General features: G+C 36.5%; 1 long non-coding RNA gene and 1 pseudogene across 1 annotated transcript; both read right to left on the bottom strand.

The window, feature by feature from the left end:
* Positions 1 to 23650: 23650 nt before the first annotated feature.
* Positions 23651 to 25250, bottom strand: LOC107178803 (uncharacterized). The gene is made up of 3 exons (XR_008053995.1): positions 25156 to 25250; positions 24644 to 24712; positions 23651 to 23724 (listed from the first exon to the last, which is right to left on the bottom strand). It is a non-coding gene; the product is annotated as an uncharacterized LOC107178803 (long non-coding RNA).
* A 16221-nt stretch (positions 25251 to 41471) lies between these two features.
* Positions 41472 to 43394, bottom strand: LOC112495876 (uncharacterized; annotated as a pseudogene).
* Positions 43395 to 72089: the final 28695 nt, after the last annotated feature.

The raw sequence follows: 72089 nt of genomic DNA, 5'->3' as shown, positions 1-72089 counted from the left end.
AAAATTTCTAATTTTGTAAATTTACCACTAGTATACATAGCTATTTCTTCTTTATCCTTAGGGCTATCTTTACTGGGTTTTTGAATTAATATACATGCCCATCCTAAACTACTGACATCTGTTTGTATGTTATTATGGTAATGCTAAGGGTTTGAGATTTTTAATTATTCCTTTAAGTTTTTGAATTAATTTTATATCTTCACTATTAAAATATTTTTGTCCATTTTTACTTAATTTATTATATAAGGGTCTTATTAATGTACTAAGATTTGGTATAAATTTTCTACTATAATTTAATAATCCTAAAAATTTTTGCAATTCTTTTGTGTCTTCTATTTTATCTAGAAATTCTAATATTTTACTGACTATATGTGGTTGCAATTCTATTCTTCCTCTGTCTATTGTTAATCCTAAAAAGTCTATTTTTTCTTTTAACAATTCTATTTTCTTTTTGGAAATGACTATATTATGATTTTTAAAACAATCTAAAATTTTATGTAAATGGGTAATATGCATAAATTTATTTTGACTAAAAACTAAAATGTCATCTATATAAACTATACAAAATTTTGAATAAGGTTTTAATATTCTATCCATTCTAGCTTGAAATACTTGTGGGGTGTTTTTAAGTCCAAACAGCATAACTAACCACTCGAAATGTCCTTCTGAACAACTGAAAGTTGTCAATCAAATTTAGAAAAATATTTAGCGTTATGTATACAATTTAATAGTTCATCTTTGTTGGGTATTTTATAACTATTGTCTAAGGTATTATCATTTAATCTTTTATAGTTAATTACCATTCTACTTTTTCCTCGTTTTTGTTCACTATGGTTATTTACAATAAATGCAGGGCTTCTATGTCTGCTGGTACTATTTCTAATAACTTTTAGTTCTAATAATTCTTCTATATGCATTTTAAATTCTTTTCTATCTTCTAAACTATATGCTAAATCTTGTGTTTTTATTGTTATGTCTGGATTAATGATTTCTAATTTATATACTTCTTTATTATCTTTTCTAATTGGGTTATTTCCTATTATTTCTAACTTTTCTAATTCTTCTACCTTTTTTCTAATTTCTTCCGGCCATTTTTGACATTTTAAACATTCTACTTCTTTTTCCATATTTAGTATATCTTCTAAATAGTTGTCTATTTCTTCATCGTCTAAGGTTTCTATCTCATTATTATCTAATTTTAGTCCACTACGGCTATGTCTTTTTCTTCTTCTAACAAAGAGTCAAAAAATTCTACATCTATGTCTTTCTCTACTACTAGCGATTTCTTTTCATATGCTAAGATATGTGTTTCGTATTTTCGTTGAATAAATGTTTATTTTTTAAAGAAATTTACTCCATTTGGAGTTATTAATATACTACCATTATTTCCTAATATAAAATTTAATCCTAAAATAAATTTATATCCTACTTTTTGGTTTGAAATAAATGTTTGCGGCAAAACATGTGTTTCACCATTAATTTTTATTGGTATATTATTTACACATTCCTATTATTTCTCCATTAAATTGTCTAATATTTACGGGGTTTCTAAGTTTATTCCTATTTTCTTTGGGTACTTAAGCTATCATGTATAATACATTTATTTGCGCCTGTGTCTATCATAGATTTTGTATAAACAGTTTCTTTTTTAAATAATAATTCTACGTCTATGTTTATTAATTCGCTTCCTGCTCTATTTATTTCTATTGTTTCATCTACTATTTGTTTATCTTTACAATTATTACAAAAGAATTTTCCTGTGTTTGTCTCTATGTCCTAATTCAAATTTTTTATTACAAATTGTACAATTTTTTTCCAAAAAATGAAGTATAAGTTTCTAGAACATTTATGTCTATGTCTATATCTGATTTTAATCCTAAGCTTGAATTACTACTAGTGTCTGATTCATTATTACTGACTATACATATACTATTGCTATCGGATAATTGATCTATATTAAGGATTTCTTCTATATTATAATTGTCTAATTCTAATTGATTGACTTTTTTATTTTCTGGACAATTTGGTTTAATGTGTCCTTCCTTTCCACATCAGTAACATTTACAGGTTTTATTTCTTTTATATACACGTTTTCCTTTTTTAAATGCTTTCTTAACTTTTTGTATATTATTATTATATTTAAAGAATTTCTTTTTATAAAATTTTCTACTATTTTGTCTATAAGGTGTTTTATGTTGACTAAATCTCTTCCTATGTTTTCTATATTTCTTATGTCTAATGTAACTAGGATAATTACAACCTAACGTTGGTACTTCTGTCATATCTATACACATTTTTCTAAACTGTAATTTTATTTGATGTCTATGTTTTTCTTCCTCACAATATTCTCTAATTCTACCTCTAACGTATTCTATTACTGGTAATAATGTAGCATAATAATTAATTCCTTGGGTTCTTTTTGTCTTAAACCAATTAATTAATTCACTGTGTAATTTTTCACCTATTTTACCTGGTAATATTTATAATAATAATTAAGCATGTTCATAAAAATATCTTAAATCACAAACTTTTAATTGTTCTAAATTCTAATAGCTTTAATCTGTTTAATTACATCGTCTTTTTCGTCTACTCCTAATACTAATTTTTTCATTAAATCAATAAAACTAATTACTGTAATACTTGTATCGAAATTGTTTAATTCTTCTAATTTATTTTTCTTCATCCATTCTCTCCAGCCTAAATATATTTGTCTCTCTCTACTGCCTAAAGTACTTTCTAAATATATTAATTTATAATTTGGGTCTAATATTATTGTTAATGCTTCCATAGAGTGTCTAAGTAAATTACCTTCCCATTGATTAAATACTTGTTTCCATTGACTAGGTTTATGGTCCTCTAATTCTAGTACTAATAAATCTCTGGCTTGTGGTATAGATTTCCAATTTTCTAATTTAGTTTTAGCCTTAAATACTCTTTCGGCTTTTGTGTATTTTTCATTAGTTTATGGAATTCCTCGTTTGTCTAAGTAAGTTTCTACATTGGGTGGTTCTATTACGAGTTCTAATACTTTTGGTTCATGGCTACTTTCTCCTACTTCTAGTTTTCTGTCTTCTTCTCCTACTAATATTTCATCTACATTTTCTATGTAATAAATTTCTTCTATTTAAAATCTAAGTTTTGTATTAATTCTCTGTCTATGTCTTCATTTGTTAGTTCATCGTTGTTACATAGTTCTTCAAATAATTCTTCATCTAAATGTTTTTTAGCTCTATAATTTTATCTCTATTACTAATTAATGTTTTATGTTTATCGATGTCTAAATTATCTATTATTGCCATATTAATTTCTATTTCCTCTTCATTTACTTCTTTGTCTATTCATATAAGTATAACTAGTTTCTAGTACTTCTTACATTCTATCATTTTCTAATTTTGGTAAAATCCATTCTAAACCATTTTATTCACTACTAGTTAATTTTTTAGGTACTATCATTTCTACATATTGACTTTTAAAACAATCTAAAATGTTTTTACTTTCAAATCTAAATTTCTTATGATATTTATTATATAATTTACCTAGGAAAAATGTTTTAATTCTAAGGTTTTTATATTCTGCGTTCATTTTATATCCTTTGGTTTGTACGCTTAATTTAATATGTTTATAAAATTCATTTATGTCTATATCTATATTGGGTATGCATCCTACTGCTGCTACTTCATTTTTTAAATCTACTTCTGCACTGGCTATTTGGGATTGCTCGTGATCATAAAATCTACTACTTTTGTGTCTAGTCCTACACAGACATACACATGGGAATAATAATTATAGGCATACTTAGTCAAGCTAGAGAAGGACTAGCTTGCCTCTTTGTTAGAAGAAGAAAAAGACATAGCTAGCCGTAGTGGACTAAAATTAGATAATAATGAAATAGAAACCTTAGACGATGAAGAAATAGACAACTATTTCGAAGATATACTAAATATAGAAAAAGAAGTAGAATGTTTAGAATGTCAAAAATGGCCGGAAGAAATTAGAAAAAAGGTAGAAGAATTAGAAAAGTTAGAAATAATAGGAAATAACCCAATTAGAAAAGATAATAAAGAAGTATATAAATTAGAAATCATTAATCCAGAAACACAAGATTTAGCATATAGAATTTAAAATGCATATAGAAGAATTATTAGAACTAAAAGTTATTAGAAATAGTACCAGCAGACATAGAAGCCCTGCATTTATTGTAAATAACCATAGTGAACAAAAATGAGGAAAAAGTAGAATGGTAATTAACTATAAAAGATTAAACGATAATACTTTAGACAATAGCTATAAAATACCCAAGAAAGATGAACTAGTAAATTGTATACAAAACGCTAAATATTTTTCTAAATTTGATTGTAAAAGTGGATTTTGGCAAATAAGAGTCCACCAAGATTCTGTTCAATGGACAGCTTTCAGTTGTTCAGAAGGACATTTCGAGTGGTTAGTTATGTCGTTTGGACTTAAAAACAGCCCACAAGTATTTCAAGCCAGAATGGATAGAATATTAGAACCCTATTCAAAATTTTGTATAGTTTATATAGATGACATTTTAGTTTTTAGTCAGAATAAATTTATGCACATTACCCATTTACATAAAATTTTAGATTGTTTTAAAAATCATAATATAGTCATTTCCAAAAAGAAAATAGAATTGTTAAAATAAAAAATAGACTTTGTAGGATTAACAATAAACAGAGGTATAATAGAATTGCAACCACATATAGTTAGTAAAATATTAGAATTTCCAGATAAAATAGAAGACACAAAAGAATTGCAAAAATTTTTAGGATTATTAAATTATAGTAGAAAATTTATGCCAAATCTTAGTACATTAATAAGACCCTTACACTTCTTTAGATTAGCAAATAAATTTTCTTTTCTAAACACATCTAAAACATATTTCAAATGTACTACATGATCGTTTATGTTTTTGCTATAAATGAGGATATCATCAAAATAAACAACAACAAACTTGCCAATAAAAGCTCGTAAGACATGATTCATAAGTCTTAATATCTTATAAAAGTGCTCGGGGCATTAGTTAGACCAAAAGGCATGACTAACCATTCATACAAACCATATTTTGTTTTAAAGTCAGTTTTCCATTCATCTCCTTCTTTCATTCTAATATGATGATATCCACTTTTCAAATCAATTTTGGAAAATACACAAGACCCATGTAATTCATCAAACACATCATCTAGCCTAGGAATGGGATGTCAATATTTTACCGTTATGTTGTTAATGGCTCGACAGTCAACACACATCCTCCACGTCCCATCCTTCTTAGGAACTAATAAAATGGGAACTACACATGGACTCATGCTTTCTCTCATGTATCCTTTTTCCATCAATTCATCCAATGTAACGTGGACTCAACTTCCCGCGCTTACCAAATCGAAGTACCCATTTCCAAGGAGATATCCGTATGAAAACCTTATCACCTACTTCAAACTCAAGTTCCCGCCTACGCTTATCTGCATAGCTCTTTTGTCTGCTCTGGGCTGCCTTTAATCTTTGCCGAATAAGCTGTATCTTCTCACTAGTATTTTGAACCAATTCGGGACCAAAAAGTTTCCGCTCTCCAACCTCATCCCAACAGACGGGAGTTCTGCATTTCCTTCCATACAATGCCTCATAAGGTGCCATCTCGATGCTAGCTTGATAACTGTTATTATAAGCAAACTCCATCAAGGGTAAATAAATGTCCCAACTACTCTTAAACTCCAAAATGCAAGCTCGTAACATATCCTCCAGGGTTTGAATAGTACGCTCTGACTGACTATCAGTCTGTGGGTGAAAAGTTGTACTGAAGTTCAGCTTGGTGCCTAAAGCCTTTGGCAAGCTTGTCCAGAACTTAGAAGTAAATCGGGAATCTCTATCTGAAACAATAGACACAGGTGCTCCGTGAAGTCGAACTATCTCAGCCACAAAAATATTCCCCAACTTGTCCATCGAATAAGTGGTCTTGAATTGTAAAAAGTGAGTAGATTTGGTAAGTCGATCAACAACTACCCATACACTCTCATGACCACTCTGAGTACGTGGAAGTCCCGTTACAAAATCCATGGTGATGTGCTCCCATTTCCACTCGGGGATAGGAAGCGGCTGAGAAAACCCTGCAGGTCTCTGATGTTCAGCCTTAATCTGCTGACAAACTAAACACCGAGATACAAATTCGGCTATCTCTCTCTTCATACCTTGATAAGTGCATATTTTTCATATATTTTGCTATTAATTTCTCTATCTTTTTCTTGTTTTGGTCTTAAATATTCTAGTTATTTTAGTTAATTTTTAATTTAGTAACTTATATTTTATTGTGTTAATTTTTATCTTAGTTTTATTTATTTTGTTATTTTAGGTATATTTTGGAATTAAAGAGAAATTAAATCAGAGCATTTAAGAAGAGATCTGCTTGAAGGAATTAGAAAAGGGAAATAATTAGTGATTTTTGGAAACCAAGAAAACCGAAGCCAACAAAATTAATTCATGCATATTCAGAAGATTATGACCATCACGTGGAGATTAAAGAGGGAATTGAATTTAATTCAATTTGGCGGCTTCATTTAATTGGAATCAAGAATCTTAAAGGGTAATAACATATGCAAGCATTAAAGTGGCTTTGGCTTGCTCATTGGTTAATATGGGAAGCAAATTGAACAATGAAGAAAAAGGAAGCCAAGCCATCACTTGAAAGCAAAATTGGAAAACAAAGATTGCAAACCAAAAGTGGCCACGTGAAAGGAAAGAGAATAAAGCCTTTTGGCTTTAGGAAATCATTATTGGCTTATTAATTGAAGCATGAGGTGGCAGTTTTGAGCTTGGAATTTAATTCTCTCCAGGCAAGGATTTAAACAAAGCCACAATTGAAGCATTATAAATAGGATCAAGCGGAAGCAATAAAAAAAAATAAGAAGAATTCGGGCAGCAAGACACTTTGAGGGCAGGGCAAATCCAATTCGGCAAGAAGAAGAAAAAAAATCAGCAGCCGGAATTCAATTGAAGAAAAAGGCAGCCGCTTGAATTAATTTCCATGACTGGTTTTATCAATTTTCTTATTCCCAATTCAATTATGTTAGGCTAAATTTTTATTTGGTTGAGGGTGAATTCAAAACCCTAAGCATGCTATGCAATTAAATTTAAATTCTATCATTCAATTTATTTAATTGAGATTGTTTATGTTCTTCTATAATTAATGTTCATGGTTTATTCTTGTTTGATTTAAGTGGCCAATTAGATAGAACTTGAATAAATTTTATTGCTAGATTAAAATTCTTGATCCGTAATTGTCTTGATATTTTAATCATTAGTAGCAGGCTGGAATTAATGATTTCAATTGGAGAACATAACCTAGGTTAAATAATCCAAGCTTGTGTGTTTATTGCCTAGATCAATCTAATATCTTTCTTTGTTTAATGCTTCCATTATCTTAAATTTAAAGAGCTTATTTTAAATTATTTAATGGTTAGAGATTAGGTGAAGAGCTTATTTTACCTAACGACACACTAAGGAAAGATTGAGACTAACAGAGTTTATTGTTGTCTATGGTTGATAGTTTCAATATAAATTGATAATAGAATTGATATATTATGTGCATGTTTGGTGGTGGCGAATGATCCTTTAACCAAAGTTTTCATCATTATTATTTCTTTCTCCTTTAATTAGAGTTTTTATTAAATTCTTGTTCGTAATTTTAATTTCTCTATTTCTTACTATTTAGTTAAAAATTCATAAACCCCTCTTTTATTTTTAATTGGTATTTTCTTTAGTTAGACTAATTTATATTATTATTACTATTACTATTATTTTATTTTAAATCTTGCTTTGGAGTTAATAATAAATATAACTAGCATAGTCTCTGTGGGATCGATCCTTACTCGTTCTGTACTAATTATTTATATTAGTGGTAAGGTTTTAAATTTGGTGCACCTTAACGACACTACCATACCTTGCCACCAGTAATGATCTCTCAAGGTACGGTACATCTTCGTACTACCCGGATGCATAGCATAAGCTGAACAATGAGCTTCTTCCATGATCTCATTTTTCAACTCCTTAATGTCGGGTACGCAAAGTCGATTACCCATAACTAAAACTCCATCATCTCTCACCGCAAAATCAGTTCGTAAGCCTTTTTGCACATCCTCTTTCAACTTCAGTAATTGCAAATCCTAATCTTGCATCTGATGAACTTTGTCGATCAAAGTCGGCCTCACTCGAAAATTAGCTATTAAAGCTCTGCAATTATCAACTTCCAATTCAACTCCCAAAGATCTCAGCTCAATCAATAACGGCATATACGTCCCTCGCAAGTGAGCTATAGAGCTAGAAGACTTCCTGCTTAGCGCATCAACTACCACATTCGCTTTGCCCGGATGAAAATCAATGGTACAATCATAGTCTTTAATCAGCTCAATCCATCTCCTCTGTCTCAAATTCAACTCTTTCTGAGTAAACAAATAATTCTTGCAGTTGAATCTTAAGTTCCTTTAATTCAGCTGGAGCCATCCTATATGGTGCTATAGATATAGGAGCCGTCCCAGGGACTAAATCAATAGAGAACTCAATCTCTCTATGAGGTGGCATCCCTGGAAGTTCATCTGGAAATACATCTGAAAACTCTTGGACTACTAGAATATCCTCCAATCTCAACTCCTGAACTCCAGTGACTATTACGTATGCCAGATAAGCCGAGCAACCTTTTCTTAGTAAGCGTCTTGCATCAATGACTGATATGACACATGAGGGTAAAACTCTACGCTCACCATAAAATTTCACCTCAATTTCTCCTGGCTTGTTGAACACAACTTCTTTTTTAAAACAATCCACTGTAGCATGGTGAGACGCAAGTAAATATGGCCAATGGGCCGTGCCGGCCCACCAACTGTCGGCCCATAAGGGCTCGTGGGCCGGCACGGCACGGCCCACCAATTTGGTGGGCCGTGCCTACCTTTTTTTCAGTTGAGCCCAGCACAGCCCACGGCACGAGCCCGCTCGTGCCGTGCTCGTGCCGTGCCGTGGGCCGTGCCCAAAAAAAGCCCACCAACTTTTTTTTTTTTTAGCGTGCTTAAAAAAGCCCACGTGCCTAACGTGCTTTCTTCAAGCCCATGTGCCTAACGTGCTTTTTTAAACCCACCAACATAATAATAATAATAATAATAATAATATTCACAATCATATTAATTTTTATTAAGAGAGTAATTAACATTTTATTATTAGTTTATCACAATTTCACAACTATATATTTTATTTCACAATAATCAATCATAATTCATAACACAACAATACACAAATTTAATTTAATTTAATTCCATAGATCATAATAATAATTAATTAAAATTAAAAATACAATCCTCGAATAATCATTACAAGAAGTCATAACTACGAAATATTAATATAACAAATCATAGGTCATAACTTACAAGTTACAACTACAAAACACGAACTACGATCAATTGACGAATAACAAGCACGAAAAAAACATTTATTAATCACAATTCACAACTATGGATACGGGAAACGAGCAAGGTTAATTCTATCTCGGCTGGTGGCGAGCTAAACAATTTGACACATGCCGACGTAAACCCAAGGTGCCATGGCTGTTTGAATAAATAACTTCTCGATGACAATAGTTGCACCTCAAGATCATCCGCTTATAAGGACGATGCAAACCATTATCTATTATTTCCTCCCTTATTGTAGTAAAATTTTGAAAAAGTTCATTTAGAAAACGACCTATGGGCTGATTTAGCCTAGCGTTTTGTTGAGGTCCAACTACATCAACATCGTATTCTTGAGGGTGTTGAGGTTCTTCTGCATTCATATTATGTTGTTGCGGATTCTTAATGATTTTGGCTTTTAGAATATTGGAAAGTTTGAGGAAAAAGAAGAAGAAGAAGAATTGTGAAGCATCATAGCATAATGGCGTGTATATATAATATTAGATAGTAATAAAAAGACAAAAATTACTTTTATTTACTTTGTTGGTGGGAGTAAAAAGAGTAAGTAAAAAAATATTTAGTGAAATATAAATATAGCCGTAAGGCAAGTGCTTGCTTGGCATGTGGGAAAAAAATCTTAAATTATTTAAAAATCTGCAATCTGAACGTCTGCATGTGCACTATATGACAAGTTGACAAATGACAACTACAGTGTTAAAAATTTGAGTTGAGAATTTAAATTCAAAAAAATTAAGTACTCTACATAATGAATGCAGGCTCCTCCCGTGGACCCGTACTACTAGTTTACTATTATAATATTCTCTTATAACAATGAACCATAATTTTTTTTTAATTTAATATGTTGTTTTGAAAAAAAATTAATTACAAAAATTATTTTAAAAAATAAATAACAACGGTGCACTTAAAAAATATTTTTTTCTAATTATTAAATAATAAAAAATTGTAAATGAATTTTATTACTCACCCAACGGATAAAATTTTTTTTGAATTAATTGAATTTAAAAAAATTCTGAATTAATTAAATTACTCACCCAACGGACAAATTTTTTTTTGAATTAACAGTAAAATTGATATGACTACTCAATTTTACAGTATAAGCAGTCGGGCTCTGATTATCAATTAATGTTTTTTGATTTTTAATGACAAAAAAATTTTAAATTAATTTCATATTTTCATTACTCACCCAACGGACAAAAAAAAAACTGAATTAATTGAATTAAAAAATTCTGCATTAATTGAATTAACAATAAAGTTGATATACCTTTCCAAAAAAAAAAAAGCAATAAAGTTGATGGACTTGACTAGTCAATTTCACTTTCACAGCATGGGCATTCATGACTCAACAATTAGACTTGACTGGCTTACAGAATTTGTAAGCTACAGACTGCAACATCAGCCGTTGGATGTGGAGTGAGAAGCTAAACAATAGACAATCGAATGGTGGGAATGGGATGACAGGAGATGTTTGTTACAGTCTTGCAGAATCGGTACCATAGAGTCATACAGATCCCTCAACAATTAATTTTTAATGATAAAAAATTTTAAATTAAATCAATTACTCACTTACAATTCCAAGTTTCCAACGGACAAATGAATGATAAAATTTGTTGCAGCCTTGCAGAGTTTCAGGAAGTTTTACAGTTGTAGATTTGTAGGTTTGCAGAGTGTTTGCCCGTTTTTTACCGTTAAAATGTTTACTTTTTTATTTGCCCGTTTCTAGCCGTTAATATGTTTACTTTTTCATTCTATTTAAACGATTAAATTCTTTTCGAATTCATCTCACATTCTCACTTCTCAATTTCTAATTTTCTATCTCCTCGTTGTCTCTCTTATTTCACCAGTCATCTCATCTCTAGTCTCTGCTTGCCCAATCTTCTTTGCTACAATTCCAGCGCCTTTATTTACCAAAACACTAATTATATAAAATGTCTCACTCTCATTTCGAGTTAGATGAGAATTTTAATTTTGTTGAAGAGGGGGAGGAAGTTGCAAATGAAGAAATTGCTGCACCAGAATTTGATCCAAGTAATATATTTATTGTCCCACCTGAACGATCGCCTCCTACTTCTCAAGCAAGTCAAAGTGGTTCTACTTCTTCAACTGCTGGTCCTACTACTACCTCCAAACGACAAAGAACATCGATTGTTTGGTCATGTTTTACTTTGGAAAAACGTCAAAACAAAAAAGGTGAAATGGTGGATCAAGCAGTGTGCAAATATTGTCAATCTGCTTTAAGTGCCAAAAGCAATGGTGGAACTGGACATCTTAGACGACATATGGAAACTTGTCAGACAAAACACGCGCCACAAGACCCAACACAAACCCAACTCTCACAATATGGTTCTGGACCTTCCGGTATAACATCATTCAGATATTCACAACAGAACATGCGAGAAGGATTGGCTCGGTATATTGCTGTAGCAGAACAACCTTTAACATTTTCAGAAGATGAACGTCTAATAAATTTTTTGCAAAGGTATGTTCAACCTCAACTTAAGAAAGTGCCTAGAAATACATTAAAACGTGATTTAACTAAAATTTTTCATGACATGAAAAAACTTTTAATTAATACTTTTATCAATTTTAATGGTGTTATTTCAATTTCTTCTGATTGTTGGACTGGTATTAATATGGTTGGTTATTTTTGTGTGACTTCGCACTCTATACATGAGATTAATGGTAAATGGAGGTTGGAAAAAAAAATTGCTTGCATTTCGTGAATTAGAATATCCTCACACTGGTTCAGTAATTTATGCAGCTATAATGTCTGTTTTAAGAGAATATGAAATTACTGATAAATTGTTTAGCATATCATTTGATAATGCATCTGCCAATACAGCGGCAATTGATATGTTTTTGCGGAATATTTCTACTCTCATGCCTGCACGTGGTTCAAAATTTTTTCATGTGAGATTTGTGTGTCATATTATTAATTTAATTGTTCAAGCTGGAATGACTCATATAAATCATTATTTAGAAAAAATTAGAGCATCAATTTTATATATTAGAGCACCTTCAAGACGTCAACAATTTTTGGAGACATTGAAAATTTTTGGATTGAAAAGGAGAAAATTCAACCTTGACATGAAAGTTCGTTGGAATTCTACGTATTTAATGTTGCTTTCTTGTCAAAACTATTCTGAAGCAATTTCTAGTTTTTACAATGAGAGAATGAATGATGAAGATTATCATATCACTGATTATGATTGGAATGTTGCATTTAAATTTATGGATTTTTTAAAGGTATTTTATGATGCTACTCTTGCATGTTCTACTGTTTATGAGCCTACTTCATGTAGAGTGTTAATGCATTTGTACAATATAAGTTATACTTTTAAGACTTTTAGAGAGAATATTATGTTTAAAAATATTTGTGATACCATGGAGGAAAAATTCCAAAAATATTGGAAAGATATTCCCCACCTATTTATTTTTGCAGCAGTGTTGGATCCTACAATCAAGGAAGTTGGTGCAAAACTTTTAGTTGAGGGTATTAGTGAAAATTTACAAACCGGACTTGATACAAATTTTGATACAATTATGTCCTCTATGCATGAACTTTTTAATTTTTATCGAAATAAATTCGGATCAAGCAATACATATTCTAATGTTCAACAAGCATCGACTTCTTATAAAAATCCAGCTCACCTTTTGTTACTCAAAGGTAAGGGTGTTGCCTCTAGTATTGATACTAATCGTAATGAATTGCAAAGATATTGTTCTGCCAATCTTGAAGATTTAGCAACTCCTTCACAATTGCAAAATTTTGATATTTTAGATTTTTGGATGGGTAAGACATCTTTTTTCCCTATATTATCCATTATGGCCCGTGATCTACTAACCCCTCCAGCTTCAACTGTAGCATCAGAATCAGCTTTTAGTACAGGTGGCAGAGTTCTAGATGAACATCGGTCAAGATTGTCATCAGAGACATTAGACTCTTTGTTGTGTTTGAAAGATTGGGAAGATGCTGAACGCCGAGTGCAACAAGATTGGCAAAATGCTTTAATTAAACAAATTGAGAGTTTGAATGTTGATCAAGATGAAGTGGATCCAGATTATGCAGAGTACTGAACATTGAAGCCACTTCCAAAGACTAGAGATTTTTTTTTTCTTGTAACTTTTTGAAACAATTTTTATTAGTGAGAAGGTTGTAAATTTGCAAATGATAGATGGTTCAGTAGGTGCCAACCTAGTTGGGATGTACTGTTAACTGTAGTGTTGCAAATTACACCTAATTTTATTTGAATTACTAATATTATAATTGTACTTTAACTTCATTTAATGAAAATGTAATTTTTAATTTATCATCATTTTTCTTGTGTATAAAATGAAAAATATTTCATTCACAAATTAAACGCATCTCTATTAAATATTAACTAAGTTATGATTTAATATTAATATGAAAAATATTTTACTATTAATTTTGAAAAAAAAATTATTTTTTATTTATAATTTATAAATTTATGATATTTATAATCTTATTTATTAAAATCATTATATTTAGTTATTTACGTATTCATTTAATAAATTATAAACATAAATAAATAATTAAATAAATATCATAAATAAAATTATGATATTTATAATTTTATTTATTAAAATCATGATATTTACTTATTCATTTAATAAATTATAAACATAAAAGATTAGAATATTTATTTAAACTAAGATTTAATGATTTAAATTAATTTTTAAAAGTATATGCTAAAAAATATATTAAAACATTTAATTTCAAGATATTGTACTTTAATTTCATAACATTTTATATTTACTTTTTGTTAAAAAAATTTACTTAGATATATTTTGGCCCACGTGCTATTAATGGGTCACAGGCCGCGTGCTAGCCCACTAATGAACTGTGCTTATTACGTGCTTTTTCGCGTGCCGTGCTTTGGCCCATCTCTAATCGTGCCGTGCTTTAAGGCCCGCGTGCCTAAAATTCTAGGCCCGGCACGGCCCACGTGCGTGCCGTGCCGTGCCTCGTGCCTCACCGAAACGTGCTCGTACCGTGCCGTGCCGTACGGACACGTGCCGTGCCACGTGCTGTGCCACGTGCCGCCCGGCCCATTGGCCATCTTTAGACGCAAGCCAATCCATGCCCAAAATAGCATCGAAATCTCGAATATCTAGAATAATCAAATTCGCCTTAAATTCATGCTCGCCCAATCGAATCATGCTATCTCGATACACCTTTTCAGCAAGTAATGACCCTCCAGTAGGTGTACTAACAACTAAACCATAATCCAGCAATTCAGGCTCTCTCTCTAGATGCATACTAAATGTGCGAGAAACAAAAGAATGTGTGGATCCAGGATCAATAAGAATATGAGCATCATGGCCAAAGATAGATAATGTACCCATAATAACTTCTGGTGTAGCATGAGCCTCCTGCTGTGTCAAGGCAAAAACTCGAGCCTGAGTACGAGGTCGACCAGGTTGACCTCTCTGACTTGGAAAAGTGGCCTGACTCCTCGATGTAGAACCCCCTGTCTGCATACCCCTCTGACCCTAAATTGGTCCAACATGAGATTGATACTGTGGGGCTGCCCCTCGAGCAGAACTGTCACACTAAGATAAAGTAGGGCAGAATCTCTTAATATGTCCAGGTTGTCCACATAAATAACACACATTGTCTCCGATACGGCATTGGCCCTGATGGTTCCTACCACACGTAAGGCAAGGAGTCTGTTGTATACTCCTACGGGGTCCTCCGCTATTCCTGTCATACTGCCCCTGAGTCCTAACGTTACTCCCCACTGAAGGCTGCGCCGAACTGTAACTGGCGGATTGTCTCTGATCTCCCCTGCAACTCATACTCTGATTCCTTTGTACACCAGCAGAGTAATTTGTATACGCGCCTTTCTTCGGCGGCCTGCTGCTCGAGCCACCCTCTGTCCAACTCTGGCTACATTTCTGCTTCAGAGCCTGAACTCTAAGATCTAAAAATTTCTTCTCATACTCTTCCACTGACATAGCTCCTTGAACCAATCGAAGGAATTCACTCCGTTTAATATCCTGATACACAACCAGAAAATAATGATCGTAGAATTCCTTGCGAAAAAATAGCCCATGTAAGCGCAGCATGCCCTTGGTATCTTCGCTCTACTGTTTGCCACCAATGATAAGCCCTATCCTCGAGCAGAAAAGTGGCAAATGAAAGTCTATCCTCCTCTGAGCATCTCATCACATCAAAAATACGTTCTAACTTGATAAGCCACGACTCTGCCTCAGGTGGATCACCAGAACCATTAAAACTCTTTGCCCCTAAACTTCGAACACGCTCCACAGTGTTCACTTGACCGACATGTGGCTGAGCCTGATTCTGAACCACTGTAGTCACAATCTGACCTAATCTATCAATGGACTGCTCAATGTTCGGAGCATCTCCTGGTGCCTGTTGCACAACCTCGTGCGTCGAAGACTCAACTATTCCCTCGTCAACGGGATCATTTTCCCCCGCAGGTACATCTCCTGGAGTCAACCCAGCTACTAGTCTAGTACGGCCACGTCCGCGGCCACGTCTATTGCTATGACGAATCATGATGGTGCCTACAAAATATTAAATCCGACTTTAATAATCAAAACTTATTCTATTTACGACAGTAAAGTCTATAGAATCTAAAACCATGCTCTGATACCAACTGAAACGACCCGCCCTGCAACTCCCCAGGGCGAGTCTATCGAAACTCATAAAATCGAAACTATTCTATAAAAATTTCGGCAGAGTCTCCCTTATAAATAAAACATATCCAATCCTGCAAATTATAAAGCAACACTCCCAAAATTATTTAATATCCAACCATCCTCCATAACCAACTTCTCAAATCAACATATCCATATCATCCTAATATTAAATTACATCGATTACATAAAATAATAAAATAACACAACTCGCAAAAATCCCAAATATAATACTAATTAAAATCCACGACTCCTAGCACCATCACGTTGCCACAATATCACACTAACGTTCGCTACTGGGTTGACTGATGTACCTGTAACTCTCCTGTGGGGGGAAAAATATAAAATAATAAAAGAGGGGTGAGTATAAAACTCAGTGAGCTCAGTGAGTGGATAGTAGTTACTGACAATTTAATAAATTTATTTAAAATGATTTAATCTTTCTCAAATCAATTTCTCAAATCGTTTCTCAAATCAATTTCAATTTCTCAAAATATCATAAGAACTTGCTCAAACTCATTTAATGCAAATCAGTTCATTGAAACACTATAATACATATATTCGTATAAAATCGATGGAATCATATAATACTCATCATATCAAATACTGAAGACTAAAAACTGTCATCAAACAAGTACCCAAGGGATAATCTGATCATATCCGGACCTCGACGGACGGGCAATGACGTACTATCTGGGTAGCGTCACGCCCCGGAGCTACAACGGATAGATGGGGACGATCTCATCTCATATCTCATATATCTGTACTGTGCATGCATAAGCCCCCAAAAGGCAAAAGCGCCCGAACACACGGCCCAAAGCCTCTATGTGTGTCCCGACGGGCCCCAAAGGCCTCTATCTCATCTTATCTGTATCTCTTTTCTGTATCTCTTTTCTCATCTCATATTATCTGTTTCTCTGTATCTGGAGGGAAGGGTACTGTCTAATGATTTCAAAAATAACATATACATAAACATAGAATCTCATCCGAAATCTCATTTTCTTTCTATTCAACATATCTCAAAATCTGCTCAATTCTAATATCATGCCTTTACTAAAAAAAAACGCTAATAAAATCATTAATCAAACTCATTCTCAATAACAATAAAGACCGACACATAGATAAAAATTAATTTACCGGAAAATCATTTAATCGAAGCATTAAATACTTATCATAAAATCAGCATATACTATGAAAATAGGTTTTGTATATTCCACTCACAGTGATGATGTCTAGACTCGGTATCAACAACGTCCGCGGGTTGAATCTCGTTCGCGGATGCGGATCCTCCTAATCACAGAAACACTATAATTATTCTCCGTAAATAGAAATACAACCAATTTAATATAATAAATCTCGAATCAAATCTCTATTAACGATAAACTATTCCCGCATGAGTAAAATTACCAAAATGCCCCTACATGCCAAAATTACCAAAATACCCCCAACATCAATATTTTACCAACTTATCCTCAAACTTCATTATTTTACCAAATTATCCTCATATTCGTCAATTACCATATTGTCCTCAATTCAGATTACATAAATTAATCACATTGTCCAAAATTACGAAATTACCCTCGGGGCATAAAATTATCGAAATGTCCTTAACGTCTTAAATTACCGAATTACCCTCGAAAGCATAAATTACTTCATTGCCCTCACTCAAAATTACCAAAATGTCCACTAATTACATAAAATTATAAATTCACCCCAAAGTTTCATGAATTTACCGAATTGCCCCTGCCGGTCAACGGTGACCAGACTTCAGTCAACGATGACGGGGAGCTTAGGTCAGCTAGTTCCGACCTCGGTGAGTGCAATGGTGGTGCCCGTGAGTCGCCACGCACGCTGCCGGCGGCGGATCGAAGCTCCAAAAAAATCTGAAACTTTCCAGTAGTCGTTCGACGATTTTCCGGCGTCCCTGGTGGTCGTGGTTGGTCAGAAATTGTTGCTGGAGATGTGAGGAACCAGTTCCAAGTGGTGGCGCGTCACAAACCCGGCGGAATCAACGGCGACGGAAAAGGATCTTGGCCGCGACTTTCGAGCTCAAATCGTCGGCGTTCTGGTCGATTTTCGGCGACGAGGACCACGGGGATACGAAGGTCGGCTTCCAAGCTTCAGATCGGTACCAAGCACGACCGGTAAGGTGGCCGGAATTAGGAGATCCGTTTGGGTCAATATCGCGGGTCCGGGTCGGGTTTTCGGGTCAACGGGTCAAAATTCCTCTCTCTCTCTCTCTCTCTCTCTTTCACGGGTTCTCTCACTTTGTTTTTGAATTCAAAAACAGTTCCCCTTCACCAATTATACAATCCGACCCCTTTTTTTTTTTTAAGCTTAATACAAATTAAGCTCAATTCGGACCCGTGCTGAAAATAAAATCCGACCATCGGCGCGTGTAATCACGCTCAATTTATTTCAATAAATTAAATTGTCGTGACGAATTTAAAAATCATAAGCGAAGAGGAAAAATTAAATCGCACTCTTAATTAAGAAATCCGAAGTGCATATGTTACAATCCTCCCCCCTTATAAAAATTTCGTCCTCGAAATTTACACATCTGTTGAGAACAAGTGAGGGTATTTTGCTCGCATTAAGTCTTCACGTTCCCAAGTCGCTTCTTATCTTTTGTGATTCCTCCACAGCACTTTTATTAACAGAATGGTTCTTGACCGCAAAACTTGATGCTTCTGTTCTAGAATTTCCACGGGCACTTCTTCATAACTCAAGTCTTCTTTCAACTCAATTGGTTGTCTCGACAACACATGACTAGGATCATACACATACTTCCGAAGCATCGAAACATGAAAGACATCGTGGATTCTGGATAACTCAGGTGGTAGAGCTAATCGGTATGCCAACGGACCAATACGCTCCACAATCTCATATGGTCCAATGTAACGTGGACTCAACTTCCCGCGCTTACCAAATCGAAGTACCCATTTCCAAGGAGATATCCGTATGAAAACCTTATCACCTACTTCAAACTCAAGTTCCCGCCTACGCTTATCTGCATAGCTCTTTTGTCTGCTCTGGGCTGCCTTTAATCTTTGCCGAATAAGCTGTATCTTCTCACTAGTATTTTGAACCAATTCGGGACCAAAAAGTTTCCGCTCTCCAACCTCATCCCAACATACGGGAGTTCTGCATTTCCTTCCATACAATGCCTCATAAGGTGCCATCTCGATGCTAGCTTGATAACTGTTATTATAAGCAAACTCCATCAAGGGTAAATAAATGTCCCAACTACTCTTAAACTCCAAAATGCAAGCTCGTAACATATCCTCCAGGGTTTGAATAGTACGCTCTGACTGACCATCAGTCTGTGGGTGAAAAGCTGTACTGAAGTTCAGCTTGGTGCCTAAAGCCTTCGGCAAGCTTGTCCAGAACTTAGAAGTAAATCGGGAATCTCTATCTGAAACAATAGACACAGGTGCTCCGTGAAGTTGAACTATCTCAGCCACAAAAATATTCCCCAACTTGTCCATCGAATAAGTGGTCTTGAATGGTAAAAAGTGAGTAGATTTGGTAAGTCGATCAACAACTACCCATACACTATCATGACCACTCTGAGTACGTGGAAGTCCCGTTACAAAATCCATGGTGATGTGCTCCCATTTCCACTCGGGGATAGGAAGCGGCTGAGAAAACCCTGCAGGTCTCTGATGTTCAGCCTTAATCTGCTGACAAACTAAACACCGAGATACAAATTCGGCTATCTCTCTCTTCATACCTTGCCACCAGTAATGATCTCTCAAGGTACGGTACATCTTCGTACTACCCGGATGCATAGCATAAGCTGAACAATGAGCTTCTTCCATGATCTCCTTTTTCAACTCCTTAATGTCGGGTACGCAAAGTCGATTACCCATAACTAAAACTCCATCATCTCTCACCGCAAAATCAGTTCGTAAGCCTTTTTGCACATCCTCTTTCAACTTCAGTAATTGCAAATCCTAATCTTGCATCTGATGAACTTTGTCGATCAAAGTCGGCCTCACTCGAAAATTAGCTATTAAAGCTCTGCAAATATCAACTTCCGATTCAACTCCCAAAGATCTCAGCTCAATCAATAACGGCATATACGTCCCTCGCAAGTGAGCTATAGAGCTAGAAGACTTCCTGCTTAGTGCATCAACTACCACATTCGCTTTGCCCGGATGAAAATCAATGGTACAATCATAGTCTTTAATCAGCTCAATCCATCTCCTCTGTCTCAAATTCAACTCTTTTTGAGTAAACAAATACTTCAAGCTCTTATGATCAGTAAAAATCTAACATGTTGCTCCATACAAGTAATGCCTCCATATCTTGAGTGCAAACACCACTGCTGCTAGCTCTAAATCATGAGTTGGGTAGTTTTGTTCATGCTTCTTAAGTTGTCTAGAAGCATAAGCCACTACCTTCCCATGCTGCATTAGCACACAACCCAATCCTTGCCTGGATGCATCACTGTATACTACAAACCCTTCATTACCCGATGGAAGTGTAAGAACTGGCGCTGAAGTAAGACATGCCTTGAGTTCTTGAAAACTCTTTTCACAATCATCATTCCACTGGAACTTAGCATTCTTTCTGGTTAACCTTGTCAGAGGAATAGCAATCTTGGAGAATCCTTCCACAAATCTCCGATAATAGCCAGCTAATCCAAGGAAACTTCGAACTTCAGTCACATTTGTAGGCCGTTCCCAATTTACAACTGCTTCGATCTTTTGAGGATCAACATAAATTCCTTCAGCTGATATCACATGGCCTAGAAATACTACTTTATCCAACCAGAACTCACACTTGCTGAACTTAGCGTACAATTGCTTTTGTCTTAAAGTCTGCAAAACAGTCCGCAAGTGCTCCTCATGATCTTCCTGACTCCGAGAATACACTAAAATATCGTCAATAAACACAATCACAAATCGATCCAGATAAGGGTGGAATACCCTATTCATAAGATCCATAAAAGCTGCTGGGGCATTAGTCAACCCAAATGGCATCACCAAAAACTCATAATGTCCGTAACGAGTTCTGAATGCTGTTTTAGGAACATCAGCCTCTTTAATTCTAAGCTGATGATATCCCGAGCGCAAATCGATCTTAGAAAACACCTTTGCTCCCTGAAGTTGATCAAACAAGTCATCGATGCGCGGAAGTGGATATTTATTACGCACTGTAACTTTATTCAACTGCCTATAGTCAATGCAGAGTCTAAGAGTACCATCCTTTTTCTTAACAAACAACACCGGAGCTCCCCACGGAGATACACTAGGTCTAATAAACTCTTTATCCACCAATTCTTGCAGTTGAATCTTAAGTTCCTTTAATTCAGCTGGAGCCATCCTATATGGTGCTATAGATATAGGAGCCGTCCCAGGGACTAAATCAATAGAGAACTCAATCTCTCTATGAGGTGGCATCCCTGGAAGTTCATCTGGAAATACATCTGAAAACTCTTGGACTACTGGAATATCCTCCAATCTCAACTCCCGAACTCCAGTGACTATTACGTATGCCAGATAAGCCGAGCAACCTTTTCTTAGTAAGCGTCTTGCATCAATGACTGATATGACACATGAGGGTAAAACTCTACGCTCACCATAAAATTTCACCTCAATTTCTCCTGGCTTGTTGAACACAACTTCTTTTTTAAAACAATCCACTGTAGCATGGTGAGACGCAAGCCAATCCGTGCCCAAAATAGCATCGAAATCTCGAATATCTAGAATAATCAAATTCGCCTTAAATTCATGCTCGCCCAATCGAATCATGCTATCTCGATACACCTTTTCAGCAAGTAATGACCCTCCAGTAGGTGTACTAACAACTAAACCATAATCCAGCAATTCAGGCTCTCTCTCTAGATGCATACTAAATGTGCGAGAAACAAAAGAATGTGTGGATCCAGGATCAATAAGAATATGAGCATCATGGCCAAAGATAGATAATGTACCCATAATAACTTCTGGTGTAGCATGAGCCTCCTGCTGTGTCAAGGCAAAAACTCGAGCCTGAGTACGAGGTCGACCAGGTTGACCTCTCTGACTTGGAAAAGTGGCCTGACTCCTCGATGTAGAACCCCCTGTCTGCATACCCCTCTGACCCTGAATTGGTCCAACATGAGATTGATACTGTGGGGCTGCCCCTCGAGCAGAACTGTCACGCTGAGATAAAGTAGGGCAGAATCTCTTAATATGTCCAGGTTGTCCACATAAATAAAACACATTGTCTCCGATACGGCATTGGCCCTGATGGTTCCTACCACACGTAAGGCAAGGTGTCTGCTGTATACTCCTACAGGGTCCTCCGCTATTCCTATCATACTGCCCCTGAGTCCTAACGTTACTCCCCACTGAAGGCTGCGCCGAACTGTAACTGGCGGATTGTCTCTGATCTCCCCTGCTACTCATACTCTGATTCCTTTACACACCAGCAGAGTAATTTGTATACGCGCCTTTCTTCGGCGGCCTGCTGCTCGAGCCACCCTCTGTCCAACTCTGGCTACATTTCTGCTTCAGATCCTGAACTCCAAGATCCAAAAATTTCTTCTCATACTCTTCCACTGACATAGCTCCTTGAACCAATCGAAGGAATTCACTCCGTTTAATATCCTGATACACAGCCGGAAAATAATGATCGTAGAATTCCTTGCGAAAAAATAGCCCATGTAAGCGCAGCATGCCCTTGGTATCTTCGCTCTACTGTTTGCCACCAATGATAAGCCCTATCCTCGAGCAGAAAAGTGGCAAATGAAAGTCTATCCTCCTCTGAGCATCTCATCACATCAAAAATACGTTCTAACTTGATAAGCCACGACTCTGCCTCAGGTGGATCACCAGAACCATTAAAACTCTTTGCCCCTAAACTTCGAACACGCTCCACAGTGTTCACTTGACCGACATGCGGCTGAGCCTGATTCTGAACCACTGTAGTCACAATCTGACCTAATCTATCAATGGACTGCTCAATGTTCGGAGCATCTCCTGGTGCCTGTTGCACAACCTCGTGCGTCGAAGACTCAACTATTCCCTCGTCAACGGGATCATTTTCCCCAGCAGGTACATCTCCTGGAGTCAACCCAACTACTAGTCTAGTACGGCCACGTCCGCGGCCACGTCTACTGCTACGACGAATCATGATGGTGCCTACAAAATATTAAATCCAACTTTAATAATCAAAACTTATTCTATTTACGACAGTAAAGTCTATAGAATCTAAAACCATGCTCTGATACCAACTGAAACGACCCGCCCCGCAACTCCCCAGGGCGAGTCTATCGAAACTCATAAAATCGAAACTATTCTATAAAAATTTCGGCAGAGTCTCCCTTATAAATAAAACATATCCAATCCTGCAAATTATAAAGCAACACTCCCAAAATTATTTAATATCCAACCATCCTCCATAACCAACTTCTCAAATCAACATATCCATATCATCCTAATATTAAATTACATCGATTACATAAAATAATAAAATAACACAACTTGCAAAAATCCCAAATATAATACTAATTAAAATCCACGACTCCTAGCACCATCACGTGGCCACAATATCACACTAACGTTCGCTACTGGGTTGACTGATGTACCTGTAACTCTCCTGTGGGGGGAAAAATATAAAATAATAAAAGAGGGGTGAGTATAAAACTCAGTGAGCTCAGTGAGTGGATAGTAGTTACTGACAATTTAATAAATTTATTTAAAATGATTTAATCTTTCTCAAATCAATTTCTCAAATCGTTTCTCAAATCAATTTCAATTTCTCAAAATATCATAAGAACTTGCTCAAACTCATTTAATGCAAATCAGTTCATTGAAACACTATAATACATATATTCGCATAAAATCGATGGAATCATATAATACTCATCATATCAAATACTGAAGACTAAAAACTGTCATCAAACAAGTACCCAAGGGATAATCTGATCATATCCGGACCTCGACGGACGGGCAATGACGTACTATCTGGGTAGCGTCACGCCCCGGAGCTACAACGGATAGATGGGGACGATCTCATCTCATATCTCATATATCTGTACTGTGCATGCATAAGCCCCCAAAAGGCAAAAGCGCCCGAACACACGGCCCAAAGCCTCTATGTGTGTCCCGACGGGCCCCAAAGGCCTCTATCTCATCTTATCTGTATCTCTTTTCTGTATCTCTTTTCTGTATCTCTTTTCTCATCTCATATTATCTGTTTCTCTGTATCTGGAGGGAAGGGTACTGTCTAATGATTTCAAAAATAACATATACATAAACATAGAATCTCATCCGAAATCTCATTTTCTTTCTATTCAACATATCTCAAAATCTGCTCAATTCTAATATCATGCCTTTACTAAAAAAAAACGCTAATAAAATCATTAATCAAACTCATTCTCAATAACAATAAAGACCGACACATAGATAAAAATTAATTTACCGGAAAATCATTTAATCGAAGCATTAAATACTTATCATAAAATCAGCATATACTATGAAAATAGGTTTGTATATTCCACTCACAGTGATGATGTCTAGACTCGGTATCAACAACGTCCGCGGGTTGATTCTCGTTCGCGGATGCGGATCCTCCTAATCACGGAAACACTATAATTATTCTCCGTAAATAGAAATACAACCAATTTAATATAATAAATCTCGAATCAAATCTCTATTAACGGTAAACTATTCCCGCATGAGTAAAATTACCAAAATGCCCCTACATGCCAAAATTACCAAAATACCCCCAACATCAATATTTTACCAACTTATCCTCAAACTTCATTATTTTACCAAATTATCCTCATATTCGTCAATTACCATATTGTCCTCAATTCAGATTACATAAATTAATCACATTGTCCGAAATTACGAAATTACCCTCGGGGCATAAAATTACCGAAATGTCCTTAACGTCTTAAATTACCGAATTACCCTCGAAAGCATAAATTACTTCATTGCCTTCACTCAAAATTACCGAAATGTCCACTAATTACATAAAATTATAAATTCACCCCAAAGTTTCATGAATTTACCGAATTGCCCCTGCCGGTCAACGGTGACCGGACTTCAATCAACGATGACGGGGAGCTTTGGTCAGCTAGTTCCGACCTCGGTGAGTGCAATGGTGGTGCCCGTGAGTCGCCACGCACGCTGCCGGCGGCGGATCGAAGCTCCAAAAAAATCCGAAACTTTCCGGTAGTCGTTCGACGATTTTCCGGCGTCCCTGGTGGTCGTGGTTGGTCAGAAATTGTTGCTGGAGATGTGAGGAACCAGTTCCAAGTGGTGGCGCGTCACAAACCCGGTGGAATCAACGGCGACGGAAAAGGATCTTGGCCGCAACTTTCGAGCTCAAATCGTCAACGTTCTGGTCGGTTTTCGGCGACGAGGACCACGGGGATACGACGGTCGGCTTCCAAGCTTCAGATCGGTACCAAGCACGACCGGTAAGGTGGCCGAAATTAGGAGATCCGTTTGGGTCAATATCGCGGGTCTGGGTCGGGTTTTCGGGTCAACGGGTCAAATTCCTCTCTCTCTCTCTCTCTCTCTTTCACGGGTTCTCTCACTTTGTTTTTGAATTCAAAAACAGTTCCCCTTCACCAATTATACAATCCGACCCTTTTTTTTTTTTTAAGCTTAATACAAATTAAGCCCAATTCGGACCCGTGCTGAAAATAAAATCCGACCATCGGCGCGTGTAATCGCGATCAATTTATTTCAATAAATTAAATTGTCGTGACGAATTTAAAAATCATAAGCGAAGAGGAAAAATTAAATCGCACTCTTAATTAAGAAATCCGAAGTGCATATGTTACATCTGGGGTCCAGAGTTTAATAAAAAAGAAGTAGAGATCAGAAAGCTCAAAGCTGAATTGACAAGAATTGATGTTGAAAAGACTCGACCTTCACTTTTTACTCAAACACAAACCCCACCAGTACCTCCTCCGGTCTTTGAAACCTATGCACCTTTCTACACACCATCCAGACCTCAACAACCTGTTTACAATCAATTCTTTGGATTCTCACACCTTCAACCAACTCCTCAACCAAAGCCATCTTTACCCAAAAAATCAAAATCCAAAGTCAACATCTCAGAACCAAAGTCAAAGGCCACTTCATCTTCATCTGTTCCTCCGATACCACCAAACGATTCACTAAAAGCCACTCCTGAACCTCCCAAAAAAGACAAAGGTCCCATGGATCAGTATCATTATCATACTGTCCAAAACACATCTCTTGACTCCTCTGAACCAAAAACAATCTATGAGTCAAACTCATCAGAGTCCAACCCGTCTTCCTCTTCCTCATCCACAAATTCAGTCGGTACCTTCACTGACTCTGAATCCGAATATGCTGACATTACAAGCATATTAATGGCCACCAAAACTGAAGATCCAAGCACTTCATCTGCCACACCTATTATTGAAGACAATTCTTCTGATGTTGAAAATAAAGCATCTCCAACAGAACCAGAGCCATCAATGCCTCCACCAGTTCATGATCACTCAACAAAGCCATCTTCAGCATCTTGGTTCACATTTGATGACATTCCCCATCATAAATGCCCTGTTCGACTTCAAGAATTTACCACATGGATTGACCTCCAAGGAACCAAACCTAATGCTAAACCTCAAGCTGTTCTCCATGAATTCATGGCCCAGTCAACGGGTTCTTTACGAGACTGGTTAGAAAGCTAGGGAGAATACAGACAGCTCCAATTCATGCAACTCCAATTGGCACGGCACTCAATATCATCCATGAACAATTCATCGGTGAAAAGACAACGTCTACCGATGCAGACAGAAAAGAGTATCATCAGATGAAGTGCTGCTCGCTCAAAAGACACCTTTTGGAATCTCATTACAAAAGGATGAGTATTCTATTTTATAAGCTGAATGGTTTCAATGAGTCATCTCTCAAACATGTCTTCATAGCCTCACTTCCTTCTGAGTTACAACCTGATCTTCAAAGGAAACTCACAGCCACTAATCTCAACATAGCTGATATCTCTCTAGGAAAGATTTTCCAAATGGCAATGCTATGTCTCGACCAGATCTGTGAGCAAAAAGAACTCTTCAAAGATCTCATGGAAGACAAAAAATCTTTTTCTGAAGCCTGTAAAAAACCCTATCTTAGGATAGAGTGCAAAGATGAAAAGAAGTGTATCTGTCCGACCAGAAAGAAGAAATATTTCTAGAAACACTTCCATAGAAAATCATCCTTTAAAAAACCTCTCCGATATTTCAGAAAAAAGGATGCTTCCCAGTACAGAAAGAAAAAGCACAACCGTTGTTTCATCTGCAAGAAACACGGTCACTTTGCTCGAAACTATCCTCACAAATCTGCCAAAGCAGTTCATCTCATACAGCATCTTCAACATTCTTCACTGTTATCTAAGAATGAAGATGTCAAATTAAATTTTTTAGAACAGTTAGAACAAGATGATCAGATTGCCTTCATTATAGCAGAATCTTTTGATTCTGATGATATTTCAGTCATTTCTACAGTTCAAACTGTCAACCATGTTTCAGCCATTCCTAGACCTTCTCTAAAAATGTCAATCATTTCTTCCAAATTTCATAAACCTGTTCCTATCATCGGGTTTATTGACACTGGTGCAGATACCAATATGATTGATCCTTCTGTCCTTCCCTTTGATTGTTGGGAGAAACACTCGAAACTTTTCCGAGCAGTTAATGGAGAAACTTTTGAAACCACTTTGATTACCAAAAAACCCATTGGTATTCAATTCTTTCCGAATTGCATAATTTGGAAAAAGATTATAACATCCAAACTCCCAGATAAAAATTTACTTATAGGTTTTGACATTCTTCATTTGGTTAAAAACATATTCCTCACTAGTTCTGGAGTTCGCTACAAGCAAATGTTCTTGCCCTATACAGATACATTACATCTGCATTCACTTTCCGAAACACCATCTCCATACAGCCATGTTTCACAGAAGTTCCTAGAATTTTGTCCAAAAAACCATTCACAGTTCCACCATCCTTCACCTCTTTGGAAAAATGAACAATTCTTCATTCACCTTCCTTTCAAACTCAACGAAGACATAAATCCCACAAAAGCATCACACCCAAGTATGTCTCCTTCTGACCTCCTACTTGCTAAGCAAGAATGTTCTCAGTTGCTTCAGCAAGGTCTTATTGAACCTACTGATTCAGATTGGGCTTGTCAAGCCTTCTATGTTGAAAAAAGATCTGAATTAGTTTGTGGTAAAAAAAGGTTAGTTATTGATTACCAGCCACTTAATTCTTTCCTTAAGGATGATAAGTTCCCCCTTCCAAAAATCCAGACCCTGTTTGTCCATCTTGAAGGGGCTCGTATCTTCTCTAAGTTTGATTTAAAAGCTGGTTTTTGGCAACTTGGTATTTCACCAGTTGACCATCATAAAACTACCTTCTGCATCCCTAATGCCCATTATCAATGGACTGTTATGCCTTTTGGTCTTAAAGTTGCTCCTTCATATTGTGCAGGAACATGGAATCATGCTTTCTGAAAAGAAAAGCAGCATAGCAAAAGAATCAATTGACTTTCTTGGCATGGTGATTAAAGATGGCCATTATCAACCTGGTCCACACATTGGAACTGAATTATTAAAGTTTCGAACACACATCTCAACAAAAAGCAGATCCAACAATTCCTCGGGATTGTTAATTATGTCCGTGATTTCATCCCTAAAGTTGCAATCCACACAAGCCAGTTGTCCCTCATGCTCAGAAAACATTGCCCTCCATGGGGACCAGAACAAACAGAAGTTGTCCAACAACTAAAGGTGTTTATGAGACAATTAGGGTTTGAGGGAAAATAGACCAATTAAATCAAAGAGAATGATGTTTGGAAGTAATGTATAGACTTAATTATATCAAAGAATCACTAAAACTGGACCAAATTGAAGTTAGAAGATTTGAGAGAAAATCTAGATTTAGATTTGAGATTTTCGAATTTTGATGAGGAAAATGTGTTTGAACGATGATTTTGTGATCCAGAAGTGAAAAATAATGATTTTCTAGGCTTGATTTGTTATGGGAATTGTAGAAAATGAGAGATTTGAGTGAGAGAGAGAGTGGCGGGAATTGGAGAAAGAGAGTGGCATTTTCTAGGCTTGATTTGTTATGGGAATTGAAGAAAATAAGAGATTTGAGTGAGAGAGAGAGTGGCGGTTTCTAAAGAGAGAGAGAAAACAGTTTACTAAATGAGGAAGAAGAAAGACAGCAATGGCTTGAAATGCGAAATCAGGCTTACCGTTTAACAATAATCAGCCTGTCGATTATGTCTAGAAAGCAAAAGATACTTCAACAGCATATCGGTTTCCACAAGCGACTTACCACTTAGCTCTAGTGAGTTAGCTCTAGTGAGTAATTAAAATGAAAATAGCTTACCATTTGTCGTAAACGGTAAGCTGTTTAGGTCTAGAAAGTGAAATATAAGAAATGGCTTGTTGATTATACATAAATAGCATACCGTTTTCCTTAATAGTCTTTTTTATATCTAAATGGTAAACTGATTACCTTCGTGCTGATACAGAGACTATTCCCACAATAGTCCAAATCCCTAGACAGATCCAAAAGCAGGAGCTTCTCAAATTAATGCCAATGGAATGGCTTTCAAATTATGAGAAATTCCATCAAAATTCCCAGCCAATCCACACTTCTGAAGCTTTCTTTGAAAAAAGAGATGATGGTACAGTAAAAATGAGCTTCCAGCCACCATCCGATAGTAGATAAGCATGGCATTATGCTTTCTGCTAAGAAAAGCACCATTGGCCAGCCTCAGTTGAATTTCTCGGGATGATTCTCAAAGACGGAAACTTCCAGCCTGGACCACACATTGCCCAAGAACTCCTCTATTTTCTAGATCAAGATCTGTCTCACAAACAAATTCAACAATTCCTTGGAATTGTGAATGATCTCAGAGACTTCATTCCGCACGTTGCTAGACACACAAGCCACTTGTCAATAATGCTTAAAAAATCAGCCCCCCTTAGGGTCCCATCCAGACTAAAGCAGTCCAAGAACTCAAGCAACTCTGCCAACAACCAGTTCCATTAAAGATACCCATAGATGGCCAAAGAATTCTCCAGGCAGACACAAGTATAATTACTGGGGGAGCAATCCTTTTGGAAAGATTAGATGACAAAGAATACTATTGTGCCCATGCCAGTGGTCAGTTCAAAGAATCAGAAAAACACTACCACGTCATCTACAAAGAAGCCTTAGCCATGAAATATGGAATTCAAAAATTTAAGTTTCATTTAGTTGCCTATAACTTTTTGGTCAGATTAGATAACTCATCTTTTCCTAAAATTCTAGACTATAGGAACAAGACCCTACCAGACAAACAGTTGCTCCGTCTCAAAAATTGGTTTACCAAGTATGACCTTCTATCTAGACCTCCTCCTAAATCGACTTCTAGTTCTTCATCCATTTTAGTCACCTCTCTATCAACCATTCCTGTCATAGCAATGGCACCATCCTTACCTTTAATAGCACTTACCAGAAAATCATTTCCATTCAATATAACCTTTTCCTCACCACACCAAATTCAAGACTTCACAACCAGATTTCTTTTCCGATATTTCATGAACATCCATAAGCACAAGCCCTATAATTTCCCAAGTTTCAACCCAGACAAACTCTTCCTCACAGGCCTTACCATTGATCCATTTTTTCCTATCATAGAGGACGAACTTTGGTATCTCTGGTGTCTCACTGTGCTCTATGCCACAAAAATTGTCTTCCCAATCCAATCTATTCTTCATCATCTCCTCAACCCTTCCCAAGCCTCCTCCCTCCTTTGGACACTCTTTGAATGGTTTTCACCACTTTCTTGGTGGCGTAAACAACTTCAGTCAATCTGTGATAAAAATCATCTTAACATTTTCCCAGAATCATAAGGTGATTTGTACACCACAGTTTTCATCGTCCATCGTCCTTATTTCCAACATCCTGTGACAAAATTATTTTGGACTCAGGATCAAGCTTATCAATGGATAACTGTCCCACATCCATTTCCCCTTTCTCATGATTCACAATTGGTTAACAATCTAAGATCCTTTCTTCTTGAGCTTAACCATGTTCAACCTCCATCTCCTGAACATTCAACATACCTCTCTTGGACTAAAACATGAGATTCTCCACATACCAACCCAGGTATTCTCATCAAAGAAGAAAAGCCTGACTACACTGATGTCCTGTTTCAAGATTCCCAAGACCCTTGGGAAGATTTTACTTCTCGCCTCCAGACATTTGGTGAGTCTTCACAATCAGATCCTTCCCAAATGACACCAACTCAATCACAAGGAATAGCACCGCCTACTTCAACACCCTCCAACACTAATATTGACTATGAGAGCATGTATGCCAACCTCCATTGGTCAAAGGAGCCTTTTGCAGAAATTGATAGCGATGTTGACAATTTTTCGCCATCACACAGCTTTTGATGCAGTAGCCCGTGTGACTCCCGTGTGTCTCTTATCTTGTAAATATCAGCTTTGGATGCTTTGCTTTGTCTTATGTAAAAGTCTAAAAATGCGTGCTTTACTTTCTAAATGCGTGTGCCGTTTGTCGTTTATAATCATTCAAGGGGTCATGTCCTTGATGATTTCTATATAAGGCACCTTATGTTTCAGTTGTAAGCAGAAGAGTTTATGAAATAAAAATTTCCTTGTAAGATATTCTATCATGACCTTCTAAAGTTTTCTTCCAAGTTTTCCCTGTTAAGTTAGAAGAACTATAGACTTCCATAACCGTTCATCTCTATCTATAACAAGTATGCTCTGCACTCACCTCTCTATAGGATCGATCTTGTGCATCATAAAGTTTTCCTTTAAGCCCAGTCCCTGACAGTTTAACACAGTTCACTCTTTTCCCCAGTGCCATGGTGGCATTCATGTCTGAGTGGTAAGTGTGCGACAGTCGTCCCTACTGGTCACCTAGTCGGATTTGTTTCTAAGTATATTGGCTGGAAACCCGAGCATGCGGACTATTGGTCCAAAGGATAACTCTGTTGTCATTGCTCTGGTAGAACAACACCACATACTTAGGACTCAAACTGGTATCAATTATTTGATTACTCTATGTTTTACACACCAGTTTATTTTCTGGCTTAAAGTTGATTAATTTTAAATCATTTTGTGATTCAAAATTTTTCAAAAAGCCATTTAAAGCACGAAACACGAATGTCCATGTGATCATTTAAAGCTCAAAAATCAAGCAAATCAATCACACATTCATATAATCAAATCACATAATGGGTAGATTAATAGCTTAATATCATACAAACATATACTAATGTGAAAAATTGATCATCCCAAGTTCATGTCGGATTTTGACAAAATACTCTTCCCTAAGAGGTTTTGTAAAGATATCAGCAAGTTATTTTTTGATTGAAATAAATTTTAACTCAATGTCTCTTTCTTCTAACGTGATCTCTTAAGAAATGATCTCTTAAGCAAATCTCTATATGTTTGTACTTGGTCAAGGTTAATGCCATAGCCTCTAAGAGTTTGTTTCATCCAAAGGGCTTGTGCACAACAACTATTGGTGGCAATATATTCTACCTTAGTAATTGAAAGTTCAACCAATTTTTGCTTCTTACTAAACCGAGAGACAAGTGAGTGACCTAAAAAGTGACAAGTTCCACTAGTACTATTCCTATCAACCTTATAACCAGCAAAGTCAGCATCCGAATAACAAGTTAAGTCTATATGATGAGAACCATCAAGGAAATACCATTGAAGCTTCAAGTGATCCTTTGCACATTCATGGAGGCCCAATTACAAGAGTTAGAGCCAAAAAGATGCAAGCTGCATTAAATGGATTAATTGAGAAAATATGGATTGAAAATGCAATTCAAGATGCAAGACATCATGAATTGGGCTTGGAGAGAAGACAAGGCATTGTGGGCATTATTCAAGCTATTGGGCAACCAAATACTCAATTTGGATCAAATGCAGAAAGGGAAAATTCGGAATAAATCTGGTATTTATTGAGCTAGAATTAATGTGTAAACTATATACTGTTGGAAAGATAATTAAGTTAGCTTTCCAATGCCTTTTACAGAGCTAGATTTAGAGCTCTGTAGAAGGAGTTATGATCGATTTATTACAGCTTGTTCAGGCTTGGGAATACAAACGACTCCTTTGATTATTCAACTTCATTTATTTGTTTTGTGTCAAGTTTATCAATGTGTTAGGTAAGTCTACCATTGATGATGGTGGGCTAGCATTATGTTTGTCAATGCTAACATTAATAATGGTGGGTTGGTGAAGGCTTTTAAAGCACCCTTTGACAAACCTATACTTGGAGGGTTGTTCCAATGTTTCCATTTGTATTTTTAGGATCTTGGGATTCTTTTAGCCCATTTAAACCCAGCAACCTTGCTATGTATGACAATTAGGAGATTAATGTAATTTGAATTTGAAAGATTATTCTTTCTTTAGTTCTTTTGAGAACTAGTGAACTTATCAAGAATTTGCATTCTTGTGGCGTTCCAAATTTAGACTTATCACTCACCTTCTCATCTATTTCTTGAGTGTGGCGTCAATATCATTTTCTATACCTTTGCTTCATGCTTTTCTTAAGCATTGGGTCAAGGTTTTGTTTGTCATAAATCTGTTTAGAACTTTCTTGGAAAGTTGAAACTACAATTTAAGTGTGAGTTTCAAAGTTTCATTGTGGGATTTCATATCATTTGGTATCAGAGCTAGTTTCTAATCAGGTTTGAATGTCTTATTTATTTTGATTATCAAAAAAAAAAAGAGAAAAAAAAATGTACAAAAAAAAATATTACAAAAGGATTCAAGTATTTCTACTTTCATCAAATTGAATTTTAGTTATTTATTTTCCTTGACATTGTTTACACACAATATCAATTGTGTTGCTTCGCTTGCTTACTTTCCTTTCTTCAATTTCCTTTTCATTCTTTGTGTTCTCTTAATTTCTTTTCTTTGTTAGTGTGCTGGATTGTCATATTTGGTGTGCCACTTGGGTTTTTTTTTTTCTTGATTGTGTTTATTTAGTTCAATAAAGAACTGAAAGAGAGAATTAAGTGTGGTAAAAGACAAAAGTTTGTGAGATCGTTAGAGGGAAAAAGCCAATTTGTGTGTTAAACACGAGAGTTAAGTGACATCAAATTGAGTGAAACACGTGAGGTAGTATTGTGAGGTCTTTTTGCTAACATTCTTTTCAGATCACAAATATGTCAAAAGATCAAGAAGCTATGGACCAATTAATTATGCTCAAGGCCATGCAACAACAATTTGAGCGCATGAATCTGATGTTTGGAGAGATCCATGACAAATTGGAGAGGCAAGACACTGTCATAGCCAATCTAGGAAGGGGGCAACAACCAATAGCTCCTAATGTAAGAGGTAATCAAAGGCGTGCTGCCATGGGAGAAGAAGATAGTGATGACTTAGATAATTTTGATGACCAGGCCACTGTTGACATGCGTGGAAGAGATGATAGAAGGGCAAGACGTATAGATCATGATTTGGGGAGTATCAAACTAAAAATTTCTTCTTTTCAAGGTAAAAATGATTCAAAAGTATATTTGGAGGGGGAAAAAAGGTGGAGCTAGTATTTGATTGCCACAACTACTCTGAAGAGAAAAAGGTAAAACTAGCTGCTATTGAATTTACTGATTATGCTATTATTTGGTGGGATCAACTTGTTTTGAGTAGGAGAAGAAATCGTGAAAGGCCTACAAACACTTGGGAGGAGATGAAGGCCATCACGAGGAGGAGATTTGTTCTTAGTCATTATTATAGGGAGCTTCACCAAAGGCTTCAAAGTCTTATGCAAGGTTCCAGACGTGTGGAAGATTACCACAAGGAGATGGAAATAATCATGATTAGAGCCAACATTGAAGAAGAACGAGAGGCCACTATGGCAAGATTTTTACATGGTTTAAATCAAGATATTGCTAATGTGGTTGACTTGCAGCACTATATTGAGTTGGAAGACATGGTTCACATGGCCATGAAAGTGGAACGACAACTGAAAAAGAAAGGTTCCACTAGAACCAATTTGGGTTCATCTTCCTCATGGAAGTCAAAATGGAGCAAAGATGATAAGGCTATTTCAAAGCCTAAGATTGAGCCATTCAAGGATCATAAAGAGGGAGGCAACCAAAGCAAAGGTAAATCTGATTCCCAACACTCTAGAAAAAGAGATATTAAGTGTTTTAAATATTTGGGGACAGGTCATATTGCATTTCAATGCCCAAATAAGAGAGTAATGATCTTGAGGGATGATGGAGATGTTGAAACCGAGAGTGAATCAGATGATGATCCTATGCCACCTTTGGAGGATGCTAATGATGGTGTAGATTATCCCGTTGATGGTAAATTGATGGTTGTTAGGCGTGCTCTCAACGTGCAAGTAAAAGAAGATACAGAGGTACAACGTGATAACATCTTTCATACTAGATGCCACATCAAAGATAAGGTATGTAGTATGATAATTGATGGTGGAAGTTGTACTAATGTGGCTAGCACTAGTTTAGTTGAAAAATTGAATTTGAAAACTTTGAAACATCCTAGGCCGTATAAGCTACAATGGCTGAATGATTGTGGGGAAGTTAAAGTAAATAAACAAGTGCTGGTTTCATTCTCTATTGGGAGATACAAGGATGAAGTTCTATGTGAATATGATAGGCATGTGACACATGATGGTTACTTAAATAGATATTCTTTTGTAATGAGTAAAAAGCAAATCACTCTTGCACCATTAACACCTAGGCAAGTGTATGAGAATCAAATGTCAATACAAAAGAGAGTGATACAAAAAAAGAAAATGAGAATACAAAAGAAAGAGAGATTGAGAGAAAAACAAGTGAAAAGATAGAAAAAAAATATTGTTGAGAGAAAAGAGAGGCAGCAAGTGAACTTGTTTGCAAAAGAGAGAGAGGTTAAGAGGGCTTTCTTTTCAAAGCAGCCTATCGTTGTCCTCTTTTCTTAGACTTTGATGATGTGTTTCCAAATGAAGTTATGGTACATGTGGTCTTGTTAACCTTTTACCCAAATTTCAACCTCTCTCTTGAGGATCCCAACCTTCCCACGACCCTTAAGGTTCAAATCCAGCTCCAAGGAGCAGAACAAACACCCACATCAAAAATTACAACCCTTCACCACCAATATAGTGTATCGATTAGAGAATCATGCACTAGATCTTCCCATACCATATACTACATCCGATGCCTTAATGATACTAGCAGACACAGACACAATTCCAACCATCATTCAAATTCCCAAACAAATCTAGAAACAAGAATTGCTCAAACTTATGCCTCTTGAATAGTTAACCAACTATGGGCATTTCCACCAATACTCTCAACCAGTTCAAACAACAGAAGCCATGTTTGAAAGACGATAAAATGGTCAAGTCAAACTATCTTTTCAAACACCTGAAACCAAGCCTGTTTCAGACACTTCACAACTTTCCTACACTGCTATGATTACAGCAGTTCAAATTGGTCAAGAAAAGAAACTTCCCATTCATGGTTTCTCATCAGAAGGGTATCCAGTATATCCTGACAAAATCAATGGTCATTTTCTATAGGATGTTCCTGAAGCCCATAAGTGCAATCTAGATTGTCCTTGCTTGGACGACACAGATGTTGATGACGAATTGGAAGTTATTAGGAGAAAGAAAAAGAAAAAGCAAAAACCTTCTCATCAAAAAACATCTTGCAAATCCTTTCCTCCACAACCTCCACCAGATCCCAAACCTCTTATTCCCCAAATAAGATCATGCCTAATGTTTTCAAGTCAATCTTATGAGGAATCCTTTCCTCTGCTTGAAAAACAGACAGACACACAAACCAGAGTTATCTCAAAACCTTTTGTCCAATCCCCAGTTACAGCCGCTGGGCAGCCTGAAGAACCAAAACAGTATGAAGCTGTTTTAAATTGGCAAACCAAAAATGCCACTGCTCAGAATCAAACTCTTCAACAACTCGGAAAGAAAATTGATCGAGTTGCCAGTCAAGTCTCCCAGACATAAACTAAAGTTGATTCAATCAGTAATCGTCTTGATCAGATGTACATACATCTACAAGATCGTATCTCTGAGCTAGACATCGATCTCAGACGAATGATCAACAACCACATCTGGGGTCCAGAGTTTAATAAAAAAGAAGCATAGATCAGAAAGCTCAAAGCTAAATTGGCACGAATTGATACTGAAAAGGCTCGTCCATCACTTTTTACTCAAACACAAACCACACCAGTACCCCCTCCAATGTTTGAAACTTATGAACCTTTCTACACACCATCCAAACCTCAACAACCTGTTTACAATCAGTTCTTTGGATTCTCATACCTTCAACCAACTCCTCAACCAAAGCCATCTTCACCTAAAAAATCAAAATCCAAAGTCAAGATCTCAGAACCAAAGTCAAAGGCCACTTCATCTTCATCTGTTCCTCCGGTACCACCAGAAGATTCACCAAAAGCCACTCCTGAATCTCCCAAAAAAGACAAAAGCCAAATGGATCAGTATCATTATCATATTGTCCAAAACACATCTTCTGACTTCTCTGAGCCCGAAACAGTCTATGAGTCAAACCCATCAGAGTCCAACCCATCATCCTCTTCCTCATCCACAAACTCAGTCGGAATCTCCACTGACTCTGAATCCGAATATGCTGACATTACAAGCATATTAATGGCCACCAAAACTGAAGATCCAAGCACTTTAACTGCCACACCTATTGTTGAAGACAATTCTTTTGATGCTGAAAATAAAGTATCTCCAACAGACCCAGAGCCATCAATGCCTCCACCAGTTCCTGATCACTCAACAAAACCATCTTCAACATCTTAGTTTACATTTGATGACATTCCCTGTCACAAATGGCCTGCTTGGCTTCAAGAATTTACCGCATGGATTGACCACCAAGGAACCAAACCTAATGCTCAACCTCAAGCTGTTCTCCATGAATTCATGGCCCGATCAACGGGTTCTTTACGTGATTGGTTAGAAAGCTTGGGAGAATACCGTCAACTCCAATTCATGCAATCCCCAATTGGTACAGCAGTCAATATCATTCATGAACAATTCATTGGTGAAAAATTAGATGTCTACTAATACAAAGGATCACTTGAAGTTTTAATGGTATTCCCTTGATGGTTCTCATCAGCAATCCAGACAAGCCAGCTATCCCGAATGCTTAGAAAATAGTGCCCTCTATGGGGACCAGCACAGACAGAAGCTGTCCAACAACTAAAGGTGATAGCCGAGTCACCTCCTCCTTTCCGAATTCCCACAACTGGACAACGCATTCTACAGACCGATGCTAGTGATGATTACTGGAGTGCCATCCTTCTTGAAGAGATAAATGGTGTACGTCACTTCTGTACACATGCAAGCGGACAATTCAAAGACTCTGAAAAGAATTATCATGTGATCTACAAAGAGATTTTGGCGGTCAAGTATGGAATAAAAAAATTTGAATTTATCTTATCAGCCATAAATTCCTTATCAACATGGACAACTCCTCTTTTCCTAAAATCTTTGACTTTAAAAATAAGCCGCTCTCTGACAAATAGCTGCTCAGTCTCAAAAACTGGTTTGCTAAATATGATTTTATTGTCCAACACATAAAAGGCACACAGAACCTCATCCCAGATTTCCTTACCCGTTCGGCTATAAATAAACCTTCCCTTATTTTCTCCATTCACACCATCCCAGTCATAGCCATGAATCGTCAACTTCCTTTCAAAGTTCTCAACCAGAGAACCTTTCCCATGAGCATTCCTTTTCATTCAGCCTACCAGATATTTCTTTGCCAAGAAATTCCTTTACCAGTATTTCTTTAATGTTCAAATCAAAAAGCCTGATCGTTTTCCTTCCCTCTGGTAGTGTCGATAAGGTGCACCAAATTTAAAACCTTACCACTAATATAAATAATTAGTACAAAGTGAGTAAGGATCGATCCCATAGAGACTATGCTAGTTATATTTATTATCAACTCTAATATAAATTAATCTAACTAAAGAAAATGCCAATTATAAATAAAAAGGGGGTTTATGAATTTTTAACTCAATAGTAAGAAATAAAGAAATTAAAACTACGAACAAGAATTTAATAAAAACTCTAATTAAGGAGAAAGAAATAATGATGATGAAAACTTTGGTTAAAGGATCATTCGCCACCACCAAACATGCACATAATATATCAATTCTATCATCAATTTATATTGAAACTATCAACCGTAGACAACAATAAGCTCTGATAGTCTCAATCTTTCCTTAGTGTGTTGTTAGGCAAAATAAGCTCTTCACCTAATCTCTAACCATTAAATAATTTAAAACAAGCTCTTTAAATTTAAGATAATGGAAGCATTAAACAAAGAAAGATATTAGGTTGATCTAGGCAATAAACACACAAGCTCGGATTATTTAACCTAAGTTATGTTCTCTAATCGAAATCACTGATTCTAACCTGCTACTAATTATTAAAATATCAAGACAATTACGAATCAAGAATTTTAATCTAGCAATAAAATTTATTCAAGTCCTATCTAATTGGCCACTCAAATAAAACAAGAATAAACCATGAACCTTAATTATAGAAGAACATAAACAATCTCAATTAAATAAATTGAATGATAGAATTTAAATTTAATTGCATAGCATGTTTAGGGTTTTCAATTCACCCTCAACCAAAGTAAAAATCTAGCCTAACATAATTGAATTGGGAATAAGAGAATTGATAAAACCAGTCATGGAGATTATTCAAGCGGCTGCAAATTGTTCAGTTTCTCTTGGTTGACGATTCTCCTCTGCCCGAATTACGTCTGCACTCTCTTCTTTTTATTCAAAACCAAAACTCCCTTTTATATTGCTTGGCCACCGAATCCTATTGTGATTCTAATAACTAAACCACCTTTTACAAGCTAAAGCCCTAAGCTTGCCACGTAATTGAAAACAATAAAAGCCAAAAGCTATTGATTTCCTTCCTTTATTCTACTTTGACTTTCCATTCAAAGGCTTAATTAAAAGCTTTGTTTTATGTGCTGCCCACTTTAGCTTTAACCTTCTTCTTTGTTTGCACGAACATGGAGAATTCAATTTATTGGCTTCGGTTTCTTCGAACAGAATTTCTTGCACATCTCCTTAATTACTTCCACAAATTGATTTGATCTTCACTGCTGTCCAATTGTTATTCTTTACGTACTTTTCATCCATAATCTCCAATTAATTCCCTATGCAATAAAATAATTCAATTAATTAAAAATAACAAATTAAAATAACTAGCAATTATATAATTAAGGGTAAAATATGTATATAAATTATGCTCATCAAATACCCCCAGACTTAGATTTTGCTAGTCCTCGAGTAAAACTAAAACAAAAAGCAAAAACAAAAGTAACGAAACAAAAAGTAAATCCTAACTAAACCACTTTCGTAGGAAATCACGATTGCATTTAGCGTATGCAACAAGCCTTTAAACCCCTAGGCGGCCCCAGTGGACGAGTTATAGTCTCATGAGGGCTTCAGCGATGATACCCACAAACATCATTAAAATTTTTTCTTGAATGATAAAGAACAAAAGAATTTAAAATAAAACTAGCTCAAAGAAAATTTCAAATATTATCGAAGTTCTAACTTTAATTCAATAGTCAATCCCATCTCTCTTTTGATTCTCATAGTGTGTGTGTGTGTGTGTGTGAATCAATTCAATTAAAATCTATTTCCAAAATCTTCAATATCAACAGCCTTTGCCTCGAACAAAGAAAAGAGTAGGTCAAACTAATCTTATCATCTTAATCTCCAATTTTTTTTCTTTTACATGCATTTGTGTGCATTTTCTTTTGATTGATTTTTTTTTTTTTTATAGTCAGGAGCTTTCACTCTACCCCTTAAGGTAGCCTTCTTCTCATGGTAGATTATCCTCTACATACTGGTGGTATATAGGCCCAAATTACTCAAGGATAGCTTCACTCTTAAGGGTTATAGGTAGCTATTTCTGACTATGGTGCCTGTGTATACTACATTGTATTGTAGAGATAAGAATCAAGACAAACAGTCATTTACTCGATCTAAAATTCTCAACTCAGGCTGCGTCAATCTTAAATTCTAAGTCAAAATTATGAAAGAATTGATATTAGTGCTGATGGTTTAAAGAATCTCAATTAAGAGGAAATCAACACAAGAATCAAGTATAAACTAAGGTAATATTCAACCCTTTCTAAGAACCATATTCATTGTCAATCAAATTCTTATCACTGACTAATATTCAAACAATGTTTTTTTTTGTAAAAAGAAAAAGACAAAGCAATAAAAACTAAGTTCGAAATCCACCCCCATTTCGAAAGAGGGCTTCTACTGACCTGTTACAAAAGTGAGTGCCTCCGTCGCTGATAATTGCCTTTGGTGTTCCAAACCTTGTAAAGATGTTCGGGTGGCTTTTGCTTCCACCCATTTTGAAACATAATCAACCGCAAGAACAATATAGAGATTACCAAACGATGAAGGAAATGGTCCCATGAAGTCGATGCCCCAAACATAAAAAATCTCAACTATAAGAATGGGAGATTGTGGCATCTGATTTCTAGGTCCCAAATTACCTGTTCTCTGACAACGATCACAAGATTTGTAAAACAAATATGCACCCTTAAATAGTGACGGCCAATAAAAATCGCTCGCAAGTACTTTAAGGGTTGTTCTCTTTGGTCCAAAATGTCCTCCACAAGCCAAAGTATGACAAAAGGTGAGAATATAAGTAAATTCAGTTTCGGGTACACACCTTCTAATAACTTGATCAGAACAATGCTTCCACAAGTATGGCTCATCCCACACATAGTACTTGGCATCACTCTTGATCTTGGCCTTTTGTGCACGGGTTATCTCTTTTGGTACTGTCCTGGTAACTAAGTAATTGACATTATCTGCATACCAAGGAGTAACTGTACCTACCTGTAATAACTGCTCATCTGGAAAGTTCTCATGCAATGGAAGTGCATCTTCATTATGGATAAGTCGACTCAAATGATCTGCCACCAAATTCTCAGAACCTCTCTTATCTAGAATCTCTATGTCAAATTCTTGCAATAGAAGTATCCATCGTATAAGGTGCAATTTGGCATCTTTTTTGGTGAGCAAGTACCTAATAGCTGCATGTTCAGAGTAAACAATTACCTTAGATCCAATTAAATAAGAACGGAATTTCTCTAAGGCAAAGATAACTGCTAAAAGTTCTTTCTCTGTGGTGGAGTAGTTAGGTTGTGCATCATTCAATGTACGAGAGGCATAATAGATGACATGAGAAAGCTTGCCCACACGTTAGCCCAACACGGCTCCAACAACATAGTCACTAGCATCGCACATAATCTCAAATGGTAAATCCCAGTTTGGTGGTTGAATCACAGGGGCTGATGTCAAAACCTCTTTTAACTTCTTAAAAGCTCTTTGGCACTCTTCATTGAAGTCAAACATTGCATCCTTTTAAAGTAAGTTACAGAGGAGTAATGCTATCTTGGAGAAGTCCTTGATAAACCTGCGATAGAAACCTGCATGACCAAGAAAAGAACGAACCTCCCTCACACTAGTGGGAGGTGATAAAGAGCGAATAAGATCTATCTTAGATTTATCAACTTCAATCCCCTTTTCAGAAATAACATGGCCTAGTACAATACCTTGATTAACCATAAAATGACATTTTTCCCAATTAAATACAAGGTTAGTGTTAATGCATCGTTTAAAAACAAGTGTAAGGTTATCTAAACATCTATCGAAAGAATCACCATAAATTGTAAAATCATCCATAAATACCTCAATGATGTTCTCCACATAATCAGAAAAAATACTCATCATACACCTTTGGAAAGTGGCAGGAGCGTTACAGAGACCAAACGACATGCGTCAGTAAGTAAATGTTCCGAAGGGGCATGTGAAGGTCGTTTTCTCTTGGTCTTTCGGAGCGATAACGACCTGATTATAACCTGAGTAACCATCAAGAAAACAATAATGAGAGTGACCACTTAACCTTTCAAGCATTTGATCAATGAATGGCAGAGGAAAATGATCCTTGCGAGTGGCTGCATTCAGTTTACGATAGTCAATGCAGACTCTCCACCCAGTTTGAACTCTTGTTGGCACAAGCTCATTTTCTTCATTCTTGACTACTGTAATGCCTATTTTTTTTTGAACTACCTGCACACAACTCACCCATTTACTATCAGAAATGGGATAAATAATCCCCACATTAAGGAGTTTTAGTATCTCCTTTTTTACGACTTCTATCATTGGTGGATTAAGGCGGTGTTGTGCATCTCTCGTTGGTTTAGACCCTCTAGTAAAATGCGATGCATACACATGGAAGGACTAATTCCCTTAATGTCAGCAATGGTCTAGCCAATCGCCGTTTTATGATCCCGAAGCACCCTAATTAACTTTTCTTATTGAAGGGGGGTGAGGGTTTTAGCAATTATGACTGGAAGTGTTTCATTTTAACCCAAGTAAATATATTGCAGGTGCTCTGGGAGTGGCTTAAGTTCTAAGGTAGGTGCCTGCACAATTGAAGGCAAAAGTTTCTCGTTTAAGAAAGGCAATTCAAGGTAAGAAACATTATACCCATTGGTGCGTAATGTGACTGCTCCATCTAAGATCGTCATAGCTTCCTTTACCTCATCATCCAACTTTGTCAAATTTGCCTGTTCCTTAGAATCATCTTTCTTAAGATTTTTGCTTATGGCAATTTCAAAACTATCATTACTGGATAATTCAAAGAAATTCTGCACCAAAGTATTAATATCATCTATGGCAAAGACAGAATGTACATCACTAGGATACCTCATTGCCTCAAAGATATTGAAGCCGATCACTTCACCATCGAATACCATTGTGAGGGTTCCATCGTGAACATCAATCTTGGTTTGGGCTGTCTTAAGGAATGGTTGCCCCAACAGAATAGGAGTGGGATTGGGCAATGATTCATTGTCCATTTCAAGGATATAAAAAATCAGCTGGAAAGACCAATTCATTGACCTGCACAAGAACATCTTCCACAACCCCCTTCAGGTAAGCATTAGATCTATAAGCCAATTGAATAATTATACCAGTTTCTTCCATTGGACCTAAATTCAAGGAATTATAAATCGAATATGGCATAACATTAATTGAGGCCCTTAAATCTAGCAAACATCTTTTGAATCTGGTATTGCCAATAGTGCAGGGGATAGTAAAAGTACCTAGATCTTTGCACTTAGGAGGAAGTTTTCTTTGAAGTACAGTAGAAACGTTCTCTCCTACACTTACTTTTTCATGACCGCTCAACTTGCACGAACATGGAGAATTCAATTTATTGGCTTCCACAAATCGATTTGATCTTCAATGTTGTCCAATTGTTATTCTTTACGTACTTTTCATCCATAATCTCCAATTAATTTCCTATGCAACAAAATAATTCAATTAATTAAAAATAACTAGTAATTATATAATTAAGGGTAAAATATGTATATAAATTATGCTCATCACCCTCTGTATGGAAAACCTGTTTCTCACCGGTCTTACCCTCTCTTCCTTAACCATCTGCGAAGATGAGTTATGGTACATGTGGTGCCTCACTACCCTGTATGCTACGAGATCTGGAGGTATTTCTAGAGTGACATACTGCTCACTCTAAGAGGCTTGTAAAGCACACTGATCCAGTCTAGAAGACTGAACATATTCTTTTAGGAGTGGTCTTTTGGTGGAGATCAAGGTACGAATACTTCTGGTGAAAGAATTTTTTTGTTTGTATAGATTGTAAGGACTCATGATGGGAAACTGAGATTCCTTGATTTGGGCAGACTCAGGGATATAGGAATATTCAACAAGATTTTCAATTTTGGAGGCTATATGTTTTGGTTTGGGTTTTTTCGGTGAAGAAGGCTTTGTTGGTGGAATTGGAGGAATATTTAGGTTTGTGGAATGGAGATGGGAAAGACCAAAGAATTGGTCATAAGTCAACTGCTTAGGAGGATTGTAAAAAGGTTGGTATGATGTAAATAATGGTGTTGGTATAGGTATGGACTGTGTTTTGGTGAAAATGGATGGTTGTGCTTTATCAGCATCAATCCTGGCCAACTCTGCTTTCAGCTTTCTAATCTCTGCTTCTTTTTATTGAATTCCGGACCACAAATACGATTGTTTATCATCGTTCTGAGATCAATATCTAATTCAGAGATTCTGTTTTGCAGATTTGAATAAATCTGTTCAAGCCGAGCATTAATTGTGTCCACCTTTGTTTCTATTTGGGACACATGTGATGCGACTTTATCAATCTTCTTACCAAGATGGTGGAGAGCTTGGTTTTGACCGTTGGCATTTTGAGTTTGCCAATTCAGTATAGCTTCATACTGTTTTGGTGCTTCAGGTTGTCCTGAGGTTGTGATTGGTGATTGAACATAAGGTTGAGAGACAACTTTGGTTTGTGGATCTGTATGTCTTTCAAGTGGGGGAAAGGATTCTTGGTATGATTGGCTAGAGGATGAAAACATTAGACATGACTTGATTTTTGGTTGAGTGGGAATAGGCTTAAAGGATGACTCTTTTTCTATTTGCCTGAGTGCCTTTTGGTCCTGAATGGTAGTGACCATCTTTTAAGACCATGCCAAGAAAATCAATAGATTCCTTTCCTATATTGCTTTTCTTTTCAGAAAGCATGATGCCATGTGTCTGCACGATTTCCAAGAAATCTGAAAGGAGTTGTTGATGTGTTTGGTGGTTGTGGGAAAACAACAAGATATCATCAATGTAGATTAAAGCATGATATAATGAGGGAGCAACTTTGAGACCGAAGGGTAGGATTTGATGAGAACCATCAAGGGACCATTAAAACTTCAAGTGATCCTTTGCACATTCATGGAGGCCCAATTACAAGAGCAAGAGCCAAAAACATGCAAGCTGCTTTAAATGGATTAATTGAGAAAATATGGATTGAAAATGCAATTCAAGATGCAAGACATCATGAATTGGGCTTGAAGAGAAGACAAGGCATTGTGGGCATTATTCAAGTCATTGGGCAGCCAAATACACAAGTTGTATCAAATGCAGAAAGGTCAAATTCGGAATAAAAACTGTATTGATTAAGCCAGAATTAAAATGCAAGCTATATACCGTTGGAAAGATAATTAAGTTAGCTTTCCAATAAATTTTACAGAGCTGGATTTGGAGTTCTCTAGAAGGAGTTATGACCAATTCTTTACAGCTTGTTCAGACTTGGGATTTTCAACGAATCCTTTGTTTTTCAACTTATTTGTTTGTTTTGTTTCAAGTTTGTCAATGATAGCATTAATTATAGTAGGCTAGCATTAAGTTTGTCAAAGATAGCATTGATCATGGTGGGTTGGTGAAGACTTTTGAAACATCTTTTGACAAACTTACTTGGAGGGTTGTTCCAATGTTTCCATTTGTATTTTTAGGATCTTGGGTTCCTTTTAGCCTATTTAAATTCAGCAACCTTGGTATGTAGGGAGATTAAATGTTATTTTGAATTTGAAAGATTATTCTTTCTTTGGTTCTTTTGAGAACTAGTGAACTTATCAAGAATTTACATTCTTGTGGTGTTCCAAATTTAGACTTATCACTCACCTTCTCATCTTTTTCTTGAGTGTGGCGTCAATACCCTTCTCTATACCTTTGGTTCATGTTTTCTTAAGCATTGGGTCAAGGTTTTTGTTTGCCATAAATCTGTTTAGAACTTTCTTGGGAAGTTGAAACTACAAATTAATTGTAGGATTGAAAGTTTCATTGTGGGATTCGTATCAGGATTGTCCATTGATAATGAGCATCAGGGATACAGAAGGCTGTTTTGGGATGGTCTTCTAGAGAAATGCCAAGTTGCCAAAAACCAGCTTTACGATCGAACTTTGAAAATACCTTTGCAACTTGAAGATGAATGAATAGGGTTTGGATCTTTGGAAGAGGGAATTTATCATCTTTAAGGAAAGCATTAAGTGGCTGGTAATCAATGACTAATCTCCTTTTGCCACGAACCAATTCAGATCATTTTTCAACATAAAAAGCTCGACAAGCCCAATATGAAGTAGTAGGTTCTATGAGGCCTTGCCGAAGCAATTGAGTGCATTCTTACTTGGCGAGAGAGATCAGATGGAGGCATCCTGGGATGTGTAGCTTTTGTGGGATTGACATCTTCATTAAGTTTGAAAGGAAGGTGGATGAAAAACTGTTCATTTTTCCAAAGTGGTGATGGATGAGTAAATTGTGAGTGATTTTCAGGACAAAGTTCAAGGAACTTTTGGGAAATGGAGGTATAAGGGGGAGTTGTATCTAACAATGTATACAGACGGAGAACGTCTGTATAAGGCATAAACATCTATTTGAATTTAATTCCTGTTGGCGTAATGAAGAGATTGTTTACCAGTTACAGGATATCAAATCCTATAAGGAGATCTTTGTTTGGTAAATCTGAACCAACGATTTTTTGCCAAATGATATAGTTTGGAAAGAACTGGATACCAATGGGTTTTTTTGGTAATGAGAGATGTTTCAAAAAAATTTCCATTTGCAGCTTTGAAGTATTCAGTATGGTTTTCCCAATAATCAGGAGGAATGACTTTAGGGTTGAGCATATTACGCTGTGCGCCGGTATCAAGGAAACCAATGACTGAGATCGGTTTATGGAATTTAGAAGGGATGACTGAAATTTTTACCGAAGGACCAGTAAGTTTGGAACAGATCTGGTTAATTTCTTGAACAGTGGAGATCACAGAAATTTCATCCGTTTCTGAATCTGTGGATTCGGCAAGAATGAAGGTTGTATGATCATCTTTCTCTGACTATTCTGAGAAGATGGATTCAACGTCTTCATTGTCAGAAAGTATGGAAGATTGCTGCCGGTGCTGAATGAGACGAACAGCTTTTGCTGACTTATTTGGGCAATTACAGGCAAAATGTCTGCTCTTTTTGCAAATAAAACAGCGATTGTATTTCTTTTTTCTAAATTGGGAAGGATCCTTTTTTCTAAAGTGCTTCTTTTTATTAATTGGACAAGTGCACTTTTTGTCATCTTTGCACTGGATTTTGAGGTAGGGTTTTTTACAGGTTGAGGCAAAGGGTTCTTTGTGTTCAATAAGATCTTTGTAGAAATCTTTTTGCTCACAGATCTTATCAAGGCATAATATGGTTAATTGAAAGATTTTTCCAAGTGAGACATTTGCTATGTCAAGGTTAAAGGTTGTCAATTGTCTTTGAAGCTTTAGCTGAAGTTCTGGTGGTAAAGATGCAGCAAAGACATGCTTTAAAGATGGATCATTGAATCCATTCAATTTGTAATAAAGCATGCTCATCAATGCATTTCCAGGTGATGTTGTTTAAGAGAACAACATTTCAACTAGTGATATTCTTTTCGAGATGGTTCAGTTGATGCTACTGGTTCTCCAATAAACTGCTCATAAATGACTGCAAGAGCTATAGGAATGGTGGTTTGAATCAATTGGACTTGTCTGTATTCTCCTAGGCTTTCAAACCAATCTCGTAATGATCCAGTGAATCTGGAACAAAACTCATAGAGAACATTCTGAGATTGTGCATGAAGCCTTGTCATTTGCACATCAATCCATGCAGTAAATTCTTGATGTTAGGCCTGCCATTTGTGACGAGGGATTTCATTAAATGTAAACCATGGTGAAGAGGATGGTTTGGAAGTATTTTTAAAAATCTAGGGGATTGGTGGAACCAGCTCTATTTGGGAACCTTGGTCATCATTATTATCATCAAAAGATTCATCGACAACATGAGTAGATGTACTAGGATCTTTTGTTTTTGTGGCCATTAAAGACTAAAAATGTCTGCATATTGAGACTTTGAGTCTGAAGAAGATTGTTCAGATGAGTTGGGAGTATTAATGGAGGGTAAACTTTCGTCTGAGGTTGAACCTGAGTCATTGTTTTGGTACTCAATCTGTTGATAATGGTATTGGTAAGCTGGAGCTTTATCTCTCTTTAGAGACTCAGGAGTTGCTTTTGGAGAGTCTTCTAGAACTTGAAGGTCTTCTTTGGGTGGAGGTTTTGAGATTTTGACTTTTGATTTGGGTTTTTTTTGGTGAGGTAGGCTTTGGCGGTGGAACTGAAGGAATATTTAGGTTGGTGGAATGGAGATGAGAAAGACCAAAGAAGTGGTCGTAAGTTGATTATTTAGTAGGGTTGTCAAAAGGATGATATGATATGAATAGTGGTGCTGGTATATGTATGGACTGTGTTTTGGTGAAAAGGGAAGGTTGTGCTTTGTCAGCATCAATTCTGGCTAATTCTGCTTTCAGTTGTCTGATCTCTGCTTATTTCTTATTGAATTCTGGACCCCAAATATGATTGTTAATTATTGTTCTGAGATCGATATCCAATTCAGAAATTCGGCTCTGCAGATTTGAATAGATTTGTTTAAGCCGGGCATTAATTGTGTCCACCTTTGTTTCTGTTTGTGACACCTGTGATGTCACTTTGTCAATCTTTTTACCAAGATGGTGGAGAGCTTGATTCTAAGCACTAGCATTTTGGGTTTGCCAATTTAGCACTGCCTCATACTACTTTGGTGCTTCTGGTGCTCCGGAGGTTGTAATTGGTGACTGGACATAGGTTTGAGAAACAACTTTGGTTTGGGGGTCTGTGTGTCTTTCAAGTAGATGAAAGGATTCTTAGTATGATTGGCTAGAAGATGAGAACATCAAGCATTACTTGATTTGTGGTTGGACAGGGACAGGCTTAGATGAGGACTCTTTTTCTATTTGGCTGAGTGATTGCTTGTAGATGGGTAAAGGTTGTTTTGACTCTGGATCATCCGGTGGTCCTAAAGGATAGGGCCGACACGAAGTTTTAGGAATAGAAGGCTTTTTCTTTCTTCTTCTCCGTCTTTTCAGGATTTTAAAGTCTTCGGCATCATCTGTGTCATCCAAACAAGGACAATCGGGATTACACATATGGGCTTCTGGAACATCCCATAAGAAATGTCCATCTGGTCTTCTTTCGAAGATAGCTTGAGAAGTCTGGACAGGTTCTGAATTCTGATGGAATTGCTCATAGTTGGTAAGCCATTCTAAAGGCATGAGTTTGAGCAACTCTTGCTTTTGAATTTGTTTGGGAATTTGGATTATGGTTGGAATTGTATCTGTGTCTGCAAGGATCATCAGTGCATCACTGGTTGTTTGTGCAGTTGGGAGATCTAGCACATGATTTTGCAATCGATACACTATTTGATGATGCAGTGTGGCTATTTTGGAAGTAGATGTTTGTTCTGCTCCTTGAAGTTGGATTTGGACTTTCAGTGTTGTTGGAAGGTTGGGATCTTTTAGAGACATGTTGAAATTTGGGTAGAAGGTTAACAAGACACTTCCAACATGGAGAGTGGTTAGAACAGTTCCAATAATAGTGTGTTGATACTTTAAGCCTATTCCCACTCAACCAAAAATCAAGTCATGTCTAATGTTTTCATCCTCTAGCCAATCATAACAAGAATCCTTTCCCCCACTTGAAAGACATACAGATCCACAAACCAAAGTTATCTCTCAACCTTATGTTCAATCACCAACCTGAAGCACCAAAATGTTAACATGAATATGTTAATAATATTGATTTTGATGATAACAAATTTTATATGGTTTTGACAAAAATATTGGAGCTATTTCTTAATAAACGAAAGCCCTTATAATCATTGCCTTATTTCTTCATAAAAGATGGACTTTCAAATTAGAAAGAGATTCTTTGCAAAAACTAGTTTAAAATTGCAATTCTGGTTATAAACAGTGAATCGTTTATTTAAAACGGATAACCGATTAAAGGCAGAGAGCAACATATTTCCTAAACCTCTAACCGTTTATGAAAAACGGAAAACACAAAAGATGGGAAGGTTACTGGAAATTAACGGTAAACCGTTTTCTTTTAAACGGTTAACCGATTAGCACCAGAGAGCAACATATTGCCTAAGCTCTAGCCGTTTATGAATAACAGAAAATACCAAAGATGGGAAGGCTACTGGAACCTAACGGTGAACCGTTTATTTTAAACGGTTAACCGATAACGTCCAGAATCACTGATTAACCAAAACTGAAAAGGCTAAATTGTTTTACAGATTACTGAAGCCAAATGGCGAACTGTTAATTTTAAACGGTCAACCGATAATATCCAGAGAAGCCACTTCCTGCAATCCCTTAACCACTTAATGAAAACGGATAACTGATGTTCATTTTGCAGGTTACTGGAGACAAACGGCGATCCGTTTGTTTCAAACGGTTAAGCGATAATATCCAGAGAAGCCACTTCACGCAAGTCCTTAACCGTTTAGTGTAAACGGATAACCAGTGTTTATCTTGTAGGTCTCTGGAAGTTAACGGCGAAAGGTTAAGCCTAAACGGCTAACTGTTTATTTGAAATTTGGCCCAACGGTAACTTTGACCAGACTAAGCGGTTAACCGTTAATGGTTAACGGCGAACCATTTTCTGTCCGACAGTTTGTAACGGCTAGATTTTCAGCTCCAAATATAAATAAGCTCATTCAAATTCAAAGGAGGCTGATCACAACACGACCATTTTGAGCTAATATTCGAGAATACAATCTTCATAGAGCTTAGAACACATTCTTGCTTCTTCTATTCACATATTAAGCATCATTGTGTAATCTTATATATTGTGAGAGGCAAAACAATTTGTAATCTTTTACTTTGAGTGATTGTAAGTGTTGGGGTACACTTGGGTTAAGAGATTGGGGATAATCTCTTGTTGTAAAGGTCCATTGACACCTTGGAAGTCAAGTGTAGGCATTTGAAGTCTTGGAGGCTTGCTTAGTGGAATCCTCAAGCCCGGAAAGCTTGGAGGCGTGGACGTAGGCGAGGTTGGCCGAACCACGTAAAAATCTCGGTGTTTGAATCCCTCTTCCCTTATCTTTTTATATTGTGATCTTCTTAATTGTTATTGCTTTGAATTTGATTTATAATTGCATTAAGATTTTCTTTAATAAATTGAATAATTTTTTAGAATCCCAATTCACCCCCCCTCTTGGGTTGCATACTTGTATTTCAATTGGTATCAGAGCCTCGTTCTCTTGTTAAGACTTAATCGTCTAGAGTAAAAGATCCATAGCAACCCTAAATGACTCAACCTTTAGAGAAGGGCAATCCACAACTAGACCACCATTTTTCGATGGTAATGACTATGCTTATTGGAAAACTAGAATGAGAATCTATTTGCAAGCCTTAGATTATGAAATTTGGGAAGTTGTTTGTGATGGTCCATTCATGCCTACGTTCAAAGATGAAGTAGGAGATGATATTCCTAAACCATCGAGTCAATGGAGTGAGTTAGAAAAGAGAAAGATGTGATACGAATCCCACAATGAAACTTTCAATCCTACAATTAATTTGTAGTTTCAACTTCCCAAGAAAGTTCTAAACAGATTTATGGCAAACAAAAACCTTGACCCAATGCTTAAGAAAACATGAACCAAAGGTATAGAGAAGGGTATTGACGCCACACTCAAGAAAAAGATGAGAAGGTGAGTGATAAGTCTAAATTTGGAACACCAGAAGAATGTAAATTCTTGATAAGTTCACTAGTTCTCAAAAGAACCAAAGAAAGAATAATCTTTCAAATTCAAAATAACATTCATCTCCTTACATACCAAGGTTGCTGAATTTAAATAGGCTAAAAGGAACCCAAGATCCTAAAAATACAAATGGAAACATTGGAACAACCCTCCAAGTAAGTTTGTCAAAAGATGTTTCAAAAGTCTTCACCAACCCACCATGATCAATGCTATCTTTGACAAACTTAATGCTAGCCTACTATAATTAATGCTATCATTGACAAACTTGAAACAAAACAAACAAATAAGTTGAAAAACAAAGGATTCGTTGAAAATCCCAAGTCTGAACAAGCTGTAAAGAATTGGTCATAACTCCTTCTAGAGAACTCCAAATCCAGCTCTGTAAAATTTATTGGAAAGCTAACTTAATTATCTTTCCAACGGTATATAGCTTGCATTTTAATTCTGGCTCAATCAATACAGTTTTTATTCCGAATTTGACCTTTCTGCATTTGATACAACTTGTGTATTTGGCTGCCCAATGACTTGAATAATGCCCACAATGCCTTGTCTTCTCTTCAAGCCCAATTCATGATGTCTTGCATCTTGAATTGCATTTTCAATCCATATTTTCTCAATTAATCCATTTAAAGCAGCTTGCATCTTTTTGGCTCTTGCTCTTGTAATTGGGCCTCCATGAATGTGCAAAGGATCACTTGAAGTTTTAATGGTCCCTTGATGGTTCTCATCATTCCCCCTCTCTTCAAAAGGATTCGTCCTCGAATCTTCACCTACATCGAAAGGAGAAAGATCAGAAACATTGAAAGTAGCACTCACATTATACTCACCAGGAAGATCCAATTTGTAGGCATTGTCATTGATCCGTGCAACCACTTGAAATGGACCATCTCCCCTTGGAAGTAACTTGGAACGCCTTTGTGCTGGGAACCTCTCCTTTCTCATATGCACCCAAACCCAATCTCCAGGCTGAAAAACCACTTGCTTACGTCCTTTGTTGGCTTGAGTAGCATATTGTTCAGTTCGCTTTTCTATGTGTTGACGTGTTCTCTCATGCAATTGCTTGACAAATTCAGCTTTCTTTTTACCATCCATACTAGCACGTTCATCAATAGGTAAAGGTAATAAATCCAAAGGAGTTAATGGATTAAAACCATATACAATCTCAAATGGTGAGAATTTAGTAGCTGAATGGACAGTTCTATTGTAAGCAAATTCAACATGTGGCAAACATTCTTCCCAAGTTTTCAAGTTCTTTTGAATAATGGCACGCAACAAAGTAGACAGAGTTCTATTTACAACCTCAGTTTGTCCATCAGTTTGTGGATGACAAGTAGTAGAAAACAAAAGTTTAGTACCCAACTTACCCCACAAAGTTTTCCAAAAGTGGCTCAAGAACTTAGCATCTCGATCTGAAACTATGCTCCTTGGTACTCCATGCAACCTGACTATTTCCTTGAAAAACAAATTAGCTATGCTTGTCGCATCATCAGTTTTATGACATGGAATGAAATGCGCCATCTTTGAAAACCTATCAACAACAACAAAAACAGAATCATTTCCCCTTTTTGACCTAGGTAAACCCAAAACAAAGTCCATAGAAATATCAACCCAAGGTTCACTAGGTATGGGCAGAGGGTTATACAATCCATGGGGTAAAACTCTTGACTTAGCATGTTTACAAGTGATACACTTCTCACATATTCTTTCAACATCACGTTTCATATGTGGCCAAAAGAAGTGTTCTTTTAAAACATCTAAAGTCTTTGCAATGCCAAAATGTCCCATTAAACCACCCCCATGAGCTTCACGCACAAGCAATTCACGCAAAGAACTATGAGGCACACACAATTTATTTTCTCTAAATAAAAGCCCATCATGCTTATAGAATTTACCAAATGCAACTTTCTCACAAGCATTAAACACATTAGCAAAATCAGGATCGTTAGCATATAATTCTTTAATGTACTCAAATCCTAACAACTTTGCATTTAATGTAGAGATAAGTGCATACCTTCTAGATAATGCATCAGCCACCACATTCTCCTTACCTTGTTTATATTTGATCACATAAGGAAATGGCTCAATAAATTCAACCCATTTGGCATGTCTCTTATGTAACTTACCTTGCCCTTTCAAATGCTTCAAGGACTCATGATCAGTGTGTATAACAAACTCTTTAGGTAGAAGATAATGTTGCCAAGTTTCCAAAGCTCTCACCAATTCATACATCTCCTTGTCATAGGTAGGATAGTTTAGGGCTGCTCCACCCAATTTCTCACTAAAATAAGCAATTGGACGCCCTTCTTGCATCAAAACAGCTCCAATACCTATACCTGAAGCATCACACTCAATTTCAAAAGTTTTAGTAAAATCAGGTAAAGCAAGTAATGGTGCAGAAACTAATTTCTCCTTAATTAGATTAAATGCCTTTTCTTGTTCACTACCCCACTTAAATCCCACATGTTTCTTCACAATTTCAGTTAATGGTGCAGCAAGGGTGCTAAAATCTTTCACAAATCTTCTATAAAAACTAGCCAAACCATGAAAACTTCTTACCTCACTTACACTTTTAGGTGTAGGCCACTCTTTAATAGCCTTTACCTTCTCTTCATCAACCTCAATTCCTTTAGCACTTACAACATAACCAAGAAAAACAATCTGATTTGTACAAAGGAACACTTCTTCAAATTAGCATACAACTTTTCCTTCCTTAAAACAGTCAATACACTTTGCAAATGTTCAATGTGTTCATCTAAGCCTTTGCTATAGATCAAAATATCATCAAAATAGACAACTACGAATTTGCCAATAAAAGCACGCAAAACATGGTTCATTAACCTCATAAAAGTGCTAGGTGCATTAGATAACCCAAATGGCATCACTAACCACTCATATAAACCATATTTTGTTTTAAAGGCAGTTTTCCACTCATCTCCCTCTCTAATCCTAATTTGATGATACCCACTTTTAAGATCAATTTTACTAAACACACAAGAACCATGCAATTCATCAAGCATGTCATCAAGTCTAGGAATAGGATGTCGATACTTTACAGTGATTTTATTAATTGCACGACAGTCAACACACATCCTCCATGTTCCATCCTTTTTGGGCACTAGTAAAACTGGTACTGCACATGGACTCATGCTCTCCTTCACATATCCTTTTGCCAAGAGTTCTTCAACTTGCCTTTGAAGCTCCTTTGTCTCCTCGGGGTTACTTCTATATGCAGGTCTATTAGGAATGGTAGCTCCAGGGACGAAGTCTATTTGATGCTCAATTCCCCTAATAGGTGGCAAACCGTTAGGGACTTCATTTGGAAACACATCATCAAAGTCCTGCAAAAGAGTCACAATAGCACTAGGCAAAGAAAAGTTAAGCTCATTAGTGTGTAAACAAGCCTCTTTGCACAAAAGTACAACGATAGGCTGTTTTGAAAAAAAAAGCCCTCTTAACCTCACTCTCTTTTGCAAACAAGTTCACTTGCTGCCTCTCTTTTCTCTCAACAATATTTTTTTGTATCTTTTCACTTGCTTTTCTCTCAATCTCTCTTTCTTTTGTACTCTCATTTTCATTTTTTGTATCACTCTCTTTTTTTATTGACATTTGATCCTCATACACTTGCCTAGGTGTTAATGGTACAAGAGTGATTTGCCTTTTATTCATTACAAAAGAATATCTATTTAAGTATCCATCATGTGTCACACGCCTATCATATTGCCAAGGTCGACCCAAAAGAATGTGTCCAGCATGCATGGGTACTACATCACATAGAACCTCATCCTTGTATCTCCCAATAGAGAATGAAACCAGCACTTGTTTATTTACTTTAACTTCCCCACAATCATTCAGCCATTGTAGCTTATATGGCCTTGGATGTTTCAAAGTTTTCAAATTTAATTTTTCAACTAAACTAGTGCTAGCTACATTAGTACAACTTCCTCCATCAATTATCATACTACATACCTTATCTTTGATGTGGCATCTAATATGAAAGATGTTATCACGTTGTACCTCCGCATCCTCTTTAACTTGCATGTTGAGAGCACGCCTAGCAACCATCAACTTACCATCAACAGGATATTCTACACCATCATTAGCATCCTCCAAAGGTGGCATAGGATCATCATCTGATTCACTCTCGGTTTCAACATCACCATTATCCCTCAAGATCATTACTCTTTTATTTGGGCATTGAGATGCAATATGACCTGTCCCCAAACATTTAAAACACTTAATATCTCTATTTCTAGAGTGTTGGGAATCAGATTTACCTTTACTTTGGTTGCCTCCCTCTTTATGATCCTTGATTGGCTCAATCTTAGGCTTTGAAACAACCTTTTCATCTTTGCTCCATTTTGACTTCCATGAGGAAGATGAACCCAAATTGGTTCTAGTGGAACCTTTCTTTTTCAATTGTCGTTCCACTTTCATGGCCATGTGAACCATGTCTTCCAACTCAACATAGTGCTGCAAGTCAACCACATTAGCAATATCTTGATTTAACCCATGTAAAAATCTTGCCATAGTGGCCTCTCGTTCTTCTTCAATGTTGGCTCGAATCATGATTATTTCCATCTCCTTGTGGTAATCTTCCACACTTCTAGAACCTTGTGTAAGACTTTGAAGCCTTTGGTGCAGCTCCCTATAATAATGACTAGGAACAAATCTCCTCCTCATAATGGCCTTCATCTCCTCCCAAGTGTTTATAGGCCTTTCACGATTTCGTCTCCTACTCAAAACAAGTTGATCCCACCAAATAGTAGCATAATCAGTAAATTCAACAGCAGCTAGTTTTACCTTTTTCTCCTCAGAGTAGTTGTGGCAATCAAATACTAGCTCCACCTTTTTTTCCCACTCTAAATAAGCTTCCGGATCATGTTTACCTTGAAAAGAAGGAATTTTCAGTTTTATACTCCCCAAATCACGATCTATACGTCTTGCCCTTCTATTATCTCTTCCACGCATGTCAACAGTGGCCTGGTCATCAAAATCATCTACGTCATCGCCATCTTCTTCTCCCATGACAGCACGCCCTTGATTACCTCTTACATTAGGAGCTATTGGTTGTTGCCCCCTTTGTAGATTGGCTATGGCAGTGTCTTGCCTCTCCAATTTGTCACGGATCTCTCCAAACATCAGATTCATGTGCTCAAATTGTTGTTGCATGGCTTTGAGCATGATTGATTGGTCTATAGCTTCTTGATCTTTTGACATATTTGTGATCTGAAAAAAAAAATTGTTAGCAAAAAGACCTCACAACACTCCCTCACGTATTTCACTCAATTTTGATGTCACTTAACTCTCGTGTTTAACACACAAATTGCCTTTTACCACACTTAATTCTCTCTTTCAGTTCTTTATTGAACTAAATAAACAAAATCAAGAAAAAAAAAACCCAAGTGGCACACCAAATATGACAATCCAGCACACTAACAAAGAAAAGAAATTAAGAGGACACAAAGAATGAAAAGGAAATTGAAGAAAGGAAAGCAAGCAAGCAAAGCAACACAATTGATATGTGTAAACTATGAAAGTAGAAATACTTGACTCTTTTTTTGTAATCTTTTTTTTTTGTACGTTTTTTTTTCTTTTTTTTTTTTGATAATCAAAATAAATAAGACATTCAAACCTGATTAGAAACTAGCTCTGATACCAAATGATACGAATCCCACAATGAAACTTTCAATCCTACAATTAATTTGTAGTTTCAACTTCCCAAGAAAGTTCTAAACAGATTTATGGCAAACAAAAACCTTGACCCAATGCTTAAGAAAACATGAACCAAAGGTATAGAGAAGGGTATTGACGCCACACTCAAGAAAAAGATGAGAAGGTGAGTGATAAGTCTAAATTTGGAACACCAGAAGAATGTAAATTCTTGATAAGTTCACTAGTTCTCAAAAGAACCAAAGAAAGAATAATCTTTCAAATTCAAAATAACATTCATCTCCTTACATACCAAGGTTGCTGAATTTAAATAGGCTAAAAGGAACCCAAGATCCTAAAAATACAAATGGAAACATTGGAACAACCCTCCAAGTAAGTTTGTCAAAAGATGTTTCAAAAGTCTTCACCAACCCACCATGATCAATGCTATCTTTGACAAACTTAATGCTAGCCTACTATAATTAATGCTATCATTGAAAAACTTGAAACAAAACAAACAAATAAGTTGAAAAACAAAGGATTCGTTGAAAATCCCAAGTCTGAACAAGCTGTAAAGAATTGGTCATAACTCCTTCTAGAGAACTCCAAATCCAGCTCTGTAAAATTTATTGGAAAGCTAACTTAATTATCTTTCCAACGGTATATAGCTTGCATTTTAATTCTGGCTCAATCAATAAAGTTTTTATTCCGAATTTGACCTTTCTGCATTTGATACAACTTGTGTATTTGGCTGCCCAATGACTTGAATAATGCCCACAATGCCTTGTCTTCTCTTCAAGCCCAATTCATGATGTCTTGCATCTTGAATTGCATTTTCAATCCATATTTTCTCAATTAATCCATTTAAAGCAGCTTGCATGTTTTTGGCTCTTGCTCTTGTAATTGGGCCTCCATGAATGTGCAAAGGATCACTTGAAGTTTTAATGGTCCCTTGATGGTTCTCATCAAGATGTCTCTAAACTCCAAGGCTATGAATGCCTTGTTTTGTGCCCTTGATAAGAAAGAATTCCATAGAGTATCTAGTTGTGAAAGTGCACAAGAGATATGGAACAAACTTGAAGTTGTCTATGAAGGGACAAATCAAGTGAAAGAGTCTAAAATCAGTAGATACACTCGTCAATATGAGTTGTTCCAAATGGAACAAAATGAAAATGTGTATTCTATGTACACTAGATTCACGGACATAGTGAACACCCTAGGTGCCTTAGGGAAAACCTTCTCAAATAGTGAGAAAGTTAAAAAAATCATTAGGTCACTTCCAAAAGAATGGAGACCTAAAAGAACCGCCATTGAAGAGGCCAAAGATTTAAATACTTTACCTCTTGATGATTTAATTGGTTCTCTTATTTCGTATGAAGAGGATTTAGCTGCAGAAAAAGGACATGAGGAGAAGAAGAAAAGCATTGCTCTCAAAGCTTCAAAATATGAGAGTGATAGGGAGAGTGAACCGGATGATGAAGAGCTAGCCATGCTAGCAAGGAGGTTCAGAAAATTCTTCAAGAAAACCAGAGAGCGAAGAAATTTCAGAAACTTCAAGAACCATAGGGAGAAGAAGGAGGCAATCACTTGCTATGAATGCAAGAAGCCTGGACATATAAGATCGGAGTGCCCACTTATCAACAAACTCAAGAAGAAAGCAATGGTTGCAACTTGGGATGATAGTGAGGAAGAATCAAATGATGAAGAAGGATCGCAAGAAGTATCAAACCTAGCACTCATGGCAATAGGAGGGGATGATGACCTCAATGTGGTAAGTGATCCTACCTATGATGAATTGTATGATGCCTTTCAAGATTTGCATAATGAGTTTATGAAAATTGGTAAAAAGAATGTATGTCTTAAAAAGGAAATGGCAAAGCTTAAAAATGAAAATGAATCTCTAAATACAAGAATTGTATGCCTAGAAGTAGGAAACAAAACATTGCATGATGAAATTGCATTATCAAATGAGAAACCTATCATCTTACATGAGCATTTGAAATCACACATAGATGAGTTGAAAAATGAGAACGAATTGCTCAAGAAAAAGAATAATGAATTGAATGAAATTGTTTTGAAATTTACAAATGGGCAAAAGATGTTGGATAATATGCTTAACTCACAAAAATGTGTTTTTGATAAAGGAGGACTTGGATATAAGCCTAACTTGAAGCAAAAGTATTATAAGAATTATTTTGTTAAAGCTACCTCCACAAATGATCATAAGATTGTATGTCATTATTGCAATCAAAATGGTCACATGAAATTTAGATGTCCCGTAAAAAGGAATGCATATTATGGTGTCAAATGCATTTGGGTTCCAAAAAGAACCGTTGCTAACTCTCAAGGACCCAAAAAGCTTTGGGTACCTAAAACTTGAGACTTTTTCTTGTAGGGCTTGAAGAAGAAGAAAAATAAATGGTACTTGGACAGCGGTTGTTCAAGGCACATGACCAGAAACTATGCATGGTTCTCAAGCTTCACCAAAATTGAAAATGGTGGAGACGTATCTTTTGGAGACAACTCAAAAGGAAAAATTCTTGGAATTGGAAATGTTGATAAAGTCTCTTCAACTCTAATTGAGAATGTATGTTTGGTTGAAAACTTGAAACACAACTTAATTAGCATTAGTCAATTATGTGACAAAGGTTATAAAGTTATCTTTGATAAATTTAGTTGTGTTATTGAGAACTCATGTGATGGCAAAACCTTATTTGTTGGAAATAGATGTGGTAATGTTTATATCATCGACATAGAATGTGCATCTACTCTTGATAAATGTTTTTCGGCATTGCATGATGATTGTTGGTTATGGCATAGAAGGTTAGGACATGCTAGTATGGATTTGATTTCAAAAATTTTGAAAGATGATTTAGTTAAAGGTCTTCTGAAAATTGGTTTTCAAAAGGATAAGATTTGTGAAGCTTGTCAATTTGGAAAACAAATTAAAACTTCTTTCAAGAATAAAAACCATATTTCTACTTCAAAACCACTTGAACTTCTTCACATAGATCTTTTTGGGCCATCTAGATATGCAAGTCTAAATGGAAAATATTATGCATTTGTGATAGTGGATGATTATTCTAGATATACATGGGTATTATTCTTAGCCAATAAGGATGATGCTCTTGATGCTTTTAAAGTGCTTTGTAAGAAATTACAAAATGAAAAAGGGCATGGTATTGTATGCATTAGGAGTGATCATGGAGGAGAATTTGAAAATCATGCATTTGAGAGTTTTTGCAATAATCTAGACATTGAGCATCAATTTTCATCACCTAGAACTCCACAACAAAATGGAGTTGTTGAGAGAAAGAATAGGTCTATTCAAGAAATGGCTAGGACCATGTTAAATGAAAATGCATTACCAAAATATTTTTGGGCCGAAGCCGTCAACACCGCTTGTTATGTTTTAAATCGGGTGTTGATTAGACCTAATCTTAATAAAACTCCATATGAGCTTTGGAAAGATAGAAAACCCAACATTGGCTATTTTAAAGTTTTTGGATGCAAATGTTTTGTTTTGAACACAAAAGATAATCTTGGTAAATTTGATCCAAAATCTGATGTTGGTATTTTTCTTGGTTATTCAAATTCAAGCAAAGCTTATAGAGTCTATAACAAAAGAACTTTAGTTGTGGAGGAATCTATGCATGTCACATTTGATGAGTCTAACCCCTCCTCTACGGAGAAAGTCGTCGTTGATGATGCAGGAGAAGAAGAACAAGAGGAAGAAGCATCAAATGACAATCAAGAGGATGCACCACATGGAATTCAAGAGGAACATCATGAAGAACCAAATGTGGAGCAAAATGAAGGTACTTCTCAAACACTCCCCAAGGAGTGGAGGTATGTCTCTTCTCGCCCTAAAGATGTAATTTTAGGAGATCCCTCACGAGGTATTACAACTAGATCATCACTTAGAAATACTTGTGAGCATAATGCATTCATCTCTCAAATTGAACCAAAATCCTTTGAGGATGCAGAAAATGATGAATCTTGGATTATGGCAATTCAAGAGGAGTTAAATCAATTTGAAAGAAACAATGTGTGGGAATTAGTTCCTAAACCTGAACATCAATCTGTAATAGGTACTAAATGGGTGTTTAGAAATAAAATGAATGAATCCTGTGTGGTTGTAAGAAATAAAGCTAGATTAGTGGCTCAAGGTTACAACCAAGAAGAAGGAATTGATTTTGATGAAACCTTTGCACCTGTAGCAAGGTTAGAATCCATTAGGATGTTGTTAGCATATGCATGTCATAAGGATTTTATTTTATATCAAATGGATGTCAAGAGTGCTTTCTTAAATGGTTATATTTTGGAGGAAGTTCATGTGAAACAACCTCCTGGTTTTGAAAATGAAAAATTTCCAAATCATGTTTATAAGTTGCTTAAAGCCTTGTATGGATTAAAACAAGCACCTAGAGCATGGTATGATAGACTTAAAAATTTCTTGCTAGAAAATGATTTTTCTATGGGAAAAGCGGATACTACTTTATTTGTTAAACATAAGAACCAAGACATACTTATTGTTCAAATTTATGTTGATGATATTATTTTTGGTTCTACTAATGAGTTGTTGTGTAAAGAATTTTCATCGTGTATGAGCAAAGAATTTGAGATGAGTATGATGGGAGAGTTGAAATACTTCCTTGGACTTCAAATCAAACAAATCGAGGAAGGAATTTTCATAAATCAAGCCAAGTACATAAAGGATCTACTCAAACGATTCGGCATTGATGATTCAAAGACCAAGAATACACCAATGAGCACAACAACCAAGCTGGACAAAGATGAAAAAGGTAAAGAAGTGGATATCAAAATGTACGAGGTATGATCGGATCCCTACTTTATTTGACTGCAAGTAGACCCGATATCATGTTTAGTGTATGTTTGTGTGCAAGATTTCAGTCATGTCCCAAGGAATCTCATTTGCTCGCTATTAAAAGAATTTTCCGTTATTTGAGTGGAACCATAGATATTGGCCTTTGGTATCCTAGGGGAACTCATATAGATTTAACATGTTTTTCGGATGCGGATTTTACTGGTTATAAAGTGGATAGGAAGAGCACTAGTGGAACTTGCTATATTCTAGGACACTCTCTTGTTTCATGGTTTAGCAAGAAACAAAATTCTATTGCACTTTCAACTACCGAGGCTGAATATATAGCTACCGGAAGTTGTTGTGCACAAGCACTTTGGATGAAACAAACACTTAGAGATTATGGCATTAATCTTGAACAAATTTCTATTAAGTGTGATAATACTAGTGCTATAAACCTTTCAAAGAATCCCATTCAACACTCTCGAACCAAGCATATAGAAATAAGACATCATTTCTTGAGAGATCATGTTCAAAAGGGAGATATTGCATTAGAGTTTATTTCCACGGAAAAACAACTTGCCGATATTTTCACAAAACCGCTTTGCGAAGAACAATTTTCAAAAATTCGGCATGAACTTGGGATGATGAAATTTTTGCATTAACATCTCTATTCATGCTATTGAGTGTACTGAATTGATTGACTACTAATTATGAAATGCTTAAGCTTGGTAGACAAATGATGAATTTGCATTGATAACTCTTGATTATATGAATTGATTGGTTGAAAACATGTCCATGAATCATGCATTAAATTGGCTCATAAAATATTTTCAGATCAATTAAATGATCTTGGAATATATTATTTGCTGGCCAAAAATTAAATCAAATGTGCGAAATTACAGATAAAATAAACGGTTAGCCGTTTCCTATAAACGGATCACTGTTTAATTCCAGAAACGAGATTATGCGTTTGTCCGTTTACCCTTTCACCGTTTGCCACAATCGGTGAACCGTTTTTCAACAGAGAGTTCTCTAACAGTTAGTTCCTAGCCGTTATGCGTTTAAGCCTTCACCGTTACCTTTTTCTTAGTCCCTGAATGTTACCCTTTAACCGTTTCAATAAACAGTTAACCGTTTTCGCAAAGTATAAAAACTGTTCAAAGCTTTTCTTCTCCTTCTCCAGTTACCCTTTCACCGTTTTCACCATTGTTGCGCAACCGAAGGTTTCTTTGTCCTCAAATCCTCATTTTTCTTGCTTTCCGTGCCAAATCAAACCTTTAAAATCATTTCTTATCACCTTTAGAACAATTCTACCGATTCAAAACTTCAAATCGAGCCCAAAATTCAAAAATCCCAAATCTAAACCCTAACTGTCGCAGGTCGGGTTTCCTCGTTCTTAATCTGATTTCCACCATTCTTCAACCAAATTGAACATCCTACTCACATCATCTACTCTTCATTACGTGTTTCCATGGCTGAACCCTCTCGGAGAAATCCCAGGCGTAAATCTGTGCCTCCAAGGAATCCCATACCACCTCGGGAGGTCTCTGAATTTTCAAGGATTCACTTCCCCACACCTTCTTTGGCCAAGCGGTTCGAAGAACGCTTCGATGGTCGAAAGGTACTTGACTCCTTCTTTGTTGATATTGATGATTTCCGCAACTTAATTGTATGTGGTAGAAGCATTAGGGATATGCTTCAACCTTGGGAGGCTGCCATTGACCTTGATGACCGGGTCTATCCAAATTTAGTGCGAGTCTTTTACTCCAATATGGAAATCTTCGATACTCGCCCAAATAGGATAGTCACTCAAGTCGGCCGTGTACCCATAGAATTTGATGATGCAGACTTAGCTGACTTTTTAGGTATCTCTTATGAGGGGCTTGACATTTACACCTCTAGGAAAGCCCTCTCCTTTGATAGCTTTTCTCATACTCATGGAGTCCGTAATATATGTCGTCGTCGAGACTTATTGGATGAGATTTGTATGCTTCCGTTTCGGTCTCAACTTTTACCTCTCCAAGTTCGTATTCTTCACTCTATTTTACAGCACATAGTGACTCCTAGGAAGGGTCACTCGGATGAGGTTACGAGGTTGGACGTTGCCCTATTGGATAGCCTTCTTACAGACCATCCCATTAACCTCGTGATACGAATCCCACAATGAAACTTTCAATCCTACACTTAATTTGTAGTTTCAACTTCCCAAGAAAGTTCTAAACAGATTTATGGCAAACAAAAACCTTGACCCAATGCTTAAGAAAACATGAACCAAAGGTATAGAGAAGGGTATTGACGCCACACTCAAGAAAAAGATGAGAAGGTGAGTGATAAGTCTAAATTTGGAACACCACAAGAATGTAAATTCTTGATAAGTTCACTAGTTCTCAAAAGAACCAAAGAAAGAATAATCTTTCAAATTCAAAATAACATTAATCTCCTTACATACCAAGGTTGCTGAATTTAAATAGGCTAAAAGGAACCCAAGATCCTAAAAATACAAATGGAAACATTGGAATAACCCTCCAAGTAAGTTTGTCAAAAGATGTTTCAAAAGTCTTCACCAACCCACCATGATCAATGCTATCTTTGACAAACTTAATGCTAGCCTACTATAATTAATGTTATCATTGACAAACTTAATGTTAGCCCACCATCATTGATGGTAGACTTACCTTACACATTGACAAGCTTGAAACAAAACAAACAAATAAGTTGAAAAACAAAGGATTCGTTGAAAATCCCAAGTCTGAACAAGCTGTAAAGAATTGGTCATAACTCCTTCTAGAGAACTTCAAATCCAGCTCTGTAAAATTTATTGGAAAGCTAACTTAATTATCTTTCCAACGGTATATAGTTTGCATTTTAATTCTGGCTCAATCAATACAGTTTTTATTCCGAATTTGACCTTTCTGCATTTGATACAACTTGTGTATTTGGCTGCCCAATGACTTGAATAATGCCCACAATGCCTTGTCTTCTCTTCAAGCCCAATTCATGATGTCTTGCATCTTGAATTGCATTTTCAATCCATATTTTCTCAATTAATCCATTTAAAGCAGCTTGCATGTTTTTGGCTCTTGCTCTTGTAATTGGGCCTCCATGAATGTGCAAAGGATCACTTGAAGTTTTAATGGTCCCTTGATGGTTCTCATCACCTCGGGTATATTATTGTGCGACATATGTTGAGTACTCCAACGGTCAACCACCGCTTGCTTCCTTATGGCAGTATCATCACTAAAATACTACGACGCTTTGAGGTGCCACTTCTTGATACTGGACATATGGAGACTCGACGGATTGGTCCCGAGGCCATGACCAGTATCGGATTCTCTAGGAAGAATGGAGTGTGGATAAAGACAAGCAACTCCAAAAACTGGGATACCTTGATTGCTGCAGAGGACGATCGGATGCTCAATGATATCTATCCTCCCGATCACCTTCCTGACTTTAGATTAGGAGCTCTTCCTCATCCTCCGCGTCGCCATTTTGTACCTCGGCCTCCTACTCATTCCCTCCTCTTCCGAGCTGCTCCTGCTCCTGAGCCTTCTGCTGTTCCCGAGCAGCCATCTGCCTCTATGCCGCCTCCAGCTCCAGTTCAGCCCCCTGCCTCAGACGCAGTGCAGCAACTGATCACTGATGTTCAGCGGATTTCAGAGCGCCAGCAGCTGATTCTTGATCGGTTGGACACTATTTCCCGTGACCACCAGCAGCTGCATTCTGACTTTCAGATCTTCCAGTGGCAGAGCCTTGATCAGCAGCTTGAGCTTATCGTTGGACAGCGCACTATTCTCGGCTATTTCGGCTATGATCCGGGGAGCACATCTTCTCCGCCTCCGTAGTTTTTGAGCATTGTTTTCGCACATACATTTTACATTTTGGTTGCTAGCATTTTTATTTTTTTTGGATTTTGATGCATATGTGTGTGATGTTCTTGATGATTAGATGATTGATGATTTGTGATTGAATGATTGTTGGATATTGTAGTATTGGTTTATTTGTGGATATTGGAGTGTTGTTTTATTTTGTTCATGGAGTTGTTGGCTTGTTGAAAGAAGAAGTTGCTGTCAATCTATTTTTGGAAGTGTTCTATCTCATTTTGTATAAGTGGTTTTGATCATTTTTAAGGGGAAACTCTGCCAAAATTTTGGCTTGCCAAAGCCGGGCAACTTCTTTAATGGGTTTGCGTATTTCTTATTCTCTCTTTTCTTTTTGATGATGAAGGGGGAGATAACTATGGTTTTTAAGATGGATTTAAAATGGGGTGATTTAAGAATTTTTTTTAGCAAAAATCTTTTTATTGAACATTTCTCAATTTGGCCATACATTGAGGGGGAGCACATATTAAGGGGGAGCTAATCATTGAATGAAATTTGTCATCATCAAAAAGGGGGAGATTGTTAACATGAATATGTTAATAATATTGATTTTGATGATAACAAATTTTATATGGTTTTGACAAAAATATTGGAGCTATTTCTTAATAAACGAAAGCCCTTATAATCATTGCCTTATTTCTTCATAAAAGATGGATTTTCAAATTAGAAAGAGATTCTCTGCAAAAACTAGTTTAAAATTGCAATTCTGGTTATAAACAGTGAACCGTTTATTTCAAACGGTTAACCGATAATATCCAGAGAAGCCACTTCACGCAAGTCCTTAACCGTTTAGTGTAAACGGATAACCAGTGTTTATCTTGTAGGTCTCTGGAAGTTAACGGCGAAAGGTTAAGCCTAAACGGCTAACCGTTTATTTGAAATTTGGCCCAACGGTAACTTTGACCAGCCTAAACGGTTAACCGTTAATGATTAACGGCGAACCGTTTTCTGTTCGACAGTTTGTAACGGCTAGATTTTCAGCTCCAAATATAAATAAGCTCATTCAAATTCAAAGGAGGCTGATCACAACACGACCATTTTGAGCTAATATTCGAGAATACAATCTTCATAGAGCTTGGAATACATTCTTGCTTCTTCTATTCACATATTAAGCATCATTGTGTAATCTTATATATTGTGAGAGGCAAAACAGTTTGTAATCTTTTACTTTGAGTGATTGTAAGTGTTGGGGTACACTTGGGTTAAGAGATTGGGGATATTCTCTTGTTGTAAAGGTCCATTGACACCTTGGAAGTCAAGTGTAAGCATTTGAAGCCTTGGAGGCTTGCTTAGTGGAATCCTCAAGCCCGGAAAGCTTGGAGGCGTGGACGTAGGCGAGGTTGGCCGAACCACGTAAAAATCTCGGTGTTTGAATCCTTCTTCCCTTATCTTTTTATATTGTGATCTTCTTAATTGTTATTGCTTTGAATTTGATTTATAATTGCATTAAGATTTTCTTTAATAAATTGAATAATTTTTTAGAATCCCAATTCACCCCCCCGTCTTGGGTTGCATACTTGTATTTCACAAAACAGTATGAAGCTGTACTGAATTGGCAAACTCAAAATGCCAACGGTCAAAACCAAGCTCTCCACCATCTTGGTAAGAAGATTGATAAAGTCGCATCACAGGTGTCCCAAATAGAAACAAAGGTGGACACAATTAATGCTCGACTTGAACAAATTTATTCAAATCTACAAAACAGAATCTCTGAATTAGATATTGATCTCAGAACGATGATAAACAATCGTATTTGGGTCCGAAATTCAATAAAAAGAAGCAAAGATTAGAAAGCTGAAATCGGAGTTGGCCAGGATTGATGCTGATAAAGCACAACCATCCATTTTCACCAAAACACAGTCCATAACTATACCAGCACCATTATTTACATCATACCAACCTTTTTACAATCCTCCTAAACAGTTGACTTATGACCAATTCTTTGGTCTTTCCCATCTCCATTCCACAAATCTAAATATTCCTCCAATTCCACCAACAAAGCCTTCGTCACCGAAAAAACCCAAACCAAAAGTCAAAATCTTAAAAGCACCTCTCAAAGAAGATCTTCAAATCCCAGAAGACTCTCCTAAAGCAACTCCTGAACCTTCAAAGAAAGACAAAGCTCCAGCTTACTAATACCATGACCAGCATATTGACTGCCAAAAAGGTGACTCAGATTCAATTTCAGAAGTTCATCCTCCTCTACCGAACTCAGTTCATCTGAACAAACTTCTTTAGATTTAGAATCTCAATAAGCAGACATTTCTGGTCTTCTCATGGCCATGAAAGCAGAAGACCCTAGTACATCTACTCCTGTTGTAGATGAATCCTCTGATGACAATAATGATGACCAAGGCTCACAAATAGAACCGGTTCCACCAGTCTCTCCGGTTCCTGAAAATTCTTCAAAATCATCGTCTTCACCATGGTTTACATTTGATGACATTGCTCGTCACAAATGGCAGGCGCGACATCAAGAATTTGCTGCATGGATTGATGTGCAAATGACAAAGCCTCATGCACAAACCCAAAATGTTCTCCGAGAATTTTGTTCCAGATTCACTGGTTCATTGCGGGATTGGTTTGAAAGTCGAGGAGAATACAGACAACTTCAATTAATTCAAACCACCATTGCTACAACTCTTTTAGTTATTTATGAGCAATTTATTGGAGAACCAGCAGAATCAACTGAAGCATCTAGAAAAGAATACCACCAAATGAAATGTTGTTCTCTTAAACCACATCACCTGGAAATGCATTACAAAAGAATGAGCATGCTTTATTACAAATTGAATGGATTCAATGATCCAAAGCTTCAGCTGGAGCTTCAACAACAATTGACAGCCTTCAACCTTGATATAGCCAATGTCTCACTTGGAAAAATCTTCCAGTTAACAATGTTATGCCTTGATAAGATCTGTGAGCAAAAAGATTTTTTTAAAGATCTCATTAAACACAAAGAACCCTTTGCCTCAGCCTGTAAAAAGCCCTATCTTAAAATCCAGTGCAAAGATGACAAAAAGTGCACTTGTTCAACAAACAAGAAGAAGCACTTCCAGAAGCACTTCCACAAATCCTCTTCCAAAAAACCAAAAAAGCCTTACAGATACTTCAGAAAGAAGGATCCTTCCCAGTTCAGAAAAAAGAAACACAATCGTTGTTTTATTTGCAAGAAGCGCTGACATTTTGCCTGTAATTGCCCAAATAAGTCAGCAAAATTTGTTCGTCTAATTCAGCACTTACAACAATCTTCCATGCTTTCTGACAATGAAGATGTTGAATCCAACTTCTCAAAACAGTTAAAAAAATATGATTAGACAGCTTTCATTCTTGCAAAATCAACAGATTCCGAAACAAATGAAATTTCTGTAATTTCCACTGTCAAAGAATATAACCAAGTCCACTCGAAACCAATTGGTCCTTCAGTCAAAATCTCAGTCATTCCTTCAAAATTCCATAAACTTGTTTCAGTCATTAGTGTCCTTGATACTGGCGCACAACACAGTATGCTCAACCCTAAAGTTCTTCCTCTTAATTATTGGGAAAACCATACTAAATACTTCAGAGCTGCAAATGGAAAAATCTTTGAAACCAACCTCATCACCAAAAAAACCCATTGGTATCCAGTTCTTTACAAACTGTATCATTTGGTAAAAAATTGTTGGTTCAGATTTACTAGACAAAGATCTTCTCATAGGATTTGATATCCGCTAATTGGTAAAAAATCTCTTTATTACACCAACAGGAGTTAAGTTCAAACAAATGTTTATGCCTTATACAGATGTTCTTCGTCTGTATACACTATCAGATACAACTCCTCCTTATACCTCTATTTCCCAAAAGTTCCTTGAACTTTGTCCTGAAAATCACTCACAGTTTACTCATCCATCATCACTCTGGAAAAATCAAAAGTTTTTCATACATCTTCCATTCAAGCTCAGTGAAGATGTTAATCCCACAAAAGCTACACATCCAGGGATGCCTCCATCTGATCTCTCTCTCGCCAAGCAAGAATGCACCCAATTGCTTCAGCAAGGCCTCATTGAACCCACTACTTCATATTGGGCTTGTCAAGCCTTCTATGTTGAAAAATGATCTGAATTAGTTCGTGGAAAGAAGAGATTAATCATTGATTACCAGCCGCTTAATGCTTTCCTTAAAGATGATAAGTTTCCTCTTCCAAAAAGTCAGTCCCTATTCATTCATCTACAAGGTGCAAAAGTATTTTCAAAGTTTGATCTTAAAGCTGGTTTTTGGCAACTTGGCATTTCACCAGAAGACCATCCCAAAACAGTCTTTTGTATCCTTGATGCTTATTATCAATGGACAGTTCTACCCTTCGGTGTTAAAGTCGCTCCCTCCTTATTTAAAAAAGCAATGGTTAAGATCTTTTCTTCGATCCTCCATCATGCTTTGATCTACATTGATGATATCCTGTTATTTTCACACAACCACCAAACACACCAATAGCTCCTTTCAGATTTCTTGGAAATCATGCAGACACATGGCATTATGCTTTCTGAAAAGAAAAGCAGCATAGGAAAGGAATCTATTGATTTTCTTGGCATGGTTTTAAAAGATGGTCACTACCATCCAGGACCACACATTGCAGCAGAATTATTAAAGTTTCCAGATGCTGATCTTAACAAAAAGCAAATTCAACAGTTCCTTGGAATTGTTAATTATGTTAGAGACTTTATTCCCAAAGTTGCGGTCCACACCAGCTAGCTATCAGGCATGCTTAGAAAGCAAACCCCACCATGGGGTCCAGCCCAAACTGCAGCTGTAAAGCAGTTTAAAAAGATAGCTCAGTCACCTCCTCCACTCAAAATACCCACTACAGGCCAACACATTCTCCAGACAGATGCTAGTGACACCTTTTGGAGTGCTATCCTTTTGGAAAAAATAGTTGACACAGAGTCCTATTGCGCTCATGCAAGTGGACAATTCAAAGACTTAGAAAAGAACTATCATGTGATCTACAAGAAAATTCTCGCGGTAAAATATGGAATCAAGAAATTTGAATTTCATCTAGTCAGCCATAATTTCCTC

Source organism: Citrus sinensis, chromosome 4 (assembly GCF_022201045.2).
Source record: "Citrus sinensis cultivar Valencia sweet orange chromosome 4, DVS_A1.0, whole genome shotgun sequence".
NCBI lineage: Eukaryota > Viridiplantae > Streptophyta > Magnoliopsida > Sapindales > Rutaceae > Citrus > Citrus sinensis.
This window is presented reverse-complemented; position numbering and strand designations above follow the sequence as displayed.